The sequence below is a fragment of the Lutra lutra genome, chromosome 5 (genome assembly GCF_902655055.1).
Source record: "Lutra lutra chromosome 5, mLutLut1.2, whole genome shotgun sequence".
NCBI classification, from domain to species: Eukaryota; Metazoa; Chordata; class Mammalia; order Carnivora; family Mustelidae; genus Lutra; species Lutra lutra.
This window is the reverse complement of record NC_062282.1, coordinates 158,229,234-158,301,322: the sequence shown is the minus strand read 5'-3', so window position 1 is coordinate 158,301,322 and position 72,089 is coordinate 158,229,234. Positions and strand designations below refer to the sequence as shown.

The 72,089-nt window shown below is 37.7% G+C and overlaps 2 protein-coding genes across 2 annotated transcripts; both read left to right on the top strand.

Moving 5' to 3' along the window:
• Window positions 1–21,931: 21,931 nt before the first annotated feature.
• On the top strand, window positions 21,932–22,870 carry LOC125101270 (olfactory receptor 2M5-like). The gene has a single exon (XM_047731844.1). It carries the CDS (start codon window positions 21,932–21,934, stop codon window positions 22,868–22,870), a length of 939 nt encoding a protein of 312 aa, XP_047587800.1.
• A 25,803-nt stretch (window positions 22,871–48,673) lies between these two features.
• LOC125101269 (olfactory receptor 2L2-like) lies at window positions 48,674–52,847 on the top strand. Its single transcript, XM_047731841.1, has 2 exons — window positions 48,674–48,690; window positions 51,887–52,847. Exons 1-2 carry the CDS (start codon window positions 48,674–48,676, stop codon window positions 52,845–52,847), a joined length of 978 nt encoding a protein of 325 aa, XP_047587797.1.
• The last annotated feature ends 19,242 nt before the right edge of the window (window positions 52,848–72,089 follow it).

The following is a 72,089-nucleotide window of genomic DNA, read 5'->3' as shown; positions in this document are numbered from 1 at the left end:
TATACACCTTACTGTTTTTTAAAGCTTTATTTATTTATTTTACACGGATCACAAGATTGCAGAGAGGCAGGCAGAGAGAGAGGAGGAAGTAGGATCCCTGCTGAGCAGAAAACCTGATGTGTGGCTTGATCCCAGGACCCTGGGATCATGACCTGAGCTGAAGGCAGAGGCTTTAACACACTGAACCACTCAGGTGCCCTATAATCTTACTGTTGGGCTCTTTTTGGCTATTTTGTTTTTTTTGTTTTTTTTGTTTTTTTTCTTTTCTCCCCCTCTTTTCTCTCTCTCTCTCTTTTTTTTTGTTTTTGTTTTTGTTTTTGTTTTGTTTTGGGCTTCCGATTGCTCTGAAACTTACCAGGGAGCACCTTGACTCTATCATGCTTGATATGTGCAGATAAACTTCCCCTCAACCACCTCTCATCAAAATGACTTTTAGAAAGAACACCCAATGAGGAAAAAATTCAAAGACTGTGCCCTCTTTCACATAACTACTAGACATGGACATAATCAGTATGCCAGAGAGGGAATTCAGGGTAACAAATATCCTGGCAATGGAGAAAACCATTAGTGACGGGGTGCCTGGGTGGCTCAGTGGGTTAAAGCCTCTGCCTTTGGCTCAGGTCATGATCCCAGGGTCCTGGGATTGAGCCCCACATCTGGTTCTCTGCTCAGCAGGGAACCTGCTTCCTTCTCTCTCTGCCTGCCACTCTGCCTACTTGTCATCTTTGTCTGTCAAAAAATAAATAAAATCTTAAAAAAAAAAAAAACATTAGTGACAACATAGAATCTTGAAAGGCAAAAGTGACAGCCAATCTGTCAGATGCTAAAAAATGCTATCGAAGGGAGGAGTCAAGATGGAGGAGAAGTAGCAGGCTGAGACTACTTCAGGTAGCAGGAGATCAGCTAGATAGGTTATCTAAAGATTGCAAACACCTACAAATCCAACGGGAGATTCAAGAGAAGAAGAACAGCAACTCTAGAAACAGAAAATCAACCACTTTCTGAAAGGTAGGACTGGTGGAGAAGTGAATCCAAAGAGACAGGAAGATAGACCGTGGGGGGAGGGGACAGCTCCTGGCAAGCGGTGGGCAACGGAGCACAAAATCGAGACTTTAAAAAGTCTGTTCTGCCAAGGGACATCGCTCCAGAAGCTTAACCGGGGTGAAGCCCATGCAGGGTCAGCGTGGCCTCAGGTCCCACAGGGTCACAGAAGGATCGGGGGTGTCTGAGTGTCTCAGAGCTTACAGGTATTAGAAAAGAGAAGCCGGCTACAGAGACAGAGCCAAGGAGTGAGCTCTAAGCTCGGGGTTACCTTGAACTGGTCACAGGCTCGGTCAGCTATGAGCGCGGACGGAGGCCAGGGTGACGGGAGTAATTGGGCGCTGTTCTCTGAGGGCGCACTGAGGAGTGGGGCCCCGCGCTCTCCGCTCCTCTGGACAGGAGACCGGGAGGCTGCCATCTTCATTCCCGCCCTCGCGAACTCTACAGAAACCGCTGAGGGAAAAAACCTACTGAAAGCAAACCCGATCGGATTACTCAGACCAGCCCCTGGTAAGGGGGGTGCAACTCCGCCTGGGGCAAAAACGCTTGAGAATCACTACAACAGGCCCCCCCCCAGAAGATCAACAAGAAACCCAGCAAGGACCAAGTTCACCTACCAAGGAGTGCAGTTTCAATACCAAGGAGAGCATCGGAATTCCAGAGGAGGAGAAAGCAAAGCATGGAACTCATGGCTTTCTCCCCATGATTCTTTAGCCTTGCAGTTAATTTAATTTTTTTTTCTTTTTCAAATTTTTTTCTTCTTCTGCTAAATTCTTTTAACTTTACCCTTTTCTTAACTTTTTTTAACTAGTTTATCTAATTATATATATATATATATTTTTCCTTTTTATATTTTTTCTTTTTAATTGTTTCTTTTCTTTTTCTTCTGAAACTCTTTTTATCCCCTTTCTCCCCCCTCATGATTTGGGATCTCTTCTGATTTGGCTAAAGCATATTTTCCTGGGGTTGTTGCCACCCTTTTAGTATTTTACATGCTCCTTCATATACTCTTATCTGGACAAAATGACAAGGCAGAAAATTTTACCACAAAAAAAAAAAAAAGAACAAGAGGAAGTACCAAAGGCTAGGGACATAATTAATACAGACATTGGTAATATGTCAGATCTAGAGTTCAGAATGACGATTCTCAAGGTTCTAGCCGGGCTCGAAAAAGGCATGGAAGATATTAGAGAAAACTTCTCGGGAGATATAAAAGCCCTTTCTGGAGAAATAAAAGAACAAAAATCTAACCAAATTGAAATCAAAAAGCTATTAATGAGGTTCAATAAAAAATGGAGGCTCTCACTGCTAGGATAAATGAGGCAGAAGAAAGAATTAGCGATATAGAAGACCAAATGACAGAGAATAAAGAGGCTGAGCAAAAGAGGGACAAACAGTTACTGGACCACGAGGGGAGAATTCGAGAGATAAGTGACACCATAAGACGAAACAACATTAGAATAATTGGGATTCCAGAAGAAGAGGAAACAGAGAGGGGAGCAGAAGGTATCTTGGAGGAATTATTGGAGAGAATTTCCCCAATACGGCAAAGGGAACAAGCATCAAAATCCAGGAGGTTCAGAGAACCCCCCTCAAGATCAATAAGAATAGGTCCACACCCCATCACCTAATAGTAAGATTGACAAGTCTTAGTGACAAAGAGGAAATCCTGAAAGCAGCTTGGGAAAAGAAGTCTGTAAAATACAATGGTAAAAATATTAGATGGGCAGCAGACTTATCCACAGAGACCTGGCAGGCCAGAAAGAGCTGGCATGATATATTCAGAGTACTAAACGAGAAAAACATGCAGCCACAATACTATATCCAGCTAAGCTATCATTGAAAATAGAAGGAGAGATTAAAAGCTTCCAGGACAAACAAAAACTGAAAGAATTTTCAAATACCAAACCAGCTCTACAGGAAATATTGAAAGGGTTCTCTAAAAGTAGTAGATCAGAAAGAAACAGAGATAATATACAATAATGGTCACCTTACAGGCAGTACAATGACACTAAATTCATATCTCTCAATAGTTACCCTGAATGTTAATGGGCTAAATGCCCCAATCAAAAGACACAGGGTATCAGAAGTGATAAAAAAAAAAAAATCTATGTGTTACCTACAAGAAACTCATTTTAAACCCGAAGACACGTCCAGATTTAAAGTGAGGGGGTGGGAAAGAATTTACCATGCTAATGGACATCAGAAGAAAGCAGGAGTGGCAATCCTTATATCAGATCAATTAGATTTTAAGCCAAAGACTATGATAAGAGATGAGGAAGGACACTATAACATACTCAAAGGAACTGTCGAACAAGAAGATCTAACAATTTTAAATATCTGTGCCCCTAACGTGGGAGCAGCCAACTATATAAACCAATTAATAACAAAATCAAAGAAACACATCGACAATTATACAATAATACTAGGGGATTTTAACACTCCCCTCACTGAAATGGACAGATCATCCAAGCAAAAGATCAACAAGGAAATCAAGACCTTAAATGACACACAGGACCACATGGACATCACAGATATATTCAGAACATTTCATCCAAAAGCAACAGAATACACATTCTTCTCTAGTGCACATGGAACATTCTCCAGAATAGATCACATCCTTGGTCATAAATCAGGTCTCAACCGGTATCAAAGGATTGGGATCATTCCCTGCATAGTTTCAGACCACAATGCTCTGAAGCTAGAACTCAATCACAAGAGGAAATTTGGAAAAAACCCAAATTCATGGAGACTAAACAGCATCCTTCTAAAGAATGAATGGGTCAACCAGGAAATTAAAGATGAATTGAAAAAATTCATGGAAATAAATGATAATGAAAACACAACAGCTCAAACACTGTGGGACACAACGAAGGCAGTCCTGAGAGGGAAACATATAGTGGTACAAGCCTTCTCAAGAAACAAGAAAGGTCTCAGGTACCAACCTAACCCTATAACTAAAGGAGCTGGAGAAAGAACAAGAAAGAAACCCTAAACCCGGCAGGAGAAGAGAAATCATAAGACCAGAGCAGAAATCAATGGAATAGAAACCAAAAAAAAAAAAAAAAAAAAAAAAACAATAGAACAAATCAATGAAACTAGGAGCTGGTTCTTTGAAAGAATTAATAAGATTGATAAATTCCTGGCCAGGCTTATCAAAAAGAAAAGAGAAAGGACCCAAATAAATAAAATCATGAATGAAAGAGGAGAGATCAAAACGAACACCAAAGAAATACAGACAATTATAAGAACATACTATGAGCAACTCTACGCCAACAAATTTGACAATCTGGAAGAAATGGATGCATTCCTAGAGACATATAAACTACCATAACTGAACCAGGAAGAAATAGAAAGCCTGAACAGACCCATAACCAGTAAGGAGATTGAAACAGTCATCAAAAATCTCCAAACAAACAAAAGCCCAGGGCCAGACGGCTTCCGGGGGAATTCTACCAAACATTTAAAGAACTAATTCCTATTCTCCTGAAACTGTTCCAAAAAATCGAAATAGAAGGAAAACTTCCAAACTCATTTTATGAGGCCAGCATCACCTTGATCCCAAAACCAGACAAGGATCCCTTCAAAAAAGAGAACTACAGACCAATATCCATGATGAACACAGATGCAAAAATTCTCGCCAAAATACTAGCCAATAGGATTCAACAGTACATTAAAAGGATTATTCACCACGACCAAGTGGGATTTATTCCAGGGGTGTAAGGTTGGTTCAACATCTGCAAATCAATGTGATACAACACATTAATAAAAGAAAGAACAAGAACCATATGATACTCTCCATAGATGCTGAAAAAGCATTTGACAAAGTACAGCATCCCTTCCTGATCAAACTATTCGAAGTGTAGGGATAGGGCACATACCTCAATATTATCAAAGCCATCTATGAAAAACCCACCGCAAATATCATTCTCAATGGAGAAAAACTGAAAGCTTTCCGCTAAGGTCAGGAACACAGCAGGGATGTCCTTTATCACCACTGCTATTCAACATAGTACTAGAAGTCCTAGCCTCAGCAATCAGACAACAAAAAGAAATTAAAGACATCCATGTCGGCAAAGAAGAAGTCAAACTATCACTCTTTGCAGATGATATGATAGGATATGTGGAAAACCCAAAAGACTCCACTCCAAAACTGCTAGAACTTGTACAGAAATTCAGTAAGTGTCAGGATATAAAATCAATGCACAGAAATCAGTTGCATTTCTCTACACCAACAACAAGACAGCAGAAATAGAAATTAAGGAGTCAATCCCATTTACAATTGCACCCAAACCATAAGATACCTAGGAATAAACCTAACCAAAGAGACTAAGAATCTATACTCAGAAAACTATAAAGTACTCATGAAAGAAATTGAGGAAGACACAAAGAAATGGAAAAAAATGTTCCATGCTCTTGGATTGGAAGAATAAATATAGTGGAAATGTCTATGCTACCTAAAGCAATCTACACATTTAATACAATTCCTATCAAAGTACCATCCAATTTTTTTTTTCAACGAAATGGAACAAATAATCCTAAAATTTATGTGGAACCAGAAAAGACCTCGAATATCCAAAGGAATATTGTAAAAGACAGCCAAAGTTGGTGGCATCACAATTCCGGACTTCAAGCTCTATTACAAAGCTGTCATCATCAAGACAGCATGGTACTGGCACAAAAACAGACACATAGCTCAATGGAACAGAATAAAGAGCCCAGAAATAGACCCTCAACTCTATGGTCAACTCATCTTCGACAAAGCAGGAAAGAATGTCCAATGGAAAAAAGACAGCTTCTTCAATAAATGGTGTTGGGAAAATTGGACGGCCACATGCAGAAAAATGAAATTGGATCATTTCCTTACACCACACATGAAAATAGACTCAAAGTGGATGAAGGACCTCAATGTGAGAAAGGAATCCATCAAAATCCTTGAGGAGAATACAGGCAGCAACCTCTTCGACCTCAGCTGCTGCAACATCTTCCTAGGAACATCGCCAAAGGCAAGGGAAGCAAGGGCAAAAATGAACTATTGGGATTTCATCAAGATCAAAAGCTTTTGCACAGCAAAGGAAAGAGTGAACAAAACCAAAAGACAACTGACAGAATGGGAGAAGATATTTGCAAACGACATATCAGATAGAGGACTAGTGTCCAAATCTATAAAGAACTTAGCAAACTCAACACCCAAAGAACAAATAATCCTATCAAGAAATGGGCAGAGGACATGAACAGACATTTCTGCAAAGAAGACATCCAGATGGCCAACAGACACATGAAAAAGTGCTCCATATCACTCGGCATCAGGGAAATACAAATCAAAACCACCATGAGATATCACCTCACACCAGTCAGAATGGCTAAAATTAACAAGTCAGGAAATGACAGAGGCTGGTGAGGATGCGGAGAAAGGGGAACCCTCCTACACTGTTGGTGGGAATGCAAGCTGGTGCAACCACTCTGGAAAACAGCATGGAGGTTCCTCAAAATGTTGAAAATAGAACTACCCTATGACCCAGCAATTGCACTGCTGGGTATTTACCCTAAAGATACAAACGTAGTGATCCGAAGGGGCACGTGCACCGGAATGTTTATAGCAGCAATGTCTACAATAGCCAAAGTATGGAAAGAACCTAGATGTCCATCAACAGATGAATGGATAAAGAAGATGTGGTATATATACACAATGGAATCCTATGCAGCCATCAAAAGAAATGAAATCTTGCCATTTGCAATGATGTGGACGGAACTAGAGGGTATCATGCTTAGCGAAGTAAGTCAATTGGAGAAAGACAACTATCATATGATCTCCCTGATATGAGGGATAGGAGATGCAACACGGGGGGTTAAGGGGTAGGAGAAGAGTAAATGAAACAAGATGGGATTGGGAGGGAGACAAACCATAAGTGACTCTTAATTTCACAAAACAAACTGAGGGTTGAGGGGGGAGAGGGTTGGGAGAGGGCGGTGGTGTTATGGACATTGGGGAGGGTATGTGCTATGGTGAGTGCTGTGAAATGTTTAAACCTGGCGATTCACAGACCTGTTCCCCTGGGGATAAAAATATATAATGTTTAAAAAAAATAAATAAATAAAATTTAAATTTAAAATTGAACTTTTGGGCTTTTATCAAGATCAAATGCTTTTGCACAGAAAAGGAAACAGTTAAGAAAACCAAAAGACATCTGACTGAATGAGAGATAATATTTGCAAATGACCTATCAGATAAAGTGCTAGTCCCAAAATCTATAAAGAACTTAGCAAACTCAACACCCAAAGAACAAATAATCCAATCAAGAAATGGGCAGAGGACATGAACAGCATTTCTGCAAAGAAGACATCCAGATGGCCAACAGACACATGAAAAAGTGCTCCATATCACTCGGCATCAGGGAAATACAAATCAAAACCACCATGAGATATCACCTCACACCAGTCAGAATTGCTAAAATGAACAAGTCAGGAAATGACAGAGGCTGGTGAGGATGAGGAGAAAGGGGAACCCTCCTACACTGTTGGTGGGAATGCAAGCTGGTGCAACCACTCTGGAAAACAGCATGGAGGTTCCTCAAAATGTTGAAAATAGAACTACCCTATGACCCAGCAATTGCACTGCTGGGTATTTACCCTAAAGATACAAACGTAGTGATCCGAAGGGGCACGTGCACCCGAATGTTTATAGCAGCAATGGCTACAATAGCCAAAGTATGGAAAGAACCTAGATGTCCATCAACAGATGATTGGATAAAGAAGATGTGGTATATATACACAATGGAATACTATGCAGCCATCAAAAAATGAAATCTTGCCATTTGCGACGACGTGGATGGAACTAAAGGGTATCATGCTTAGCGAAATAAGTCAATCAGAGAAAAACAACTATCATATGATCTCCCTGATATGAGGGAGAACAGATGCATCATGGGGGGTTAAGGTGGTAGGAGAAGAGTAAATGAAACAAGATGGGATTGGGAGGGAGACAAACCATAAGTGACTCTTTATCTCACAAAACAAACTGAGGGTTGATGGGGGGAGGGGGGTTGGGGGGGATTATGGACATTGGGGAGGGTATGTGCTATAGTGAGTGCTGTGAAGTGTGTAAACCTGGCGATTCACACACCTGTACCCCTGAATTAAAATTTATTATATGTTTATAAACAATAAAATTAATAAAAAAAAGAATATTAAAAAAATGCTATCAATGAAATCCAATCTAAAATAATTACTCTAACAGCTAGGGTACTAAAGGGCAGAAGATATAATTAGTGATCTCGGGGACAAAATGATAGAAGAAAAGGATCAGGAGGAGACATGGAACAACAATTTAGAAGCCATGAAAGGAGAATTAGGAAATAATGTTGCCATGAAACATTCCAGTGTCAAAATTATTGGGATCCCTGAGGGTTGGAGAAATAAGAAGACTGGAAGATACTAGTTGAACAAATACGGATGGAAATTTCCCCAGTATGGAGAATGGAACAAGTATTCATGCATTATAGGGCACTCCCGCCCCCCCCACCCAGGTCAAGGAGTCTATAAAGACATCCAGAGACTAGATTGTGAAATTCACTAATCATAATTTCTGACAATAGGTCTTAAGGGCAGCCAAGGGGACGATATTCCTTACCTACAGAGGAAGGACCATCAGAATAACATCAGATTCTGTGCACAGAAATCTGGTAAGCCAGAAAGGGCTGGCAAGACATATTCAGGGCACTAAAAGAGAAGAACATGCAGCCAAGAATGCTTTATCCAGCAAGGCTGACATTCAAAATGGATTGAGAGTTAAGAGCTAATAAGACCAGTAAGGTTTAAAAGAGTATGTGACCTCCAAGCTGGCACTACAAGAAATATTAGGGGGGATTATATAAAGAAGAACCCAAGAGTGACATAGAACAGAAATTTATAGAGACAATCTGTAGAAACATGGACTTCACAGGCAACATGATATCAATAAAACTTCTCTTTCAATAATGACTCTCAATACGAATGGCCCTAAATATTCCATAATATGGTACAGGGTTGCAGACTGGATAAAATGACAGTACCCATTCCAATGCTGTCCACAAGAGATGCTTTTGGAACCTAAAGATATATCCAGATGAAAGTTAAGAGATGGAGAAGCATCTTCCACACCAATGGCCCTCAAAAGAAGGCTGAGGTGGTGATTACTCATATCAGATAAATTAGATTTTAAGCTAAAGGCTGAGATCAGAGACACAGAAGAACACTGCTTCATTCTAAGGGTCTATCCACCAAAAAGGTCTAACAATTATAAATATTTATGTCTCCGATATGGAAGCAGCCATATACATAAGCCAACTGTAAATCAAAATAAAGTCATATCAATATGAATACATTGAGAGTAGGGGATCATAACATGACACTCTCAACAATAGAGAGATCATCCAAACAGAAAATCAACAAAGAAACAAGAGCTTTGAATGAAAAACTGGACCCAATAGACCTCACAGACAACATTCTACCCTAACACAACAGAATACTCAGTCTTCTTGCTCAAGAAGCATGGAACTTTCTTCCAGAATAGACCACACTAGTATGTCAAAAATCAGGGCTCAACTGATACCAATAGATTGAGATTATTTCCTGCATATTATCAGACCACAATACTTTAAAATTGAAACTCAGTCACAACAAAATAATATTTAGATAAACCAGGAAATCCAAGAAAAAATAATTCATGGAGACCAAAGATAATGAAGACACATCAGTCCAAAACCTATAGGATATGGCAAAAGGCAGTCCTAAGGGGGATATACATAGCCATCCAGACCTCACTCAAAAAATTTTAAAATATCCCAAATACACTGCTTCTCTAAATACCTTAAAGAATTGGAAAATCAACAACAAAGTAAGCCAACCCCATGCACTAGAAGGGAAAGAATTAAGATTAGAGCTGAGATCAAGGAGTTAGAAACTAAAGATACAGTAGAGTACATCAACAAAACTAGCAGCCGTTTCCTTGAGAGACTTAATAAGATCAATAAACCACTGGCCAAACTAATCCAAAAGAAAAGGGAGAGGTCCCAAAATAAAAAAAAAAAAATCATGAATGAAAGGGGAGAGATCATGACTAACACCAAAGAAATAGAAAGAATTATCTGAAATTATTGTCAACAGTTATATGCTAATAAATTAAGCAACCTAAAAGAAATAGATGCACTGCGGGAAACCTAGAAACTTCCAAGACTGAAACAGGAAGAAATTGACAATCTGAATAGACCATTGTCTAGTAACAAGACTGAAGAAGTGATCAAAAACCTCCCAAAAAAACAAGAAGCCCAGGACCTGACAGATTTCCTGCGGGAATTCTACCAAATATTCAAAGAATGAAATATCACCTTATTCTCCTGAAGCTGTTTCAAAAAATAGAAACAGAGAGAAAACTTCCGGGACACTTTCTATGAAGCCAGCATTACCTTGATCTCCAAACCGGCAAAGACTCCCACCAGAAAGGAAAATTTCAGACCAATATCCCTGATGAGTATAGATGCCAAGATTCTCAACAAGATCCTAGATAATAGGATCCAATAGCACATTAAAAGATTATCCACCATGACCAGGTGGGATTTATCCCTGGGATGGGATTGTTCAACATTTGGAAATCAATCAATATGATAGAACAAATCAATAAGAGAAGAGAGAAGAACCACATGATCCTCTCAGTTGATGAAGAAAAATCTTTGGACAAAATACAGCATACGTTCCTGCTTAAAACTCTTCAAAGTATAGGAATAAAGGGGACACTTCCTCAATTTAATAAAATCCATCTATGAAAAACCCAAAGTGAATATCATCCTCAGTGGGGAAAAGCTCACAGCCTTCCCTTTGAGATCAAGATCACAAGGATGCCCATTTTTGTCACTGTTGTTCAGCATAGTACTAGAAGTCCTAGCAACAGCAATCAGACGAACAAAGAGAAATAAAAGGTATTGAAATTGGCAAAGAAGAAGTCAAAGTCTCTCTATATGCTGATGACATGATATTTTATGTTGAAAACATAAAGGTTCCACCCCAAACTGACTAGAACTCATACAGCAATTCAGTAATATGGCATGATTCAAAATCAATGCACAGAAATCAGTTGCATTCTTGTACAGTAACAATGAAATTACGACAATTCCATTTACTATAGCAAGAAGGAACCATAAGATACCTTTGAATAAACCTAACCAAAGAGGCAAAGGATCTGTACTCAAGGATCTACAGAAGCGCTCATGAAAAAATTTGAAAAAAAAAAATCACAAAAAGATGGAAGACCATTCCATGCTCATGGATAGGAAGAATAAACATTGTTAAAATGTCTATACTAGCCCAGAGAAATCTATACTTTGAATGCCATTCCAATACAAATTCCACTGGCATTTTTCAAAGAGCTGGAACAACAATCCTAAAATTTGTATGTAATTAGAAGAGATCCCTGAATTGCTAAGGAAATGTTGAAAAAGAAGAAAGCAAAACTGGAGTGTCACCTTATCTGATTTCAAGCTTTACTACAAGGCTGTGATCACCAAGACTGCATGGTACTGTCACAAAAACAGTCAATAGACCAGTGGGAACTGAGTAGAGAGCCCAGATATGGACCCTCAACTCTATGGTCAAATAATTTTTGACAAAGCAGGAAAAAATATACAGTGGAAAAAAAGTCTCTTCTATAAATGGTTCTGGGAAAACTGGACAGCTATGTATAGAAGAATGAAACTCGACCATTCTCTTACACAATATACAAAGATAAACTCAAAATTGATAAAAGACCAAAACATAAGGCAGGAAGCCATCAGAATCCTAGAGGAGAACATAGGCAGTAACTTCTTTGACATCAGTCCACAGCAACTTCTTTGAAGACATGTCTCCAAAGGCAAAGGAAACAAAAGCAAAAATGATCTTTTGGGACTTCATCAAGATCAAAAGCTTCTGCACAGCAAAGGAAACAGTCAACAAAACAAAGAGGTAATCCAAGGAATGGGAGAAAAGTATTCACAAATGACAATACAGAGAAAGGTATGATGTCCAAGATCTATAAAGAACTCCTTAAATGCAACACACACACAAAAACAAATAATCACATCAAAAAATGGGCAGAAGACATGAACAGACACTTCTCCAAAGGAGACATACAACTGGCTAACAGACACATGAAAAAATGTTCATCATCATTTGCCATCAGGGAGATTAAATCAAAACCACATTAAGATACCACCTTACACCAGTTAGAATGGCCAAAATTAATAAGACAGGAAATAACATGTGTTGGAGAGGATGTGGAGAACGGGGAACCGTCTTAGACTGTTGGTGGGAATGCAAGTTGGTGCAGCCACTTTGGAGAACAGTGTGGAGATTGCTCAAGAAATTAAAAATAGAGCTTCCCTATGACCCTGCAATTGCATTACTGGGTATTTACCCCAAAGATACAGTTGTAGTGAAAGGAAGGGACATCTTTACCCCAATGATCATAGCAGCAATGGCCACAGTCACCAAACTGTGGAAAGAGCGAAGATTGCCTTCAATGGATGAATGGATAAAGACAATTGGTCCATATATTCTATGGAGTATTTTGCCCCCATCAGAAAGGATGAATACTCAACTTTTATATCAACCGGGGGGGGGGACTGGAAGAGATTATGCTAAATGAAATAAGTCAAGCAGAAAGAGTCAATTATCATATGTTTTTGCTTAGTTTTGGAGTGTGAGGAATAACACAGGAGACCTTAGGAGAAGGAGAGGAGAAGTGAGTTGGGAGAAATAAGAGGGTCAGACAAACCATGAAATACTGTGGATTCTGAGAAACAAACAGGGTTTTGGAGTGGAGGTGGTGGGAGGTTGGGTGAGCTTGGTGGTGGGTATTATGGAGGGCATGTATTGCATGGAGCACTAGCTGTGGTGCATAAACAATAAATTCTGGAACACTGAAAAGAAGAAAAAGAGATGGAACTTAAAAAAAATCAAATATAAAATACATAGAAATAAATGTAACCAAGAAGATGAAAGGCTTATGCACTGAAAACTATACATCAATGATAGAATTTAGAAGAAGAAACAAATAAATGAGAAATTGTTCATGTTTATGAATTTGAAGAAAGATATTATATTAATGTCCATATTACCCAAAGCAATTCATATAGTGAATGTAATTTCTCTCAGAATCTTAATGAATTATTTTTTGCAAAAGTAGAAAAAAATGCTAAAATTTGTATGGAGTCACAAAAGACACTGAATAAACAAAGCAATCTTAAGAAGAAGAATAAAACTAAACAAATTTTCTGCTTTTGCAATATATTACAAAACTAGAGTAAATTAAAATTACAGTATGGTGCTGGCAAAAAAAGTAAATAAAACAACCCAAACTGAATAAACAATCAAGAAAAAAAACAGACATATAGATCAATGAAACAGAATAGAGCTCTTAAATATACACAAACACACACAGTCATCTGATCTTTGACTAGAATGCCTAGAGTACAAAATGTAGAAATAAAGTATTTTCAATAAATGATATTGAAAAACCAGAAAAGAGTGAAATTAGATCCTTATCTCATATCATCCACAAAACCCAACTCTAAATGTATTAAAATTTTTATTTTATGACCCAAATTTATGAAATCCCTAGAAGAAAACATAAGGAAAATCTTCATAACACTTTTCTTGGATATTATGTCTCATGTATGACTAAAGCAAAATACATAAATAGATACACAAATCAATATGTAAATAAATACATAAATAATTACATAAATAATAATAGACAAGTAAGATCACTTCAAGTAACAGCTTCTGCACCAAAAAGAAAAAAAAAAAAATCAACAGAGTAAAGGGCAAGCTACAGACTGGGAGAAAATATGTTCAAATGATATATCTGATGAGACATTAGTATCCAAATATATAAAACACTCTTACATTCCACATAAAATCCCCCACAAATAACCCAATTAAAAATAGCCATGGGATGGGGGCGCCTGGGTGGCTCAGTGGTTAAAGCCTCTGCCTTTGGCTCAGGTCATGATCTCAGAGTCCTGGGATTGAGTCCCGCATCCGGCTCTGCTCAGTGGGGAGCCTGCCTCCTCCTCCTGTCTCTCTCTGCCTGCTTCTCTGCCTACTTCTGATCTGTCTGTCAAAAAAATTTTTTTTAAAAGATTTTATTTATTTATTTGAGAGAGAGACAGTGAGAGAGAGCATGAGAGAGGAGAAGGTCAGAGGGAGAAGCAGACTCCCCATGGATCTGGGAGCCCGATGTGGGACTCGATCCCCGGACCCCGGGATCATGACCTGAGCCGAAGGCAGTCCTCCAACCAACTGAGCCACCCAGGCGTCCCCCCCCAAAAAAAAAAAAATCTTAAAAAAAAAAAAGCCATGGGATGAAACAAACATTTCTCCAAGAAGACATAGTAGCAATTATATAAAGAGATGCTCAACATCCCTAATCACCAGGGAAATGCAAATCAAACCCACAAGATATGACCTCATCCCCATTAAGGTGGCCAGTATCCAAAATAGCAACAGAAAATAATATCTTGGTGACGAATTGAATAAGTTGAAACCCTTGTACACTGTTAGGTTTAATGCAAAATGTTGTAGTTTTCACATAAAACATTACGGAAGTTCCTCAAAATAATTAAAAATAAAAGAACTCCCATATGATTACTCATCCCACTTCTGGGTACTTACCCAAAAAAACATGACATAGAGTCTTATAGAAAGATATGAACTCTCATAATCATGGGAAGTGGCATTATTCAAGGCAGCTAAGAAATGGAAAGATCCTAAATGTCCCTCAGCCAATGAATAGAAAAATAGAGTATGGCATATATATACGTGAGAATATTAATCAGTTTTAAATACTCGGGAAATTCTTTTGTTATGACAATGTGCATGAACCTGGAGAACACACACTATGTGAAATAAGCCACTAACAGAAGAACAAATACTTTTAAATTCCAATTATATTCAGTATCTAAAATTGTGAAATTCATGGAAACAAGTAGCAGAATTGTGGTTGTCAGCGACTGACAACTACAGGGAATACAGATGCTCTTCAATAGATATGAAGTTTCAGTTACACAAGATGAATTAGGTTATCTGTTATGCAAAAGTGTGTCTAAAGTTAACAATACTGTATTTTGCAGTTAGAAATTTATTGAGGGTTCCTGGGTGGCTCAGTGGGTTAAAGCCTCGGCCTTTGGCTTGGTTCATGATCTAAGGGTCCTGGGATCCAGCCAGCATCCGCCTCTCTGCTCAGCGGGGAGACTGCTTCCCTTCCTCTTTTTCTGCCTGCCTCTCTGCCTAGCTGTGATCTTTGGCAGATAAATAAATAAAATCTTATAAAAAGAAGAAATTTGTTGAGAGTGTAGATCTTATGTTATATATTCCTACTATAATAAAAGAGACCTTCTTGAGAGGGTGAAAAGACAGTTACAGACTGCTAGGCAATATGTCTAAACTACCTATCTGACCATGGACTATAGGAAAGCATATAATAGACATTTAATTCAAAAGTAATAGTGTAATTAGAAAATAAACAAAAAATGAGCAGGTATTTTAATGAAAAATAACCCATTGGATGGAGCCCTGGGTGTTATATGTAAATCATGAATCTTGGAGCACTCCATCAAAAACTAATGATGGACTGTATGGTGACTAACAGAACAACAACAACAACAACAAAAAGATACATATATGGCAAGCAAACACAGGAAAACATGTTTAACATCATTAGCCGTTACAGAAATGCAAATTAAAATCACAAGGTATCACTGTACACCTATCAGAAGGACTAATAGAAACAATAGTTACAACAAAAGCTGGAGAGCTTGCAGAGAATTCAGGTATTCACATACATTGGTTTAGGGAATGCAAGATGATAATAGTGATTCTGGAAATCTCACAATTTCACTATTCTGGATATATCATCTCATAATTGCACTCCTGAGCACATATCCTAGAGGGTAAGTACTTATGTACACACACACACACACACACACACACACACACACACACCAGAAAAAAACAATCAAAACCCAAAAAACAAAACCTATATATACTTACAGTGAATTTAGTCATAATGGCCAAAACTAGAGATAAACTAAATATCCTTCAACAGGTGAATAGTTAAAAAAAGTGTAATACAACCCCAGCATGAAATATTACTTAGCAATAAAAGTAAATGAGAGATATATTGCACAACTTGCATATATCTCATATATATTCAGAAATTATACTGAAAGAAGCAAGATAAATGTCAGAGGGTCAACATTATATATTAACCAAGGAATATAAGATTATCAAAATAACAAAACTACAGAAATGGAGAGCACATTTGTGGGTCGGGGGCTAAGGAAAGGTATAAGAAATGAGACCGTTGTTACTGTAAATAAATAGTACAAGGGATCACTGTGATGGAATCATTCTGCATCTTGCCAGTATTAGTGGTGACACGGAATCACACATGTGAGAAAATTGCATATTAAAAAATGGGTGAAATTTGAATAAGATCAGCAGTTCACACCAATTCCTGACTGTAATTGGGAGAAATTGTGTGAAGCATAGAAGGGATAATTCTATGCTATATTTCTCATAACTGCATGTAAATCTACCTGTTAAAACTTAAAGTTAAAAAAGTAGTTGAGAGCTACACATATTACTTGTGGTGTTTTCAGGAGAGGGAGAGTCAAAATTTGATTGATTTTTTTTTAAATTGGCTGATATTGACATAAATTAGTGAAAATGTAAGAAGGAAAGAAGAAAAACAAAAAGCGAGGAAAGGGAGAGAGCGAGGGAGGGGAAAAAACAGAACCAAAACAAAATTCCTAATTAGGATAATTCCAAATAATTTATGTAGATACTCCACGCCTCAAGACGGTTAAGATTAACCTTCCTCCTACCTTGAGCGAAGCTGCACTCATTGTCTTGCTTCCAAAAAAGCAGGGCATATAAAAAAGGGAGGGGGGTTAACTTTACCCTAGAGAAATCCGGCAAACAGTACCTCAGCCAAGTGGTCAGGATTAACATCATCAGAGATAAGTCATGTAGTTTATTATGTACCCCTACAAGACTTGATAATAAGGGCACTTTATCTCTGCAATCTTCTTCCCCCAAAACTATAACCTTAGTCTAATGAGGAGAAAAAAACTCAGACAAAATCAGTTTGGGGGATATTCTACATATACCTATTAGTGCTCCTCAAAATTGTCAAGGTCATTGAAAACAAAGCCAGAATGTCTTTCACATCCCAGAGGGGTCTAAGGAGATGTACTGGTCAATGTGATCTTTCAAAAAGCAATCTGAAAGAAGAGAAGGACATTAGGCAAAATGAGTGAAATATGAATAAAATATAGAATACATTTAATGTACAGATATTGGTTTCTTAGTTTTATGAAAGAACCAATGTTCATTCCATAATAATGTATGATGTTAGCAATAGAGAAAACTGAATGAAGGATTTATGGAAACTTTGTATATTTGTCAACTGCTCCATAAATCTGGAACTGTTCAAAAACTACATTTATTTTAAAATATTACTAACATTTAAAAAAAATATCAAGTCTGATGAAACAGTTTGATATTCTTTTGAATTAGGGATAAACTTAATAAAGGGGAAAACTTAATAAAATGGATTCTTATAGGATCTGATCACCAAAAGTACATGATTGGAGCTCAAATGTGGCCATTATTAGCAACAGCAAAAGAGACTGTAGAGTGAAGAAAGAGAGAATGATGGTGTGGAAAAGAAATAAATTATCTCCAAATGCAAAATATCTTCACTTTTCTTTTAATTCTTCAAGGCCCTTGCTGAGTCTGGCTTCAATAATGTGGCCAGTTAAACACGTTTCTCATTCTAATACCAGTAGTTTGTTTCACACTGTCTGTGTTAATTTCAGCAGCCTCTTCCTCAGCCTGTCCAGTTGTGAGCAGGGCTGAGATCTGCTCAGCCCTGGGAGTGCAGTGGTTTACTGGCTATGTCATATTCCCTGCCCCTATACTTCTTGTACATCTTGACATTCCTCTATGTTCCAACAGCATTCCTCATCCAGAAGCTTCTGTATCCAGAAGAAATATGGATGACTATTTTCCCCATAAAAGCCATGTCAGTCCATTTGCCTTGATGTTATATACAGCTATTTATGCTACAATTTCCATCATTCCTTATTTTTATTTATTCCTACTCGTCTTTTAAGACCCAACTCAGATGTTACTAGTCCCATGATATCATTTGGCCTCTCACCAATCTTTCATCTAGAAAAAAGAATCCCTTTGTCTGTTGGTTGCTGTAGTGATATCTACCTACTTTTATTACAGTACCTATCTTCCATACCATAATATCTTTCTTCATAAATCAGTTCCCTCACTTTAAAAAGCTTTAGTGAATTTATTTTTTTTTCCATTTTGAATTCCCAGGATATAATATAGTGTTTGTTGGTTTTAGTGAAATTTAATTTAATTTAATTGGTAGTGTTAAGTCAGTGACTATGAAGAATAAGTTAATCTACCAGCAATAAGAAACAAAAGGAACACTATGGAAAAACCCCAGGATTTTCATAGCTTAACATCTTCTTTTTGGCTGTTAGAAAGTGTGAAAAATCAGTAACAGGACAATGTAGATAATAAGCCAAAAGAGATATGTCAAAATTACCTAGGAAAAATATGTTGATATACACTGTAGACATAAAAGAGTATTCTATTGATGAGGTTAAACTTACATCTATCCTTGAAGAAAAGGGAAAATTTAGCTAAAAAGATAAAGTAAAGGGGATAATTGTGGACATGGGATATTGGCATAGAGCGTGAATTCTGGGAATACAAAGGATGGGCAAATAGAGATCTTAGAATAACTTGCTTAGTGGTTGAATGAGATTAATGACTAAAAGGCAAAGAAAATTCTAAATTGGACCTCTGGGAAAATGATGGTGCTGACAAAAAAAAATCAGAGCATGCACTAGTAGGTAGTTTTGAAAAACCCTGATTATATTTGATGGGCCTCCAATGAAGTTGCAATCTGGTCTGACCAGGCATTCCATACTAAACCCCATGACATTGGGGAATTAGGAAGATCTCAGCCCTGCTCACAACTGGACAGACTGAGGAAAAACAGCCTATCAAGACCTACTCAGTCACCTGTTTTGTTTTTTTCTTACTGAAATTGTTTATGTTTTCATAACAGTATATTCAGCACTATTTGGCAGCAGGAATTTTGAGTATTTTATACTTTCTAAGAGATTTCATTGACAGAAAAGAAATTACAAGGTAAGCATCTTGATAAAGGAAGAAACCAAGTTATCCCAGATTGTGAAATTCTGTTTATGCTAACTATATATTTATTTGTCAATAGTACTTGTAAGGTTCAATCTTGTAATATATAATTTACCCAGGAGTAGGACAGTGTTATTTGACTGTGACCTAGTTCTTCCTGTATATCATTTATCAAGTAGACATAATTAACACTCTTCTCTTTATTCCAACAACATAAAATGCTGGGAATTCTTTGAAGCCCATAAGTGATCATAAGTCAAAATAAACTAATACCTTTTGGTAGAAAAATGATTGTTAAAAGAATCTAATCTGGTCCAGACACAAAATCCAGTGTTCAAAGGCTGGATTCTAGCCCTAAGCTGATAATGCATTTTACTCATATTTTCACTGAAAGCAACATGATAGATTTTTTTTTTAATTGCAAAAAATATATTTCGGAAGAACTCACTACATACGGTGACAGCATTCCAAAATCAAATTTCATGAAACTGTACACCACCATTTCTTTGTACAATAAGTGAGAAAAATCTGCAATATAGAAGAATAGAGGAAAAGAAATATGAAGGACCATGGAGAAAAGGTGGGGGGGGGGGTCAACAACATTTGTAAGAGAAAACCCGGAAGTCAAGCAGATGCTAGATCTAAAGAGAAAATGTAGAGCTTAGCAAAGACACTCCCTTCCATCATAAATCTTATGGTTTAAGGAGCAAGACATATATGAAAACATATAGTCACACAAATGATGAAATCTAGGTTTCAATCTGGGCTGTGATGAATAGAATTTGGAAGAAAAGTTTATAATAGAACCTATCCAAGCCTAGGTATATCCCAAAGCCTCAGAAAACAGTACTTGATCTGGAAACCGGACATTATGTAACATAGAACTTAAATAACAGGACCCTGCTTTGCTTTTATGGAAAGTTAGAAAATTTTCAAGGATCTGGACATTCTGAAAACTGTTTCTCACCTTCTGATGACTCTACTTCAGACATACACAACCCACTGACTACACCAAAACTCACATTAAGACAGGAGAGAGTAAGATACAATCTGGCTAATTTTGCCATTCTCCTCCTCCTCCTCCTCCTCCTTCTTTTTCTTCTTCTTTTTCTTCTTCTTCTTCTTCTTCTTCTTCTTCTTCTTCTTCTTCTTCTTCTTCTTCTTCTTCTTCTTCTTTCTTCTTCTTCTTCTTCTTCTTCTTCTCCTTCTCCTTCTCCTCCTCCTCCTCCTCCTCCTCCTCCTCCTCCTCCTCCTCCTTCTTCTTCTTCCTCCTCTCCTCCTCCTCCTCCTTCTTCTTCTTACTATTATTATTATTGTTATATCTTAAACTACCTCCACATCTAAAAGCAGCCTAACTCATCAAGTCAATTAGACACCCAATGACAGGAGGCCCTTTACTCAAGCCTTTTGTCTCTGGACATACTAGTATGTGATCGCATTAGTATGTGATTTCTTGGTTTGAAGATGATCAACATAAAATGCTATAATAAAGTATGGATATGTAATGATAGATGGCTATCTAGCTTTCTAAGCATTTCTAAGCATTTTATAACTATCAGAGAAGAAGATTAAATATAAATAGGATAGTCTAAAAAGGAAAAAATATATAGTAAATTTGAGGGAAAGGAACCCTAAGGACTTTCCCTGTATCCATCAATGGCATAATAGCTGTAGCTAATAGTTAAGAATAGTAAGAACTCTAACAGCAAGAACCTTACAAGATCACATAGAAAGGAAACTCATTCCTTCATTGATAATCTGAATTTACTATAGAACATGTAGATACAGTAAATGTTTTCCCTGGATAGAAAACAAGGTTAATTAGGTTAAAAGCTGAATGTGTATAACAACAAAGTACAGCCATAATAGTCAATTTTCCCCTTAAATTATAATGTTCAGAGCCAAAAGAATTAAGTAGAGTGGAAATTATAAAAATAAATTTCTATAAATTAAATTAACATTTTTTTTCATAGCCAAATAAAGTCTCTAATATCTGACTTGGAAATAAGTGTAAGTTTTTCTTCAAAAATATAACTAACAAAATCACTAAAAGGATGAGAATGGAATAACATGATTTTCCAAAATAGTGAAAAAATTGGATAATGTGCAATTTGAAATTGTGACTTACCAACTCTGTCATATTTTAAAATTGTAAAAGGCAACAAAAACTACAACTGTCCAGTTTATTTTAACATATGGAAATACCTCTAGTACATAAAACTAATGGAATTCATTTTAATATGTATACTCTCGGGGCACCTGGGTGGCTCAATGGGTTAAGCCTCTGCCTTCAGCTCAGGGTCCTGGGATCGAGCCCCGCATAGGGCTCTCTCCTCAGTAGGGAGCCTGCTTCCCCCTCTCTCTCTCTGCCTGTCTCTCTGCCTACTTGTGATCTCTCTGTCAAATAAATAAATAAAATCTTAAAATACACACACACACACACGTTTCTAAAAGTACATTAAATCATGGATAAAGAATATAGAAAAAATAGTAAAAACTGATTCAAGTGATCATGGATGAGTATTATTATATTTGCCATTGTTCTTAAACTTTAATAATAAACTGTTTCAATTTCTATGATATTTTTAATAAATCTCTTATCTGTCTGTTATCATTATAGAGAGTCATGAAGAGTTGGAATGAGACAGAAACCACAGATTTCATTCTCTTGGGTTTCTTCCCTGAATTTAAACACATCACAGCCATGGTCTCCATCATTCTCCTGATATACATGGCTGCCTTCACTGGCAACAGTCTTTTGATCATCCTCATTTGGCTGTATTCCCATCTCCACACCCCCATGTACTTCCTTCTCAGTCAGCTCTCCTTAATGGATTTGACTTTGACCTCCAGCATTGTCCCCAAAATGGCATCCAACTTCTTCTCTGGATGGTGGAGCATATCATTCCTGGCTTGTGGGACTCAAATATTCTTCTCCCTGATGGTGGCCATTGCAGAATGCATCCTTATAACTCTCATGTGCTTTGATCGTTATGTGGCTATATGCGATCCTCTTCGATACCCAGTCATCATCAACCCTAAGGTTTGCTTACATATGATTGCCATGTCTTGGGCTGGAGGGGCACTTACTTCACTGGGCCACACTGCTTTTACCTTGCATTTTAACATCTGCAGCCCCCGAGAGATTCCCCACTTCTTCTGTGAAGTCATGGCGGTGCTTAGGATCGTCTGTGAGGATATCTCAGCCTATGAGAAGGCAGTGGTGATAACAAGCATCCTTGTTCTTCTGCTGCCATTGTCTCTCATCTTGTCTTCCTATGTTCTCATTTTCATTGCAGTACTCCGAATGAACTCCCCAGAAGGCAGGAACAAAGCTCTGGCCACCTGCTCCTCTCATCTCTGTGTTGTGGGTCTCTATTTTGGTCCAGGCATGTGCATCTACATGAGACCCGGTTCTGCCAAGACTCCAAGGTTGAATCAGGGTCTCTTTCTGTTTGGAACCGTCCTCACTCCACTCCTAAACCCGCTTGCCTACAGTCTTAGGAACAAGGAAGTTCTAAGTGCACTGAAAAAGTTAATAGGGAGATGTCAGTCCTTCAGGTAAATCGCAGAAATTTCACTGTCACCCATAGGCAAAATAGAGATACACCAGCAAAGGAACATTTTGTCAGTTGAATAATAATAATAATAATCATCATCATCATCCCTTCAAGATCCTGAAAAAGTCAACTCACTTTACTGAGTTTATCTGCAGGGAAAAAATATGTTTATCCTTTCCTTTCTCCATCTTAAAATTTCTTTCTGATTGTCCTACATGATGTGTTGATGAAGGACAAGGAACTGTGTACATCAATTCTCTTTATGATTCATGCTTGATGGTAATGTGCACTTTAGTATTTCCAAGTTTCATGTTGATACCATGAAAAAAGATCAGTGTCTGTATCCTTAAAATGAAAAAATAAAAAAATTGACAAGATTCCTCAGGATAAGTCCCTGATAAAATTAATTAATGGGCATGATGATAAATCATCAGGGATCAGATAAATGTACAGTGTTGCTTTGCTCCATATATCTAACAGGACTATTAATTCCTCTTACTCTTGTAAAAAAATAGTTTTCAATCTATATCAGTGCTTCCAAAGAGTGGATTTCTGATGACTGCTGTTAAAATAATTGGCTGACTTCACAAAATATAGCACTTTTGTTCTCATCTTAGATTAGCAGAATTAGAATCTGTTAAATTGGGCTCAAGGATCTGACCAGGAGACTGATTAGTGATTGTCATATTTACAAGGATTGAAAGCCACTGATGTAATTACTGACCTAATTTTATAGACCTGCTTGCAAGATAATATCCCAGTCTTAAAGTTTCCTGATCTCTTTATACTGTATATAATATAATGGGTTAAAGTGGCTAGCAAAAACCAATGTTATTTTTAAGATAGTAAAAAAAATAAACTTTATGTTTTGAATAATTCATAACTTAAAAATTTTGAAGACACAGAGTAAAGAGAAAAAAATAAAAAAGACTCAGATTTGTGATATAAAACAATGAATAATTGAAAATATTTATAACTTAATAAAATTTAAAGCAGGAGGCATTATAGATGTTTCCAAAATGTTGATATTCTTCAAAAAATTGAAAATACACTATATAATAGAGAGATTGTGGATTCTGAGAAACAAACTGAGAGTTTGGAAGGGAGGAGGGTGGGAGGTTGGGTGAGCCCAATGGTGTGTATTTAGGAGGGCATGTTTGCATGGAGCACTGGTTATGGTGCATAAACAATGAATCTTGGAAAACTGAAAAGATAAATGAAAAAAATGAACATTAGGAACTTATTACACATGTTTCTTTTTTCTAAAAATGACTGAAATAGGGGTGGCTGGGTGGCTCATGTGTATAAGTGTCTACAATTGGGTCAGGGCATGATTCCAGTGTCCCAGGAGCCTGCTGATCCTGCTGCTTGCTCTCTCTCTCTCTCTGTTAAATAAATAAATAAAATCATTTAAAATGACTGAAATAACATAAAACCAGTTTTCTAGTGAATAGAAACATTCAGAAGGAGCACTAGCAATCTAACAACTTCTCCTTTAAATATCTCAGAAGTCATTAATTGACAGTGTATTACAGAGATACAAAGCTGAGTTCTGGAAAACTTAAAATATTTATGTCAAATTTCAACTGTTTCAATAATATTAAACATGGCCCCTTCAGAATTCCTAGAGGAATGGCTGAGGGAATCCTTGAAACTGAGTCAAAATGTCACTTCAGTGAAGAATAAAAATTATCTCTAAGCTATCTCAAATAAGAGCAGTGTGTCATTTAATGCATACTATCATGAGATGTTACCACTCAGTTGGTGGTGTCATAACACTCTGGTACTCCAAAAGGAATCCACAGATAAGATTGTGTTTAGATGACACTAGGAAAGAAAGGAGAAATACTCAGTGAGGGAAGATAGTCCTACTAGAAGTTTCTGTTGAATAATATGTGTTCATAAAGCATGTTATTTATGTTTGACTGTTTTAACTCCATATGTATGTGTTAAGTGTATGTTATGTATGTTACATATGTGTTTTACCTTCATATGTATTAACTTCATATGTTTTAACTTCATATGTAACTCATGGAAGTGAACATTTTAACCCTGTGAAATTCACGGCAAATAGATTTCCAGATGGATTGGCACTCACCAAGGCACTCACCTTGGACTTTACACTATGTGTTTGTGACCCACTATTATTAGAAGGGCATGATTACATACTATGACTTAATCTTTTTTTTAAAGATTTTATTTACTTATTTGACAGAGAGAGAGATCACAAGCAGGCAGGGAGGCAGGCAGAGAGAGGAGGAAGCAGGCTCTCCGCAGAGCAGAGAGCCCGATGCGGGGCTCAATCCCTGGATGCTGGGATCATGACCTGAGCTGAAGGCAGAGGCTTTAACCCACTGAGCCACCCAGGCACCCCCTATGACTTAATCATTTAAGAGAAATAATTAAGTACATGATCATTCAGAAGAACTATGATCAATCCTAATTAAATCATGTTTCCTTCATTTATTTCCATTCCCATAGTCATGATTTTAAATTGCCTTCTTCTACTTTAACAGCTCTCTGACATGCATATATTTTGTTGTAGAATAACCAAAAATGTCTTCTATATATAAATAAAATATGTATTTATTTATTTAAATTCAATTAGCTAAGTAATAGTAGATACATCATTAGATTTTCTTATTTTTATTTATTTTTAAATTTCTTTTTAGTATTCCAGAATGTATTGTTTATGTACCACACCCAGTGCTCCATGCAATACATGCCCTCCATAATACCCACAACCAGGCTCACCCAACCTCGAAACCCTCCAACCCTCCAAAACCCTCAGATTGTTTTTCAGAGTCCACAATCTCTCATGCTTTGCCTCCCCCTCCAATCTCCCTCAACTCCCTTCTCTCCATCTCCCCATGTCCTCTGTGTTATTTCTTATGCTCCCCAAATAAGTGAAACCCTATGATAATTCACTCCCTCTGCTTGACTTATTTCACTCAGCATAATCTCTTCCAGTCCCATCCATGCTGATACAAAAGCTGGCTATTCATCCTTTTCTGATGGAGGCATAATACTCCATAGTATATATCAACCAAATATTCCTTATCCATTCATCCACTGAAGGGCATCTTCGCTCTTTCCACAGTTTGGCGACTGTGGCCATTGCTGCTATGAACATTGGGTTACATATGACCCTTCTTTTCATTACATCAGTATTGTTGGGGTAAAAACCCAGTGGTGCAATTGCAGGGTCATAGGGAAACTCTACTTTTAATTTCTTAAGGAATCTCCACACTGTGTTCCAAAGTGGCTGCACCAACTTGCATTCCCACCAACAGTGTAGGAGGGTTCCCCTTTCTACACATCTTCTCCAACACACATTGTTTCCTGTCTTATTAATTTTGGCCATCCTAACTGGTGTAAGGTGGTATCTCAATGTGGTTTTGATTTGAAACTCCCTGATGGCTAGTCATGAACATTTTTTCATGTATCTATTAGCCATTTGTATGTCTCTTTTGGAGAAGTGTCTGTTCATGTGTACTGTCCATTTATTGACATAATTATCTGGTTTGTTTGTGTTGAGTTTGAGAAGTTCTTTATAGATCCTGGATATCAGCCCTTTGTCTGTATTGTCAATTGTAAATATCTTCTCCCATTTTGTGAGTTAGGCAGCCTGTTTGTCTTGTTGACTGTTTACTTTGCTGTGCAGAAGTTTTGATCTTGATGAAGTAACAAAAATTCATTTTCACTTTTGTTTCCTTTGCCTTTGGAGACATATCTTGAAAGAAGTTGCTGTGGCCAATGTCAAATAGGTTAATGCCTATGTTCTCCTCTAGGATTCTGATGGATTCCTGCCTCACGTTGAGGCCTTTTATCCATTTCGAGATTATCTTTGTGTATGGTGTAAAGGAATGGTCGAATTTCACTCTTCTATACACAGCTGTCCAATTTTACCAGCATTATTTATTGAAGAGATTGTCTTTTTTCCACTGTATATTTTTTCCTGCTTTTTCGAAGATTATTTGACCACAGAGTTGCGGGTCCATATCTGGGCTTTCTACTCTGTTCCACTGGTCTATGTGTCTGTTTTTATGGCCAGTACTATGCTGTCTTGGTGATCACAGCTTTGTAGTAAAGCTTGAAATCAGGCAACATGATGCTCCCAATTTTGTTTTTCTTTTTCAACATTTCCTTAACAATTCGGGGTCTCTTCTGATTCCATATAATTTTTTGGATTATTTGCTCCAGCTCTTTGAAAAATACCAGTGGAATTTTGATCAGAATGGCATTGAAAGTATAAATTTCCCTAGGAAGTATAGACATTTTTAACAATGTTTATTCTTTCAATCAATGAGCATGGAATGGTCTTCGATCTTTTTGTGTCTTCTTCAATTTCTTTCATGAGTGTTCTGTAGTTACTCGAGTGCAGATCCTTTACCTCTTTGGTTAGTTTTATTCAAAGGTATCTTATGGTTCTTGGTGCTATAGTAAATGGAATCAATTCTCGAATTTCTTTTTCTGTATTTTCATTGTTAGTGTATAATAAAGCAACTGATTTCTGTGCATTGACTTTGTATCCTGCCACATTTCTGAATTACTGAATGAGTTCTAGTAGTTTGGGGGTGGAGTCTTTTTGGTTTTCCATATAAATGATCATGTCATCTGTGAAGAGAGAGAGTTTGACTTCTTCATTGCCAATCTGAATACATTTTATATCTCTTTGTTATCTGATTACTGTTGCTAGGACTTCTAATACTATGTTGAACAACAGTGGCGAGGGTGGACATCCTTATCGTGTTTCTGATTTCAAAAGGAAGGATGTCAGTTTTTTCTCATTGAGGATTTTATTTGTTGTGGGTTTTTCATAGATAGATTTTATGAAGTTGATGAATGTTCCCTCTATCCCTATACTTTGAAGAGTTTTAATCAGGAATGGATACTGGATTTTGTCAAATGCTTTTTCTGCATCAATTGAGAGGACCATGTGGTTCTTCTCTCTTCTCTTATTGATTTGTTCTATCACATCGATTGATTTGCAAATGTTGAACCATCCTTGTAACCCAGGGATGAATCCCACCTGGTCATGGTGGGTAATCTTTTTAATGTGCTGTTGGATCCTATTTGCTAGGATCTTGTTGAGAATCTTAGCATCCATATTCATCAGTGATATTGGTCTGAAATTCTCCTTTTTGGTAGGGTCTTTGCTTGGTTTGGGGATCAGGGTAATGCTGGCTTCATAAAAAGAGTATGGAAGTTTTCCTTCTGCTTCAATTTTTTTAAACAGCTTTAGGAGAATAGATATTATTCCTTCTTTGATAATTTGTTAGAATTCCCCAGGGAACTCATCATTTCCTGGGGTCTAGTTTTTGGGAGGTTTTTGATGACTGCTTTAATCTTCTTACTAGATATTGGACTATTCAAGTTGTCAAATTCTCACTGAATCAGTTTTGGAAGATTTTAGTTTTCCTGGAATGCATCCATTTCATCTATGTTGCTTAATTTATTGACATAACTGCTGATAATAATTTCTGATGAGTTTTTCTATTTCCTTCGTGTTAGTTGTGATCTCTCCCTTTTCATTCATAATTTTATTAATTTGGGCCTTCTCTTCTTTCTTTTGGATTAGTTTGGCCAATGGTTTATCGATCTTATTGATACTTTCAAAAAAGCAGCTTCTAGTTTCATTGAAGTTTTCTACTATATCTCTAGTTTCTATCTCATTGATCTCTGCTCTAATCTTGATTATTTCCCTTTTTTGTGTGTAGTTGGCTTAATTTGTTGTTGATTCTCCAGTTCTTTAAGACTTAAAGAGAGCTGGTGTATTCTGGAGTTTTCAATATTTTTGAGGGAGGTTTGGATGGGTATGTATTTCCCCCTTAGGACCAACTCTGTTGTATCCCATTGGTTCTGGACCGAAGCCTCCTCATTCTCATTGGTTTCCATGAATTGTGTAAGTTATTCTTTGATCGATCCAAGCATTCTTAAGCAAGGTGGTTTTTAGCTTCAGGTGTTTGAATTCCTTCTGAACTTTTCCTTGTGGTTGAGCTCCTGTTTCAAAGCCTTGTGATCTGAAAATATGCAGGGAATAATTTTAATCTTTTGGTATCTGTTGAGCCCTTATTTGTGACCCGGTATGTGGTCTATTCTGGAGAAGGTTCCATGTGCATTCGGGAAGAATGAGTATTCTGTTGTTTTAGGGTGGAATGTTCTGTATATGTCTATGAGGTCCATCTGGTCCAATGTGTCATTCAATGCTCTTGTTTCTTTATTGATTTTCTGCTTGGATGATCTGTCTATTACTGAGAGTGGTGTGTTAAGATCCCCTACTATTAATGTATTCATATCAATATGACTTTTTATCTTGATTAAGAGTTGTCTTATGTAGCTGGCTGCTCCCATATTGGGGGCATAAATATTTACAACTGTTAGATATTGTTGGTGGATAAACTCTTTAAGAATGATGTAGTGTCCTTCTGTACCTCTGACTATGGTCTTTAGTTCAAAGACTAATTTATCTGATATTAGAATTGCTACCTGTCTGTTGAGTCCCAATGCCATGAAAGATGCTTCTCCATCCCTTCACTTTCAATCTGGATGTATCCTTAGGTTGAAAATGGGTCTCTTGTAGACAACATATGAATGGGTCCTGTCATTTTATCCAATCTGCAATCCTGTTTCATTTTATGGGTGCATTTAGGCCATTTATATTGAGAATGATTATTGAGAGATACATTTTTATTGACATTGTGTTACCTTTGAAGTCTTTTTTTCTATAGATTGTCTCCATATATTTCTGTTCAGTGATATTCTTGTGTTTTTTCCTCTTTTATAGAACCCACATTAATATTTCCTGCAGTGTTGGCTTGGTGGTCACATACTCTTTTAAACCTTGCTGGTCTTGGAGGCTCTTTTTTGAATGTCATCTTGCTGGATAAGGTATTCTTGGCTGCATTTTCTTCTCAGTTAGTGCCTTGAATATATCTTGCTAGCCCTTTCTGGTTTGCCAGGTTTCTGTGGACAGGTCTGATTTTATTTATGGGCCTTTCTCTGTATGTAAGGAATCTCTTCTTCCTAGTCGCTTTCAAGAGCTCCTCTCTAAATTTATGATTCATCATTTTCACAATCAGTTGTCTCAAGGTCTTTCTAGATTCTATGATCTCAGGGGTAGACCTTTCTGTCTCTAGGACATGAACGCTGGTTCCATTCTCCAGATTGTGAAATTTTCATGGAGAATTTTTTCAACTATATCCTGTAGTTTCCTTTTTTTCTCCTCCCCCTCAGGGATTCCAATAACTAGAACATTTCATGACCTCATTTCTTTCCCTAATTCTGTTTTTATGGCTTCTAAGCTGTTTGTTTCAGGCCTCCTCCTGATCCTTTTTCCTTATCAGTTTGTCCTCTAGATCACTAATTCTATATTCTGCCTCTGATATCCTAGGTTTTAGAGAATTTAGATGAGATTGGAACTCACTGAGAACATTGTTAACATCTTCCTTGGTGGCTTTCACTTCTGCCCTAATCAATTCCATTTTTGTCATTAAAGGCTCTCTCCAACCTAGCCATTGCCTGGATAATTGTTAGCCTGAATTCCCTTTCCAACATACTGTTTATGTCCATATACAATAGCTCTGATGGAGAGGGCACAGTCTCTGAATTTTTCCTCTGTTTGGCATTCCTCCTCCTATTCATTTTGGTGAGAGATGGCTGAATGGATGTGTAGCTGAATGTATTAACCATGATGCAGGCAAGGTGCACCCTGGAATTCTTCTGAGCAATTGGGAGTCCCAACCAAAGGGAAATAAAAAAGGGGATAAAAAAGAGAAAGAGAGAGAGAGAGACAGGAAAGAAAAGGAAATTAAAAAAAAAGAAAGTAAAAAGAAAGGAGAAGACCCCATTGTAATGGGCCCCAAAGTTAATATTTATAAAGTATACAAACAAAAACAGATAAACAAAAAGATTGACAAAATAAATGACAAGGAAATAAAATAACCCAGCCAACATGAACCCAAGTATAAGATTCATATACTACCAGAACAAAAACAAATACACAAAAACACTGACAGAAGAAAAAAGATGGGAGGGTGGTTATAATTCTCAGTGTGGGTGAGGTAAGATATTTTGATTCTTCATGGGCGTATCCTGATATCATTGTTAAAGGACTCAAGTTTCCCTAGATTAAGGGGGATTACAACTGTATTATATATAGGGGTAGTATTGACTGGGGAAAAAGGATAATCTTGAAGCTAATCTCTATATGAATATTAAAAAATAGAAAAGCAAAAGTGAAACACAGGTATATGTATCAAAATGTTCAAGTTAAAAGGTTATTATGGTATTTGTTGTACTGAACATCTTATAGTGATGGTAAATAGGTTAAATTATAAAAAAAAAAGAATGAGAACAGTGGAACGAATTAAAAATAAAAGTTGTATCTATGAAGTAGTGGTGTTTTTACTCTTGTCTTTTGTTTTTTTTTGTTTTTTTGTTTGTTTCTTTTGTGGGGTTTTTTGGGCCGGCTTTCTGGGGGAAGGGCCTGCCACAGGGTTTTTCATGCAGTCTTGCTAGTGTCAACTCCTCCTGCCCCCCATCAAGGTGCGGGGTTCTGAGGAAACCGGTTTTTCAGGCTTTTGTTCTCTGGGGTTTTTGTTTGTTTGTTTGTTTGTTTGTTTTTTCCTCCCCTTGGTGGCTTTTGGAGGTTCTTTGGAGGTTTAGAGGAAAGCAAACTTCACCTAGACCTCTGTCTCAGAGAGAAGCCTCAGTTTGATCCTCTCTGGGTGCTCCAGAGCACATAAACTCCTACTCTGCTGCCAGCAGAGCATGTCTCCAGTCACAGTCTCCTGGGTAGCAGGAGCTCTGGCTTGTGCCCAGGTGTTAGCAAAAATCACAAGATGTAATAGTCCAGAAAGCTGGCTTCCAGAGGCTGCCTCTACCATGGCTGTCTGGGCAGATCCAGATAGCCAGAGAGGTCCCAACCAGAGACAGCCAGCTGAGATTTTCCTGTTGGCAGGTGCTGGGAGTGTCCAGACTCTTGGCAGGTCCTAGAGAGTGCCAGCTAGCGCCTGCAAGGACCTCTCTCAGGGGAGGATGTGGAGCATGACTCAGACCCTAGTAACACAGTCTGCATGCAGAGTGCAAAAGGCTGTGGTTCCAGAAAGCACTAGCTATCATCCACAGCAGACTGTCTCATATACACTGCCACCCAGATGCTCTCAGCCATGCCAGCAGCTCAGGGACCAAGGCCTGGAGGCTCCACCACATTCTGTCTGGCTCTGCATCCAGCAGTGCCCATCCTGGGGCATTGGGCTTAAGCCTGTGTCCCTAACCGCTGAATGACACCAATTTCCCCTTAAGATCTTTTGCTCTTTTTGAGTGCTTTCAACCAGACTCCAAGTTAATTTTGGTTTCCAATCACAGGTCACTCTCATTTTGGGGTATTACTTTCTTTTTTTTTTAAAGATTTTATTTATTTATTTGTCAGAGAGAGAGAGGGAGAGAGAGCGAGCACAGGCAGACAGAGTGGCAGGCAGAGGCAGAGGGAGAAGCAGGCTCCCTGCTGAGCAAGGAGCCCGATGTGGGACTCGATCCCAGGACGCTGGGATCATGACCTGAGCCGAAGGCAGCTGCTTAACCAACTGAGCCACCCAGGCGTCCCTGGGGTATTACTTTCTAATGGGCCACTTCTGGTGGCTCCCTCCCCCTTTTGTTTATCTTCCAATATCACTCCAATGCTCCTACTCTGCTTTACCTGTCCGCTGGCCTCTTCTGCCCTTGTAGAGATCCATAAGTGTATAATTCTAATCTCAGGCTGATTTCATGGGTGATCAGAGTTCTTTGGTAGATAATCAGCTCACTTTAGGGCATCAGTTGAAACAGCACCTCCTACTTCTCTGCCATCTTGTCTCCCTCCACATTAGTTTCTCATATAATGTTCAATGATTCATCAGTTGAGTACAACACCGTGTGTGTGTGTGTGTGTGTGTGTGTGTGTGTGTGCATGTGTGTGTGTGTGTGTGTGTGTGTGTGTGTGTGTGTGTGTGTAATCAAACAGATTGGGGCTTCTGAATGTCTCAGGTGGGTAAGCAGCTGCCTTCAGATCAGGTCATGACCTGAGGGTCCTGGGATCAAGCTCTGTGTCTGGCTCCCTGCTGAGCATGAAATCTGCTTCTCCCTCTCCCTCTGCCCATTCCCCACTCATGTTGTGTTCATGCTCTCACTCTCTTTCTCTCAAGTAAGTAAATAAAAAAATAAATAAAATATTTTTAAACAGTCAACCACAGGGTCACCTGGGTAGCTCAGAGGGTTAAGCCTCTGCCTTCGACTCAGGTCATGATCTCAGTGTCCTGGGTTCAAGCACTGTGTTGGGTTCCGTGCTCAACAGGGAGCCTGCTTTTCCCTCTCTCTCTCTCTGCCTGCCTCTCTGCCTACGTGTGATCTCTGTCTGTCAAATAAATAAATAAATAAAATCTTTTTTAAAAAGTCAACCACATTAGTATATCCATGATGAAAATAAAATTTTGCATCTGATTACATTATTTTAAGGTGAAAATTCAAACTCTATGGTGAAGATGTAGGGAAATGAACCTTTTACAAAAGAGACAAGATAACTACCATTTCAGATACCCAGAGACTTGGAGATGCTACAAATGGGAATGGACATAAAAATGGAGCAGACAGGAGATAATAGGTATTTGAGGAAAAACACTTTCAGATGGTATATGACTTGAGAAAACAGTATATAAAAATAACTACAATAAATTAAAAAGAAGGTTGTATGTACCCTAATGTTTATAGCAGCAGTGTCCAAAATAACCAAAAACTGTGGAAAGAACCAAGATGCCCTTCAAGAGATGAATAGATAAAGAAGATACAGTCCATATATACAATGGAGTATGATGTCTCTATCTGAAAGGATGAATGCCCAACTTTTGTATCAACATGAATGGGACTGGAGAAGTTTATGCTGAGTGAAAGAAGACAAGCAGAGAAAGTGAATAATCATATGTTTTCCCTTACTTGTGGAGCATAAAGGATAGCATGGATGACATTAGGAGAAGGAAAGGGAAATTGAAGGGGTGAAAATTGGAGGGGAAGATGGACCATGAGAAATGTGAATTCCAAGAAACAAACTGAGGGTTTTGGAGGGGACACAGTGGGGGAATGGGTTGGCCCCAGGGATGGGTATTAAGGAGGGCATGTATTGCATGGAGGATTGTGTATTATATGTAAACAATGATTCTTGGAACACTACTTCAAAAACAAAATGTACCATAAGGTGATTAACATAACATAATAAAAAAATAAGAAGAATAAGAGAGGAGAAGGGAGTTGGGGGAAATTGGAGGGGGGGACAAACCATGAGAGAATATGGACTCTGAAAAACAATCTGAAGGATTTGGAAGAGAAGGGGGTGGGAGGTTGGGTGAGCCTGGTTGTGGGTATTATGCAGGGCACAGATTGCATGGAGTACTGGGTGTGGTATATAAACAATGAATTCTGGGACACTGAAAAGAAATTTAAAAAACAAATAAAAATTAATAAAAATAATAAGAGGAAGAACAAATAAAGGCATGGGAAACAAAAAAAAACTTTTGGCATTTCATCAAGATAAAATCCTCTGCGCAGCAAAGGAAACAGTAAAAAAACAAAAAAAGGCAACCCACAGAATGGGAGAAGATATTTGCCAAAGACATTAAAAGGGCTGGTATCCAAGATCTATGAAGAAATTTGCAAATACAACATACAAAAAACAGATACTTCTCTCAAAAAATGTCTGAAGACATGAAAAGAAACTGCCCCAAAGGAGACATAAAAATGGCCTGCACAGCAAAGGAAACAGTCAAGAAAACAAAGAGACAACCCACGGAATGGGAGAAGATATTTGCAAATGACAGTACAGACAAAAGATTGATATCCAGGATCTATAAAGAACTCCTCAAACTCAATACACACAAAACAGATAATCATATCAAAAAATGGGCAGATATACCTTCTGCTCCCCTCTCTGTTTCCTCTTCTTCTGGAATCCCAATTATTCTAATGTTGTTTCGTCTTATGGTGTCACTTATCTCTCGAATTCTCCCCTCGTGGTCCAGTAGCTGTTTGTCCCTCTTTTGCTCAGCTTCTTTATTCTCTGTCATTTGGTCTTCTATATCGCTAATTCTTTCTTCTGCCTCATTTATCCTAGCAGTGAGAGCCTCCATTTTTGATTGCACCTCATTAATAGCTTTTTTGATTTCAACTTGGTTAGATTTTAGTTCTTTTATTTCTCCAGAAAGGGCTTTTATATCTCCCGAGAGGGTTGCTTTAATATCTTCCATGCCTTTTTCAAGCCTGGCTAGAACCTTGAGAATCGTCATTCTGAACTCTATATCTGACATATTACCAATGTCTGTATTGATTAGGTCCCTAGCCTTTGGTACTGCCTCTTGTTCTTTTTTTTTGTTGTGAATTTTTCCGCCTTGTCATTTTGTCCAGATAAGAGTTTATGAAGGAGCAAGTAAAATACTAAAAGGGTGGCAACAACCCCAGGAAAATATGCTTTAGCCAAATCAGAAGAGATCCCAAATTGTGAGGGGGGAGAAAGGGGATAAAAAGGGGTTCAGAAACAAAGAAAGAAAAAAAAAGAAACTATTTAAAAAAAGAAAGCCGATAAAGAAAAAATATAAAAAGAGGAAAAAAAAATATATATATATATATTAGATAAACTATTTAAAAAACGTTAAAAAAGAAAACGGTAAAAGTTAAAAAAAATTAGCAGAAGAAGAGAAAAAGAAAAAAAATTGAAAAAGAAAAAAAATTAAATTAACTGCAAGGCTTAAAAATCATGGGGAGATAGCCATGAGTTCCGTGCTTTGCTTTCTTCTCCTCTGGAATTCCGCCGCTCTCCTTGGTATTGAAATTGCACTCCTTGGTAGGTGAATTTGGTCCTGGCTGGGTTTCCCGTTGATCTTCTGGGGGAGGGGCCTGTTGTTGTCCATCTACAGACGAATGGATAAAGAAGATGTGGTATATATACACAATGGAATACTATGCAGCCATCAAAAGAAATGAAATCTTGCCATTTGCGACGACGTGGATGGAACTAGAGGGTATCATGCTTAGTGAAATAAGTCAATCGGAGAAAGACAACTATCATATGATCTCCCTGATATGAGGGAGAGGAGATGCAACATGGGGGGTTGAGGGGGTAGGAGAAGAGTAAATGAAACAAGATGGGATTGGGAGGGAGACAAACCATAAGTGACTCTTAATCTCACAAAACAAACTGAGGGTTGATGGGGGGAGGGGGTTGGGAGAGGGGGGTGGGGTTATGGATATTGGGGAGGGTATGTGCTATGGTGAGTGCTGTGAAGTGTGTAAACCTGGCGATTCGCAGACCTGTACCCCTGGGGATAAAAATATATGTTTATAAAGCTGTAAAAAAAAAAAAAAAAGAATGATTGAGGCAATACACAGAAAAGAAACCTTAAAAAAAAAATGGGCAGAATATATGAACAGACACTGCTCCAATGAAGACATACAAATGGGGGCGCCTGGGTGGCTCAGTGGTTAAAGCCTCTGCCTTCGGCTCAGGTCATGGTCCCAGGGTCCTGGGATCAAGCCTCACGTCAGGCTCTCTGCTCAGCAGGGAGCCTGCCTCCTCCTCTCTCTCTCTCTGCCTGCCTCTCTGCCTGCTTGTGATCTGTCAAATAAATAAAAATCTTAAAAAAAAAAAGACATACAAATGGCTATCAGACACATGAAAAAATGTTCATCATCACTAGCCATCAGGGAGATTCAAATCAAAACCACATTGAGATACCACCTTACACCTTAGACCTTACACCACTTAGAATGGCCAAAATTAGCAAGACAGGAAACAACATGTGTTGGAGGGGATGTGGAGAAAGGGGAACCCTCTGACACTGTTGGTGGGAATGCAAGTTGGTGCAACCACTTTGGAGAACAGTGTGGAGATTCCTTAAGAAATTAAAAATAGAGCTTCCCTATGACCCTGCCATTGCACTACTGGGTATTTACCACAAAGATACAGATGTAGTGAAAAGAAGGGCCATCTGTACCCCAATGTTTATAGCAGCAATGGCCATGGTCGCCAAACTGTGGAAAGAACCAAGATGCCTTTCAACGGATGAATGGATAAGGAAGATGTGGTCCCTATACACTATGGAGTATTATGCCTCCATCAGAAAGGATGAATACCCAACTTTTGTAGCAACATGGATGGGACTGGAAGAGCTTATGCTGAGTGAAATAAGTCAAGCAGAGAGAGTCAATTATCATATGGTTTCACTGATTTGTGGAGCATTACAAATAGCATGGAGGACAAGGGGAGTTAGGAGAAGGGAGTTGAGGGAAATTGGAAGGGGAGGTGAACCATGAGAGACTATGGACTCTGAAAAACAATCTGAGGGTTTTGAAGGGGCGTGGGGTGGGAGGTTGGGGGAACCAGGTGGTGGGTATTGGAGAGGGCACGGATTGCATGGAGCACTGGGTGTGGTGCACGAACAATGAGTACTGTTCTTTTTTTTTTTTTTTCATAGTGAATGAGATTTATTTACTGAAGCACCTACCAATTCACATTAAGACCACATTCCTGTCTGAATCTCAACTTCTTTTTTTTAATTAATTTTTTATTTTTTCAGCATAACAGTATTCATTATTTTTGCACCACACCCAGTGCTCCATGCAATCCGTGCCCCCAACCTCCCACCCCCCACCCCTTCAAAATTCTCAGATCGTTTTTCAGAGTCCATAGTCTCTCATGGTTCACCTCCCCTTCCAATTTCCCTCAACTCCCTTCTCCTCTCCATCTCCCCTTGTCCTCCATGCTATTTGTTATGCTCCACAAATAAGTGAAACCATATGATAATTGACTCTCTCTGCTTGACTTATTTCACTCAGCATCATCTCTTCCAGTCCCGTCCATGTTGCTACAAAACTTGGGTATTCATCCTTTCTTTTTGAGTACTGTTACGCTGAAAATAAATTTAAAAAAAAAAAATTTTAAAATGTCCAACAGATACATGAAAAAAAATGCCTAATATCACTAGCCATCAGGGAGATGCAGATTAAAATCCACAATTAGATATCACCTTATACCAGTCAGAATGGTGCAAGGACAGGGAACACCAAATGCTTATGGGGATGTGATGAAAGGGAAACCCTTTTGTACTCTTGGTGGAAATGCAAGCTATACAGCCACTCTGGAAAACAGTGTGGAGGTTTCTAAAAAGTTAAAAATAGATATATCCCATGACACAGCAATTGCACTACTGAGTATTTACTCCAAAGATACAGATGTAGTGAAAAGAAGGAGTACATGCACCCCAATATTCATAGCAGCAATGTCTACAATAGTCAAACTGTGGAAGAAAATGAGGTGTCCTTCAACAGATGAATGGATAAAGAAAGAGTAGTACATATAAACCAATGTAATATTACTCAGCCACCAGAAAGGACAAGTACATACCATTTACACGGACATGGATGGAACTAGAGGGGATTATGCTAAGTGAAGTAAGTCAAGCAGAGAAAAATAATTTTCATATGTTTTCACTCATATGTGGAGCATAAAGAATAGTGGAGAGGAAAATAGGGATGGGGTAACTGAATAGTAAATCAGAGAGGAAGAAAAACCATATGAGACTTGACTCTGGGAAACAAACTGAGGTTTGCAGAAAGAAAGATGGGTGAGGGCATAGGGTAACTGAATGATGGACATTAAAGAGGGCAGTGGTGTGATGCGTACTGGGTGTTACATGCAACTGATGAATTCCTGAATATTTATGAAAAACCAGTGATGTACTTTACCTTGGTTAATAGAATCTAAATTAAAAAAATTTAAAAATATATAAAATATAAAAATAAATAAATAAATAATTTTTAAAAATTAAAAAAACTTTAAAAATAAAAAAAAATAAAAAAGAATTACTACATGATCAAACAATTCCACTAATGGGTATTGAAGCAAGGAAATGGATACAATCTAAGTGTTCTTCAGTAGATGAATGGATTAATATGTGGAGATTACATATATAAATATATAAATATATAAATATATAAATATATAAATATATATACACATCTCCATCCATCCAATAGTCCATATGTCTATGTATATATATATATATTTTTTTTTAAGACTTTATTTATTTGTTTGTCAGGGAGAGTGAGCACAGGCATACAGAGTGGCAGACAGAGGCAGAGGGAAAAGCAGCCTCCCCGCCAAGCAAAGAGCCTGATATGGGACTCGATCCCAGGACGCTGGATCATGACCTGAGCTGAAGGCAGCTACCTAACCAACTGAGCCACCCAGGCGTCCCGATGTACATATTCTCATACATAAAAATACTTATTTTTATAATCATAGGGGTTGATATTAAGTATATATTGATGAAAAAGGCAGAGAAACCTATGACTTTATAAGGAAAGATGGTGCATAGGCATTGAGTAAACATGTATTTATTTATATATAAATATAAATATTTATATATATATATGTATATATCTACTGGAATATTAGTCAGCCATAAAAAATTGAGAGCTTGCCATCTGCAACAATGTGGATGCCCCTGGAGACTATTACACTATGTGAAATAAGTTAAGGACAAATATCATATGATTTCACTTGTATGTGGAATCTAAAAACAAAACAATTGGGCAAAGAAACAAAAAAAAAAGCAGAAATAGACCCACAAATACAGAGAAAAAATGATGGTTGCCAAAGGGATGGGGGTAGAGGTACTGGCAAACATTTGTAGGTGTGTGGGAGGTATGTACTTCCAGTTATGGAACAAATAAGTCATTAATGCAAGGTATAGTTAGCTACATGTGATTAACATAGAATAACGTATAGAATTATTCACTCATTATGTTTTATACCTGAAGTGTATATGCAAAATGTATAATGCAACTTTGCATGTGAACTATACTTCAATTAATTTAATTAAAAATCAATGAAATCAATAAATCATTAACACATTTAATTATTAATTTATCTTATATACATTATACATTATATAAATATAAAAATATATCATAAAATATATTATATTTATAATTAAATTTATTATTAAAATAATAAATATTAGTAAATTAAATTAATTAAATTAAAATTTAATTTAAAAAGAAAGTGTAAATGCAATATTTTTAATCCATGAAAAAAAATCTTGCCCATTTCATATCACATAGATGAATCTTGAGGGAATTATATTACACAAAAGAAATCAGAGAAAGATAAATTCAGCATGATATTTCTTACATGTGAAATGAAAAGAAAAAAATCATGAGAAAGATCAGATTAGTTGTTGCCAGGGGTGTGCGTTCAGCAGTTGGGGGTTCAGTGTGTAGGTAGTCAGAGGGCAAATCTGTAACTATAAGTTGTAATGTACACCATGGTAACTATAGTCAATAATATTGTATTGTATATTTGGAAGGTACCAAGAAAGTAAATGTTAAGATTTTTCACCATAACAACAAAAAAGTATTTAATCATTGGATGTGTTAACTAAATTTATTGTGACAATCATTTCTACACACACACACACACACACACACCCATATATAATTATGTAGTAATCTTAAATTTATACAATGTTGTATATGTATATATCAATTGTACCTTAATAAAGCTAGAAATAAAAACATATAACAATGGAGAGTGGAATGGCAGTTACCACTAACTGTATGAGGTGATGTATTTGAATACAAGTCCATCTGCTCTATGTACAGCTAATCCAAGCACTGAAAACTAAGGTATACAGAAGGAAAATAGTTTATTCAAGAGGAAGTCAAACAGGAGGACAGGAGAGCAAACTCAAATCTGCCTCTCTGAAAGGGGAAAAATAAATATTTTTATAATCATAAGGGTTGAAATTATGTATTATTCATTAAAAGGGCAGAGACACTTATGACTATTTATGAGGAACAATCATGCATAAGCATTGAGTAAACATGTACTTAACATATATCCTCCATTCATTTTGGGTTGGTGACTTAGCACAAGAACAAGGCAAAATTCAGTCCCTGATTTCAGGAGGTTATTTTAAGTCAAGGAGAAGGGGATATGGGCTTGTTGTGCTGGTATAAACTGGATTGATTCTTAGGCTTGTTATTGCTAGGAGGAATGAAGGGCTTCCTTGTTCACAGGCTGAAACCATATGGGATGCCCTTCAATCCGGGCTTCTTCAAAGACAGCTAGTAAGTTTGTTAGTGGAGTCTGAAAAGACACAACAAATGATTAGGGGTAAACAGTTTCCTGAGAAATAAGCTTTAAACTTTCAGTTAGGTAACTTCATTAACCCTACAGGACATAGGTTCAATGATAGATATGTTAATTAGTTTGTTTTTGTTGTCATTCCACAATGACATGTGGAATGTTGACATTCCACAATATGTATATCAAAACACCACATTGCACAACCTAAATATTTATAACTTTTATTTATCAGTTAAACTTCAAAAAAGCTAAAAAAAAAAGTTACAGGCTTACAAAACATTTTCACATTAATTCTCATAGCAACTTACTAAAGGAGTCATTATTTCCCTAAAGGTATGGGGGAGGGGGAACAAAGCTAAGCTGAGGATCAGAGTGATTGTGATTTGTTAACTCATGAAATTTCCATCTTGAAATGAAACAACTTTTTCTTATTACAATGAGACAAATCTCCAATAAAATGATTTCCAGATGACATCATGCTATTGGCTTACTCCACCTAATATCTAATACACAAGCTGGAAAATCAAGAAGATTTCAAAAGACTGAGCCAGTGTCAGTGGGGTCTGAGACTGCTTCTGGGGTATCTGGCACTTGGAAGCTGTTGATCCAATCCCCAGAGGTGACTGAGACTACCCAGTAACCATATTGAAAGTAACCATATTGAAAACCATATTGAAAGTTCCTGCAAGCCCTTAACTAATGGGAATACCAAGTTAACAACCATTACTTAGCCCTCTACAGGTAAGACTGTGTATAAAGGTTCTGTCTATCCATATGTTCTTCACCATGATGGACATACATCTGGAGATCTGCCTGCTTATTTTTGCCCTGCCTGATTCCTGATAATTTATTTAATTATTTATCTGGGGAAAAGAGAAACCATGTTTCTCCACATCAACTACATATTAGAACCAGGGTGGAGAGAAAGCTTAAATTACTAATGGCAGCGTTACATCACCCTGATCTTGGATGAGGAAGATAATTTCCATGTGCATTATTAAGATCCACCACTAGGAACCCTATTATCAGCTGCCACTACTTGATGATCAATGAAATAATTCTTTATTCATTGTTTTCCACACTTGCCTGGTGGTAAGGATAAAAACCTGAGACCTTGATAAACACCCACTTTCCTCACCCATTCTGGAAATTTTATTTTTTTATTAAGTTTTTCATTTTAATTCCAGTATAGTTAGCATACAGTGTTATAATCGTTTCACGTGTACAATATAGTGATTCAACAATTCCATACCTCACCCAATGCTCATCATGACAAGTACACTCCTTAATCCCTATCAACTGCTTAACCCATCCTCCAACAAACATCCCCTCTGGTAAGCATCAGTTTGTTCTCTTTAGTTAAGTGTCTGCTTATTGGTTTCTCTCTCTCTTTCTCTTTCGTTATTCACTTGTTTTGATTCTTAAATTCTACATGTGAAGGAAATCACACAGTATTTGTTTTTCTCTGACTTATTTCACTTTGCTTTATACTATCTAGCTCCATTTATGTTGTCACAAATGGCAAGATCTTATTATTTTGTATGGCTGGATATTATTCCTGTGTGTGTGTGTACACCACATATTTATTCATTCATCAAACAATGGACACTTGGGCTGCTTCCATAATTTAGCTATTATAAATAATGCTGCTCCTATAATCCAGTAATTGCACTACTGGTTATTTACTCAGAAAATACAAAAACAGTAATTCAAAGGAAAACATATACCCATCCCTGGCATTTTATTTTATTTTATTTTATTTTTATTTTTTTAAAGATTTTATTTATTTATTTGACAGAGAGAAATCACAAGTAAGCAGAAGAGGCAGGCAGAGAGAGAGGAGGAAGCAGGCTCCCTGCTGAGCAGAAAGCCCAATGCGGGGCTCGAACCCAGGACCTGGGATCATGACCTGAGCCGAAGGCAGCGGCTTAACCCACTGAGCCACCCAGGCGCCCCTCCATCCTTGGCATTTTAGATTCAGTATTCCTGTAATCCCTGTGTCTTCATAATCCTCAGATAATTTCTACAATTTGAACAGGGAGACACTTGTCCAGAAAATAAGCCACAGGAGTAATTTGGACTATTTTTACCCAGTAACACTGTGGGAGGGACAGTGCAGCAACTCTCAGTTGTGACTTCAAAATAATTAAGGAACAAATTTGTTGTTTTTGAGATCTGTCCTCTGTTCTTTGTCAGTTTCTAACAAGGATTTGACAGTACAAATTCTCCGTTTAATCCAGCATCTCATTATTTAATCTTGATGGGTAACAATGCAAAGATTAGCCTCAATGAGAAGTCAAATATGTGAACTTCACAAAGGCCAAGCCAGGCATCCAAATGCCACCAAGGTTAGAGCTGCAATGAACACCACAAAAGAACCTAAGGATTTCAGGCAAGACTGAGCACGAATGACAGTGTTGGTAGGGATACTCATTGAAAATTCATACTAATGTGAGAACTTTTTGATTTTCTATTTTTATCTCATTGAGTCTGATACTACATTTATAACCCATGGAGAACAGAAATAGTCTTCCCCTATACTTTTTCCATGTATATATTTTCCATAAAGAATTTTTACTTTCTGATATAATTCTCAGCTGCCTTTACAACAGTTATTCCTTTGATCTGCCTTTCATAGAATTAGAATGCTCCCATTTCTTTGCAGAGAGTAAAAATTCCTGAAATGCAAGGAAATAGAAAACTCTATGTCTAGGTGGAATCAAATCTGCTTCCCCAGGTTTAAAAACATTTAAAGGAATCAGTATACTTTTGTAATTAAAGACAGAACCCCATACATATAAATGTTATGCACAAAAGTGTTTTTATTTTGTATTTATTTTTAACATCTTAATTTAATTTTATTTTTTCAGTGTTCCAAGATTCATTGTTTGTGCACCACAGCCAGTGCTCCATGCAATAAATGCCTTCCTTAATACCCACGACAATGTTAACACATCCCCACACCCCTCTCCCCTCCAAAACCCTCAGTTTGTTTCTCAGAGTCCAAAGTCTTATTTAAAAAAAAAAAACTGTTTATGATTTTACAATGATAAATGAGAACTTTAAACTTCTCCAGTAAACACATTTTTTCTTCTTTTTTTTGTTAGACAGTGAGTGAAAAACAACATACTGGGATATAAAGTCTTGGAAGACCATCTAAATTATGTACAAGTAAATGAATCATCTCACATGTAAGTATCTCTTTACACACACACACACACACACACACACACACACACACACACACACAGTTCCATACACGGATTCCAAATAATTTAAATTAAAAAAGACAATGCCTTAAACACATTTATACATACCTTTCTTTCCTCTAAAGAAAATAATCCATGGGCACCTGGGTGGCTCAGTGGTTAAGCCTCTGCCTTCAGCTCAGGTCATGATCTCAGGGTCCTGGGATCGAGTCCCACATCGGGCTCTCTGCTCTGCAGGAAGCCTGCTTCCTCCTCTCTCTCTCTCTGCTTGCCTCTCTACCCACTTGTGATCTCTCTCTGTCAAATAAATAAAATCTTAAAAAAAAAAAGAAAGAAAATAACCCATGCACTTATGTGAAACATTCCCACAAACCAAACACATTCCAAGAGATTGATCCTGATTCCTTCTCATTTCCATCTTTCTATCCCATATCCTGCTTTGGTCTCCTTAGTAACTTCTTTCCAGCATATCTTCTGCATTTCCTTCATCAACATTTCCATTGCCCTGGAAGAGTTTTTGTTCTTATTTTTTTTTTAATGTGAATATGATCTATAGTTACTGTCTTTGTGAGATGAAGGATGACCATACCTTCTGTTCTCTAGATTTAGTTAATTACTCACAGATATATTCTTCTGTGATACCTTTGGACAAGAGCCATCCTTGCCTCCTTTTCACACAGTACCCTTGCCCTGGAATTTCACTTACATTCACCAACATTCTACTACAAATGATTATTTAATGCCAAACCCATGTTTAGAAATTTTATTCCCAATTCTCAATAAGTTTTTCTTCTTGGTATTCTCTTTATCTGTCTAAATAAGCAAAGATCTTTAATCTCTTCTTGTGGATTGGAAGGTATTTTTTGGTATTAATTATAGAGGTATTTAATTTCAGTAAAAGGTAAAAATAACTTTAGTTATGTCTCTTGCCTGCACAGGTGACTGTAGTTTGAGAGTAAGATACACTTGACCAATATTCAATTAGGTTCCAACTATCTGGTTTTTGACCCTAAGCTCACTTAATTTCTTGAATGTACACGTCTGCATCTATAGTGTAAAGCAAAAGCTATCTGTTACTTCTATTTTAGGAATTGTCATTGATGCTCTAACTAGATAATGTTTGTAAACTGTCAGGTTATATATACGTTCAAATATATATATATATATATATATATATATATATATATATATATATATATATATATATGTTATTATATATATTATATAAATACTATACATAGAGAGATATATATCTATCATCTATCTATCTATATTTATATCGACTAAGCCTCATTGGATAATTGCTTTTTTCTCCCAAGTACATCTCTATCAATCACTCCTTGAACTAAGCATGTCCTTCTTGTCATGCCAACTATACTGTACAATTAAAATGAGTATTTACACTATCACCCAGTGAGTGAGTTTGACTATACTTTAATAGACCAACAAAATAAATTACAAACAAAAAACTTCACCTGGGCAGATATCTGAATCCCTACTAATTTACTGACTCTTGGAGAAGAGTCATCATGCAATATGTCTTTGCTTGTTCCTGGAAGTATTATACCTGATCGATCCATCTGGAATTCCAATGATATTCATGTCCCATCCATGTGGCTCACTGAGCAATAACATTGGAATTTTTGTTCTTCATCTGGTCACTCCATCCAGTTTGGAATCTAAAAAAGAAGAGAGAGATTCTGCTGAAAAATCTGCACTTCAAGGATCAGAATTAAGGTACAACAGGTTAGATTTCATTTACAACATCAACCAACTCATATGACAGTTAAAAAACACAGCATTGACATGTGATGTCAGACTGGTGTAAGGTGGTATCTCATACACCTGTCTGACATCACATTTCAATTATTATTATTATTATTATTATTATTATATGGTTTCATATGTGGAATATAAAATAACACTGGATAGGATCATAGGGTAAGGGAGAGAAAACTAAATAAGAAGTCATTGGAGAGACCCTTAACTATAGTCAACAAACTGAGGGTTGCTAGAGGGGATGATGGTGGGGAATGGACATTAAGGAGGGTGCATGATGTGATCAGCACTAGGTGTTATATACAACCACTAAATTACTGAACACTACATCTGAAACTATGGATGTACTATATGTTGGCTATTTGAATTTAAGTTAAAATATTCTTTAAAAAGAAATGTGGTATCAGAATACCAAAATAGTGGTAAACAGAACAAAAATGAAAAAAAAAAAAACAAGGTTACCAGCTGAAATGTGAAAGTATTTAATTAATTAGGTTTGGCACTGAATTATCTTAAGATTGTAGACTATTTCATAAGAGGAGATCTTAAGTTCTAAACCAGTCATTCTTAAGTGTTTTGGTTAAGGAACAATGGATAGTCACTATTTAAAGAATGACAAAATAACAAAATCAGATTTGATTTTATTGGTGAAAATGATGTCTTGTCATTTAATATGGTGAATAGTAGACATTGAATCCTACAAGTGTATTTAAGTATGATCAAAATATGTGGATTAGCTTAAAAAATATTTTGAAGTTTGCATTCTCTACTCAGTCAGGAGGCAGGATGGTATACATCCTTTGCCTTTAGATATGAAAGTCTAAACAAAACTGCCCAGCCAGGCCATATACAGCCTTAAGCTTTGGATTCTGTTTGCCCAATGCTGGCTTTCTGGATGACAGAGCCTGCCTCTCATGTCTGAATTTTTTTCCCTAAAGTAAGTCTCTTGTGTAAGATGTAGAGAGAGCTTCTAGGAGGACAATGACTTCATTGAGCTCAAGATCAGGTCCCATAAAATTTTTTGTGAGCCTGCTTGTTCATACATATTTGGTTAATGAATGTTGATATGATTGGCAGACTTATTCCTAAACTTGCTAACTTGCTTTCTTTTGTTTTCCATTGGTATGGGGGAAAAGGGTTAACAATCTCTCCTCAATACATCATTGGCTACTTCTGTGGTCTTCAAGTCACACACACATGCACACACATTGTGGTAGATTTATAAGAAGGAGTAGTAAAATTCATAGCATGTGACAGTGTTGCTACTGATTGGAAAGTTTGCAATTGTGAAATAAAAACTAATGGATTACATAAAGTAACTGGTATAACTTAGTTTATTAAGGTGGCTCCCTGAAGAAATAAACTGTATTGGAGTTGATCATTTCTTAAGTTTTCATGCAAAGGAATCAAGCTGGTATTCATTTTGATGGCTAAATTTAACTCTGAGAATCAAACATTATTAAAAATAATAAATGTTTAATTTTAAAAATAAAATGCAGAGCATTTTAATCACCTGACATCTATTAAAGTGTCTACATCAGGATGTATAAGGTATTTTATCAGATTTATAGACTCAATCAATTTGACATGACACAAAATGATGGCAATCATTCCACTACTGTCTGGGGTCACACTTTGAAAGTTCTATGGTTATCCAAAGTTATCCAAAGGTGTCAGCCAGTTTGGTTAGTTATGACTAAGACAGGTATGGAAGATAATTAATGCATGTCTCTGTGTTGCTAAGAAAAGAATGTAACATAGTGTCCAGATGTTATTCCTGACTAAGCGCCCCATAACTTGGCCAGGACTAGCCTTCTCATAGTGTGGTCCATTTCACCAACATCAGAATAATTTGTGCTCTTCTTGGAAATGCAGATTTCAGTAACTCATCCTAAGCCTAAGCATTGAATTTTCTGGGAATAGGGCCTGGAATCTGTATTTTAGCAAGCAATCCAAGTGGTTCTACTGAACAGTAATAACTGAAAGTCATGAATTAAAGCTTAAGGTGGTTCAAAGATCCAAGTACAAAGAGTAGAGAAAGGAAGTAGAAAGAACCCTGCTGGCTGAGGGACTCTTCCAACTACAGGACAGAAGTTACTGATTTTCACCAAAGCTTGCTGAAAATTTTGTCTGCATAAAATACTCCAAAAACTGATGGAAGATACTTCTTTAAGATGCCCATATCCCTTTTTCTGGAGGATCAAGCTGGCATAGATACAAAGGTTAATTGGGTAGAAGCCATAAAATCCTTGAGGCAATTTCTTTATATTTCTCTCTATGTAAGTGAAATAAAATTTAATGTAAGCTGACTTTAAAATACAGTAAGGATGTAAATCACATTTTCAAGGTGTTCTTTTGATGGCCGAGTAACCAAATCTTAGATTGCTTCCATATCCTGGTTATTTTAAGTAAATACACTGCAATAAAAATAAGGGTGCACATATATTTTCAATTTAGTGTTTTCATTTTCTGGTAATGTTCCATAGTGAGACTAGTGGGTTGTATGGTATTTCTAATTTCACTTTTTGAGGTACCTTTATATTGTTTTCCACGGTGGGTATACCAACATGTTACATGCTTGTCAATACTGTGTGAGGATTCCTTTTCCTTCACAACCTTGCCTACACTTGTTATTGCTTGACATTTTTATGCTAGACATTCTGAAGTTGTAAGGTGATAAGTCCCTTTGGTTTTGATTTACCTTTCCCTGATGATAAGGGATGATAAGCATTTTTTCATATATCTGTTGGCCATATGTACATTTTCTTTGGAAAATATCTATTCAAGTTTTCTACCCAGGCAAATTCTACCAAACATTATTTTTTTTTGTTTTTATTTAAATTCAACTAATTGACATAAAATGTGTTATTAGTTTCTGAGGTAGATTCAGTGATTCATTAGTCTTATATAATGCCCAATGCTCACTACATCTCATGCCCTCCTTAATGTCCATCATCCAGTTACCCCACCCCTCAACTGTTCCCCTCCATCAACCCTCAATTTGTTTCCTATGATTAGGAGTCTCTTATGGTTTATCTCCCTCTCTGATTTCATCTTGTTTTATTTTTCCCTCCCTTCCCATATGATCCTCCATTTTGTTTCTTAAATTCCACATATGAGTGAGATCATATAATGATTAATTTTCTCTGATTGGCTTATTTAGCTTAGAATAATATCCTCTAATTTCATCCATGTTGTTCCAAATGGCAAGATTTCATTTTTGATGGCTGAGTAGTATTCCATTATATATATCCCATTCCAGCATATATACGCCACATCTTCTATATCCATTCATCTGTTGATGGACATCTGGTCTCTTTCCATAGTTGGCTATTGTATACATTGTCAGTATAAACATTGGGGTGCAGGTGCCCCTTCAGTTCACTACATTTGTATCTTTGGGGTAAATAGTAGTGAAATTGCTAGGTCATAGTGTAGTTCTATTTTCAACTTTTTGAGGGACTTCCATATTATTTTCCAGAGTGGTCGAACCAATTTGAATTCACACCAGCAGTATAAGAGGATTCCCCCTTCTCCACATACTCTCCAATATCTGTTGTTTCCTGAACTAGTTATTTTTTCCCCATTATGACCAGTGTGAGGTGGTATCTCATTGTGGTTTTGATTTATAGTTGTCCGATGCACAGTGGTGTTGAGCATTTTTTCATGTGTCTGTTTGTCATTTCTATGTGTTATTTGTAGAAATGTCTGTTTATGTTTTCTGCCCATTTCTTAATTGGATTATTTGTTCTTTGAGTGTGGAGTTTGATAAGGCCCCTGTAGATTTTGGATCCTAGCCTTTTATCTGATGAGATATTTGCATATATCTTCAGTCATTCCTTTAGTTGTCTTTGGTTTTATTGACTGTTTCTTTTGCTATGCAAAAGCTTTTCATCTTGATGAAGTCCCAATAGTTCATTTTTTCTTTGTTTCCCTTGCCTTTAGATATGTGTTTAGCAAGAAATTACACAGCCGAGGTCACAGAGTTTGTTGCCTGTGTTCTCCTTTAGGATTTTGATGGATTCCTGTCTCACATTGAGGTCTTTCCTACATTTTGAGTTTATTTTTGTGTGTGGTGTAAGAAAATTTCCCAGTTTCATTTTTCTGCATGTGGCTGTTCAATTTTTCCAACAACATTTGTTGAAGATATTTTCTTTTTTTCCATTGGATATTCCTTCCTGCTTTCTCAAACATTAGTTGGCCATAGAGTTGAGGGTCCATTTCTGGGGTCTCTATTCTGTTCCACAGATCTATATGTCTGTTTTGGTGCCAGTACCATGCTGTCTTGATGATCACAGCTTTGTAGTACAATTTGAAGTCAGACATTGTGATGCCCCCAGGTTTGGTTTTCTTTTTCACCATTTCTCTGGAGATTCAGGGTCTTTTCTCGTTCCACAGAAATTTTAGATTATTTATTTCAGCTCTGTGAAAAGAGTTGATGATATTTTGATAGGGATTCCATTGAATATATCGATTGCTATAGGTAGCAGAGACATTTCAACAATGTTTGTTGTTATAATCCATGAATGAGGAACTCCCCTCCTCATTTCTTTGTGTCTTCCTCAGTTTACTTCATGAGTGTTCTATAGTTTTCTGAGTACAGATCCTTTACCTCTTTGGTTAGGTGTATTCCTAGGTATCTTATGGATTTTGGAGCAATTGTAAATGGGATCAATTCTGAATTTCTTGTCTGTCTCATTCTTAGTGTATAGAAATGCAACTGATTTCTGCACATTGATTTTATATCCCATCATGTTGCTGAATTCCGGTAGCATTCTAGCAGTATTAGGGTGAAGTCTTTGGGGTTTTCCACAAAAAGTATCATGTCTTCTGCAAAGAGTGAGAGTTTAACTTTTATTTATTTATTTATTTATTTATTTATTTATTTATTTATATTCAGATATATTTTATTCCTTTTTGTTGTGGATCCATAATGGATCCATAAATATGTAAAACAAACTGTCATGCCTGGAACTGGGAAAGGTTGGCAGAGATGGGCAAATATGGGTGAAGGGGAATGGGAGGTACAGCCTTCCAGGTACAGAATAGGGGATATAGTCAATGGTATTGAAATAGATTCATATGATGACAGATAATAGCTACACTTGTGGTGAGATTAGCATAACCTATCAAGTTTTCCAATAAGTATGTTGCACCTCTTAAGCTAATATAACATCACCTACCAAATATAATTCATTTGAAGAGGGAAAAAATGTGTCCTTTCTACCCCTTCTTAAAGGCATTGAATTTAAGCTTGCTGCTCGTCAATTCTCTGAATACAGACAACAAAGGGAGACTAACAAAACCCATTCTACTGAACAGATAAACGTTATTGAGGCTTGAGTGTGTATTGGAACACTCAATAGTCCACGTTCTGATGGAACTTCAACAAGTTAAATACATAATATTGGGGTTTCCAAAATATAGTTTAGTTCATGTGACATATTTAGTATATATTACACCTGAATCACAAAAAAAAATTTATTAGAGCATTCTTACGCTATGCCAAAATCATTTTGACTACAACCATTATTATGATAAAACAAAAACAAAAACAGAAACAGCTGTATGAATTTAAGAATTATTTAGCTTATTGAAAGAGGAGAATTAAATTTGATGTAGAACAAGTAAATATAGAATATGTTGGAGCATTGATGGAAAAAAACATGTGCTATTTCATATTCTGGTTAATTACTGTCCTGCGACTTAAACATCTTTATGAAGTAAGAAAATTCTGTTTCCAGCTCCCCTGAGAAACAGTTCGTATTATGCAGTCAATTGCTGTATTGTATGGACCTGCTTTATATGCATGTATTATGAAAGCATCCACTGTCTTTCGGATGAAGTTGCTAAGGAGAAAGCATGGAGACAGGAAATGAGACATTGAGCATAGACTTCATTCTCTTGGGCCTTTTTCCTGGGATGAGACATCCAGGACTCCTTGTCTCTCTTGTCTTCCTCATCTATACCATGGCTATCACAGGAAACATCACTTTGATCCTCCTCATCTGGGCAGATCCCCACCTCCACACCTCCATGTATTTCCTGCTTAGCCAGCTCTCTCTCATTGACCTGGCTTTCATCTCTAGCATAGTGCCAAAAATGCTGGTTAACTTTTTCTCAGGAAAAAGGAAGATTTCCCTGATTGGCTGTGGAACCCAGATCTTCCTCAGTTTGACTCTGGGGATTGCTGAGTGTCTACTCTTGACCCTCATGTCTTATGACCGCTATGTGGCTATCTGCAATCCTCTTAAGTACCCAATTATTATTAGCCACCAGGTGTCCCAGAAAATGGCCATTGGATCCTGGGTGGGAGGGACTCTGGCATCTTTGGCCCACACAGCCTATGCCATGCACTTTCCCCTCTGTGGTACCCGGGAACTCCACCACTTTTTCTGTGAGGTCAAGGCCATCTTGAAGCCATCTTGTGAGGACATATCAGCCTATAAGAAAGGAGTACTAGTGACCAGCATTGTTGTGGTTCTTCTCCCCGTAAGTTTCATCCTGACTTCCTACACCCTAATCTTCCTACAGGTCCTGCAAATAAACTCCCGTGAGGGAAAGAGTAAGGCCCTGGCTACCTGTTCCTACCATCTGACTGTGGTCATCTTTTACTATGGCCCAGCCATGCTGATATACATGAGGCCTGGATCTTCCCACACCCCCATCCTGAACCAGGGTCTCTTTATGTTTGACACCATCCTCACTCCCATGCTGAACCCTCTTATCTACAGTCTAAGGAACAGGGAGGTTGTGGGTTCAATGAAGAAGGTACTGAGGAGATGTCCTATTCAGAATAGGCGTCCATGTTTCAGTTACTAGACACAAAACTTCCAAGTTCAAATATCCCTGGGAGGCAGCAAGGTCTGAGGAAACAATGGGACTCCCTGTGTCCCCATTTCCTCTCCTCTTCTGATAATATCAGTTTCACATAACAAAACCAATGAATTCTCAGAAAGGAGAGGAAAAAACAACTCTACCATTTTTAAGAGGTCTAAATCACAACCAATTCCCTATGTGAAAATGAGCTTTCACCTAATCCCCTCATCTTGCTTCATTTCTTATCAATTGGAATGGAAAAACCCTCTTCTTTCTTTTAGATGTAGAAAAAGGTATAAGACAAGTATAATGTTCTTGGGAAGAAAATACAGAATTTTTTCTAAGATCACAACTCTTTTTAGATTTCATCAGTGACAAACTTCCAAATATCCATTAGTTCCAGGTTTTTGGGCCAGTGAATAAAGCAAAAGTAAGTACTTCCTAACAGTCCTCACTTTTACCCATCTGGTAACAATAAACCATGTCCTTTAACCTCCTAAATATCATGGTTGTTTTTATCCACTTCACGTTTCTTTCCATAATCTCTATCAATAATTGCATACAAATGTTCCAGCTCTGACCCTTTCCTTCGTTATGATTTATGCACAATCCTACCAGTGTGATTTGTCTGTGTGCAGAAACCCATCCTCCTGGTCAGGGGTTCATCCTTTATCAGTGGCTTCCCAAAATCTATGGGGTAAATTACAGATTCTCCTATTTGACAGAAAGGCATTGTATGACATGTTTTAGTGAGTCTACCCACAAATTCCACCCTCTGCTTAAGGTCCACCAGTGCCAGGAAGCTTGCAGAATCTCCAGGTGTCATGTTCTCTCCAAACTATGCAGATTTACACAGGCTTTTACTTCTGCATAAAAAGTCATGTGCCTCTCTGCTTTTTGCCTGAACTTCCTTCACAGATCTTAATTCAATACCTATCACCCTGTGCAACCTCCCCAGTTCCCTACCAGGATGACTGGGTAATAATTATCTCTCTCCAGCACTAATGCCTCCCTCTGTATGTCCTAAACCTTGCAAATTGTTTGCAATGTGAATTTGATTAGTGAATTCAGTACTGAACTTGATTGGCAAAGCCAGTCTATGTCTTTTTCTATATTTCCTTCTTACCTTTTTTAATGCTACTTTCTCTTCTCCCTTATATATTTCTACATAAATTAGAAGCTATAGGAGTCTAAATTATTTATTTTTACTCATTGAGTAATTGTTGTGCTTCTTATAATTTTTTCTTAAAAACAAGATGTCAATATATTATACTTATATTTCAAGGCAAAATTGATTAAAATGTTTTCATATTAACAAAAATAATTACAATAGCTATATGCTAATCTGTTTATTTATTTCTAATCGCTTTCACAGAAAGTGGATTTTTCCTCTCAAAGGTAAAATGATTCTGTGTCAGTTAGCAAGAATATTAAAAGCATTATGCCAAAATAAAAATATTATTTATTTAGAATTTCTAGGAAAAAAATAACATCTTGTTAATTGCTAATGTTTTTAAGACCAGCTCAACATTTCTAAATTTCAGTTCCACTATACCAAAGAATATTGAAAATATTAGTAGGAATGGGACACTTGGATGGCTCAGTGGATTAAGACTCTGCCTCCAGCCCAGGTCATGATCCCAGGATCCTGGGATTGAACCCTACATCAGGTGCTCTGCTCAGCAGGGAACCTGCTTCCTCCTCTCTCTCTACCTGCCTCTCCACATACTTGTGATCTCTGTCAAATAAGTAAATAAAATCATAAAATCCTTAAAAAATATATTAATAGGGATAATTGGTAGGTAAAACAAGTTCAGTGTCAAAGTACAGAAGATTTGGTTTAAAAAAAAGGCTTAAGAGATTAATTTTTTAGTGTAACATTTTCTGGGTCTTAAAATGTTAATAAGAACTTCCTAGGGTAAGACAAAGTAAACAATGTTTCACCAAACATTTTGCAAAATGTCTTGCAGAATGCTTTCTGGAATATTTGCATCTAACTCCTACAGTTATGCTCTTTCAGTGTGATCATAGAAAAAGCTGATAATTGAAGAAGTAACACATGGGACAGCTAAAGATTGGATGAACGTAGTATTATATCCATTTGGTAACATGTTAATAAAATATCAAAATTTTGAATGAATAATTTTGTTTTCATGATTATTTTCTGGTACCAGGAGTACAAATGTGTTCCCAAATATTCTATTGAATCATATTTTTAAAAGACACACTATGGCTCTATCAAAGCAAAATGGTTGAGTAGTGGCAGAATGAAATGACATCGGTTTCTGGGAGTTCAGCTAAATAGTTATCAAAGAATTCCAAACACCTACAAACTCAACAGGAGATAGAAGAGAAGAGCAGCAATTCTAGGAACAGAAAATTGACCACTTTCCGGAAGGTAGGATGTGTGGAGAAATGAATCTGAAATTATGGGAAGATAGACTGTAGGGGGAGGCCCAGCTTCTGGCAAGGAACAGAGCAACAGAGCACAAAAATCAGAACTTTTAGAAGTCTGCTTCACTGAGGCATATCACTCCAGAGGCTAAGCGGGGGTGGAGCCCTCAAGGGGACAGTGTGGTCTCAGGTCTGTCAGGGTCACAGAAGGATAGGGGGTGTCTGAGTGTTGCAGAGCTGCCACGTAGTGGAGCAGGGAAGCCAACTACAGAGATGGAGCTGAGAAGTGAGCTCTCAGATTGGGGTTACCTTAAACTGTGATCCAAGGCTCAGTTGTTCCACTGCTTTTCAAGCAGGAACCCCACAAGTGGCAGATCCAGATCCTCTGGGAGGAGCAGCAAAAGTGCACGTGCCAGGAATCTGCTTGGTGTGGATCCTCCAAACAAGGCTGTGGGCCAGGGATAAAAAAGCTCGGTCATAGGCCGTGTGAGTACAAAGTATGGTTAGAGACCAGGGAGACTGTTTGACTGTTTTTCTCTGAGGGCTCAGTGATGACTAGGGCCCCAAGCTCTTGGCTCCTCCAGCCAGAGATTGGGAGGCAGCTGTTTTCATTCCAGTCCTCCAAAGCTGTACAGAAAGAATTAAGGGAACAAAAAACTAACAAGAATGAACCCAAGCAGATTACTTAGCCTGACCCCTGGAAAGGGCAGTACAATTCTGCCTTGGGCAAAGGCATTTGAGAATCACTGCCAGACGCCCCCTTCCCCAGAAGATCAGCAAAAACATCCAGCCAAGACCAAGCTCACTGATAAAGAGAAGAGCAGAACTCCAGAGCTAGGGGAAAGCAACACGTCGAATTCATAGATTTTCCCCCATGATCCTTTAGTCTTGAAAAGTTATTTTTTTTTAGTTTTTTTTTCTTCTTCTATTTTTTTAAAGATTTTATTTGTTTATTTGACAGAGAGAGATCACAAGCAGGCAGAAAGGCAGGCAGAGAGAGGGAGAGAGGGAAGCAGGCTCCCCAATGAGCAGAGACCGATGCGGGACTTGATCTCAGGACCCTGAGATCATGACCTGAGCTGAAGGCAGAGGCTTAAACCACTGAGCCACCCAGGCGCCCTCTTACTCTATATATTTATAAAGATTTTATTTATTTATTTATTTGTTTATTTATTTATTTGTCAGAGAGAGAGAGAGAGAATAAATATGCATATAAGCAGGTAGAGTGGCAGGCAGAGGCTGGAGGGAGAAGCAGGCTCCCTCCAGAGGAAGGAGTCCAATTCCTCTGGGGAGGACTTGATCCCAGGACCCTGAGATCATTACCTGAGCCAAAGGCAGCGGCTTAACCGACTGAGCCACCCAGGTGTCCCTCTTATTCTATTTTTTTTTTTACTTTTTCTCTTTCCTCTTTTAATGTTTTTAGCTCGTTTATCTTAGCAATAACTTTGTTAAAAAACTTTTTAATAAATCTTCATTGTTATAATAATATTTTATTCCTTCATTATAATTAACCTAATTTTGTGTACACATATAGGTTTTTTTCTGTAAAATTTTGAGACACAATTTATTCTAATAGATCAAAATATACCCTAAATCTAGCACATGGCTTTGTTCTAGTCTCCAGCCTGATCACATTCTCTCTTCTTCTTCTTTTTTAATCTTTTATTTTTCCAACCAATTTATTTTAATAATTCATTTTTAGATTTTTTAAAAATTGTCATCTTTACATTCATATTCCTTCCCTTCATCATGTTTACCCTTATTTTTGTATATATATAAGTATTTCTTTCTTTAAATTTTTGGGAGGTAGTTTCTTCTAAGAGACCAGCATATACTCAAAATCAAGTGGGTGTCTCAGTTCTACATATATATATGATTTTTTAAATTTTTAAAATTTTTATTTATTTCTTTTCTCTTTCTTCTCCTCCTGGTTTTGGATCTCTTCTGATTTAGTTAGCATACGTTTTTCTTGGTTCGTTGCCACCATCTTAGTATTTTATTCTCTTGTTCATATATTCTTGTCTGGATAAAATGACAAGGTGGAAAAACTCACAACAAACAAACAAACAAACAAACAAACAAAAAACACGAATTACCGACTGCTAGGGACCTAATCAATATGGACATTGGTAATATGTCAGAACTAGAGTTCAGAATGACGATTATACAGGTGCTAGCTGGGCTCAAAAAAAGCATGGAAGATATTAGAGAGACCATTTCCAGAGAAATAAAATCCCTTTCTCTTGAAATAAAAGCTAAAATCCCACCAAGTTAAAATTAAAAATAAAAGATATTAATGAGGTGCAATAAAAAAGGAGAATCTTACTGCTAGGATAAATTAGGCAGAAGAGAGAATTAGTGATATAGAAGAACAAATGATGAAGAATAAAGAAGCTGAGCAAAAGTGAGACAACTACTGGACCATGAAGGGAGAATTTGAGAAGTAAGTGATGCCATGATATGAAACAATATTCGAGTAAGTGGGATCCCAGAAGAAGAAGAGAGGGGAAGAAGATATATTGGAGCAAATTATAGTGGAGAATTTCCCTAATATGGCAAATGGAAGAAGCATCAAAATCAAGGAGGTACAGAGAATCTCCCTCAAAATCAATAAAAATAGGTCCACACCCCATTAACTAATAGTAAAACATAGAAGTCTTAATGACAAAGAGAAAATCCTGAAAACAGTTTGGGACAAGAAGTCTGTAATATACAAGGGTAGAAATATTAGATTGGCAGCAGACTTATACACAGAGACTTGGCACCCCAGAAAGGACTGGCATGATATATTCAGAGCACGAAATGAGAAAAATATGCAGCCAAGAATACTATATCCAGTGAGGTTATCATTGAAAATAGAAGGAGATATAAAAAGCATCCAGGACAAACAAAAACTGAAAGAATTTGTAAACACCAAATCAGCCCTAGAGGAAATATCGAAAGGGTCCCTCTAAACAAAGAGAGAGCCTAGAAATAGTAGACCAGAAAAGAACAGAGACAATATACAATAACAGTTACCTTACAGGTAATACAGTGATGCTAAATTCATATCTTTCAATAGTTACCCTGAATGTAAATGGGCTAAATGCCCCAATCAAAAAACACAGGGTATCAGAATGACAACAAACAAACAAACAAACCATTGATATGCTGCCTACAAGAAATTCATTTTATTTTATTTTATTTTATTTTTAAGATTTTGTTTATTTGACAGACAGAGAACACAAGTAGGCAGAGACGCAGACAGAGAGGAAGGGAAGCAGGCTCCCTGCTGAGCAGAGAGCCCGATATGGGGCTCGATCCCAGGACCCTGGAATCATGACCTGAGCCGAAGGCAGAGGCTTTTACCCACTGAGCCACCCAGGCGCCCCCAAGAAACTCATTTTAAACCCAAAGACACCTCCATATTTAAAGTGAGGGGGTGGAAAATAATTTATCATGCTAATGGACATCAAAAGAAAGCCAGGGTAACAATCCTTATATCAGATAAATTAGATTTTAAGCCAAAGACTATAATAAGAGATGAGGACACTATATCATACTTAAAGCGTCCGTCCTACCGGAAGATCTGACAATTTAAATATCTATGCCTCTAACAGAAGAGCAGCCAATTATATAAACCAATTCATAACAAAATCAAAGAAACATATTGGCAATAATACAATAATAGTAGGGGACATTAACACCCCTTCACTGAAATGGACAGATCATATAAGCAAAATATCAACAAGGGAATAAAGGCTTTAAATGACACACTGGGCCAAATCGACATCACAGATATATTCAGAACATTCCATCCCAAAGCAACAGTATACACATTCTTCTCTAGTGCACATGGAACATTCTTCAGAACAGATCACATCCTGGTCACAAATCAGGTCTCAGCTGGTATCAAAAGATTGGGATCATTCCCTGCATATTTTCAGACCACAATGCTCTGAAGCCTGAACTCAGTCACAAAAGGAAAGTTGGAAAGAACTCAAATACATGGAGGCTAAAGAGCATCCTACTAAAGAATGAATGGATCAGGGCATTTGGGTGGCTCAGTGGGTTAAAGTCTCTGCCTTTGTTTCAGGTCATGATCTCAGGGTCCTGGGATCACCCCTGCATTGGGCTCTCTTCTCAGCAGTGAGCCTACTTTCCCCTCTCTCTTTGCCGGCCTCTCTTCCTACTTGTAATCTCTGTCTGTCAAGTAACTAAATAAAATATTTTTAAAAAAGAATGAATGGGTCAACCAGGAAATTAAAGGAGAATTTTAAGAAAATTCATGGAAACAAATGAAAATGAAAACATAACTGTTTGAAATCTTTGTGACACAGCAAAAGCAGACCTGAAAGGAAATTATATAGCTATACAAACTTTTCAAGAAACACTAAAGGTCTCAGGTACACAACCTAACCCTACACCTAAAGGAGCTGGAGAAAGAACTGCAAAGAAAGCCTAAACCCAGCAGAAGAGAAATAATAAAGACAAGAGCAGAAATCAATGAAATAGAAACCAAAAGAAGAATAGAACAAATCAATGAAACTTGGAGCTGGTTCTTTGAAAGAAATAATGAGATTGGTAAACCCCTAGCCCGACTTATCAAAAAGAAAAGAGAAAGGACCCAAATAAATAAAAGCATAAATGAAAGAGGAGAGATCACAAACAACACCAAAGAAATACAATTAGAAGAACATATCATGAGCAGCTATATGCCAGCAATTTTGACAATCTGGAAGAAATGGATCTATTCCTAGTGACATGTCAACTAACAAAACTGAACCAGGAAGAACTAGAAAACCTGAACAGACCCATAACCAGTAAGGATATTTAAGCAGTCATCAAAAATCTTCCAACAAACAAGAGCCCAGGGCCAGATGGCTTCGTAGGGGAATTCTACCAAACATTTAAAGAAGAATTAAGTCTTATTTTCCTGAAACTGTTCCAAAAAATAGAAATGGAAGAAAAACATCCAAACTCATTTTATGAGGCCAACATTACCTTGATCCCCAAACCAGACAAAGACCCCATCAAAAAGAATTGCAGACCAATATCCTTGATAAACACAAATGCAAAAATTCTCACCCAAATACCAACCAATAGGATCCAACAGTCCACTAAAGAATTATTCACCACGACCAAGTTGGATTTATCCCAGGATTGCAAGATTGTTTCAACATCCGCAAATCAATCAATGTGATACAAAACATTAATAAAAGAAAGAACAAGAACCCTATGATACTCTCTATAGATGCTGAATGAGCACTTGACAAAATATAGCATCCTTTCTTGATCAAAACACTTCAAAGTGTAGGAATAGAGTGTACATATGTCAATATCATCAAAGCCATCTATGAAAAACCCACAGCAAATATCTTACTCAATGGGGAAATACTGAGAACTGTTCTCCCAAGGCCAGGAACACAGCAGTGATGTCCACTATCACCACTGCTATTCAATATAGTACTAGAAATCCTAGGCTCAGCAATCAGACCACAAAAAGAAATTAAGGGCATCGAATTGGCAAAGATGTCAAACTCTCACTCTTTGCAGATGATATGATACTTTATGCATAAAACCTAAAAAGCTTCACTCCAGAACTGCTAGAACTCATACAGGAATTCAGTAAAGTTCCAGGATATGAAATCAATGCACAGAAATCAGTTGCATTTCTATCTACCAACAACAAGACAGAAGAAAGATAAATTAAGGAGTCAATCCCATTTACAACTGCACCAAAAATCATAAGATACCTAGGAATAAACCTAACCAAAGAAGAAAAGAATCTATACTCAGAAAACTGTAAAGTACACATGAAAGAAATTGAGGAACACAAAGAAATGGAAAAACGTTTCTCGCTCATGAATTGGAAGAACAAATATTGAGAAAATGTCTATGATGTGGGGGACAAGATGGTGGGGAAGTAGGAGGTGGCGCCTTTTCAACCTGTACCCTAAAGTGAGCTGATTACCTACCAGAGAACTCCGATCATCCATGAAATCAGCCTGAGATCAGAATTACACACATCTGGATCTCTACAGGGGCAGAAGATGCCAGTGGGCAGGTAAAGCAGAGTGGGAAAGGCGGAATGATATCTGAAGATAAACAAAAGGGGGAGGGAGCCACCAGAGGTGACCGGTTGGAAAGTAACACCCCTAAGACTAGCAAGAGTGCCCTGCGTCTGGGGACCAGCATTAACTTGGAGACTGGTTGAAAGCACTCCAAAAGAGCAAAAGATCACAGGGGGGAAATTGTGGGAATCAGGGCAGCTAGGGACAGGGGCTTAAGTCCCCGATCCCAGGACAGCCTCCCCTGGCCCTGAGCCAGAGAGAGTGTGGTGGAGAAACCAGATCTTGGTCCCTGAGCTGCCAGCGCACCCGAGATTGCGTGGGTTCTGGCCCCTGTGAGGGGATGGGAGCCACGCTGGATGGCAGAATGCACGAGACCTGCTACAGAGCCTGAGATGCGCCCACCCTTCATCCTCCCCTGAGAGAGGTAAAAAGGCCCAGCCGGCGCTCTTTGACATGCGCCATTGTTTCAGAGCCTAAGACGCGCACCCCAAACTCTCCCCTGAGAGAGGTGCATGAATGCCCAGCCTGGTGCTTTCAGACGTGTGCCCCATTCTCAGAGCCTGAGATGCCCTTGCGACCCACAGCATCCCCTGAAAGAGGTGAGCACAAGCCGGGCGCTCTTAGACCCAGAAAGACCAGGCATTCCCAGCCTGGGACAGCGTGAAAATCTCAGTGTGTGATCACTGCTTGGAACCTCCCTGGTGGTCTGGAGCTGCCCAAACAGCTGCCACTGCTTTGATTTTGGGTACAAGCAGAAAATCCTGCGTGACCCAGGGACCATGACTGGGAACCTGCTCTGCCAGCGGCCAAGGGGGGATTTATATGGTCTCTGCAACACCCAAAGAAGAACAGACTGAGGCTTCTCTCTGAGAGGGAGTTCAGGGTCCAGTTTGCTCTCCTCAAAACCTACAAAAATCATCAAAAGCAGTCAAGGCGAGAGGAAGAAAAAAAAAAGGTGAACAAACATAAAAACCTCCAGAGATCAAAAGCCTGAAAAAACCGGTTTCCTCAGAGCCCACCCCCTTGAGGGGGACTGGAGGACTTAACTCAGGGAACATCATTGAAAACCTACGTGGCAGGTCCCTCCCCCAGAAAACCAACCAGGAAAGAGAAAAAAGAAAAAAAAAAAAAGACTACAAGAGAACCACCACCACTACTTCATAGGACAACTTTTATTTTTAATTTGTTCCCACTATTCTGGCTCATTTTTTTTATATAGATAATTTTTTAACCTATTTACCATCACAGCGAGCTGTCCAGTACATCAAATTCCATAATAACCTTCTAACCTGAACTTTTTGATACATACACCTGTGTTTCTCTTTTGCATTTCTATTTTTTTAATTTTAGTTTAGTTTAGTCTAGTTTATTCCTTTTTTATTTTTATTTTCTAATATTCATATAGAGTTAGACTTCAAAGTAATCCCCTTAGCCCAATGAATACTACCACTATAGGTAAACCAATTTTTAATCCCCCTTTAGCCTAGGAAAGTTGAGTCCTTTAATAAAGATATCAAGATACATCCAGGAAGAATCAAAACAACCTTCCTCACCCACACTGAGAATTTATAAGCACTCTCCCATCTTTTTCTTCCACCAGTGTTTCTGTGTCGTTGTGTTTGTCCTGATAGTATATAAATCTTACACTTGGGGTTCTTTTCGACAAGGTTCTTCCTTTATTTGCATATATATATATTTTTTTTTTCTCTTGTTATATACTTTTATCAGTCTTTTTGTTTGTCTGTTTTTGTTTGTATACCTCATAAATCTTACCTTGGGGCCGATTTGGGCTGAATCTTCTCTTTCATCTTCCCTTTCTTTCCTGTCTCTCTCTCTCTTTCTCTTTTTTCTTTTTCCTTTCTTTTTTCTCTCATTTTGGTGGGGAATCCTGATTGCTCAGAAGTGTTCCAGGGTGCACCCAGACTGCACCACGGTCGATACAACCAGTTACATCTGTTCAGTCATCTCTCACCAAAATGACTAGGAGGAGGAATGCCCAACAGAAGAAAAATACAGAGGATGGACCTTCTGCAACAGAGCTAATGGCTATCAACATAGACAATATGTCGGAAGGAGAATACAGGCTAACAATTATCCAGGCAATAGCTAGGTTGGAAAAAGCCATGGATGACCAAATGGAATTGATTATGGCCGAGCTGAAAGCGACCAGACAGGATGTTCACAATGTTAGGGCAGAGCTAAAAGCTACCAGGGCTGAGGTTCACAATGCTCTCAATGAGTTCCAATCTAATCTAAATTCTCTCAAAGCTAGGGTAACTGAGACAGAAGATAGAATTAGTGGTCTGGAGGACAAACAGATACAGAGAAAGGATCAAGAGGAAACCTGGAACAAACAGCTTAGAAACCATGAAAACAGAATCAGGGAAATAAATGACGCCATGAAACGTTCCAACGTCAGAATCATTGGAATCCCTGAAGGGAAGGAGAAAGAAACAAGTCTAGAACATACAGTGGAACAAGTTCTTCATGAAAATTTTCCCAATCTGGCGAATGGAACCAGCGTTCATGTACTAGAGGCCGAATGGTCTCCACCCAAGATTATAGATTCCAGAAAAAATCAAGGCACCTGATAGTCAAAATGAGGAATCATAATTGTAGGTATAATCTCTTGAAAGCCGCTAGGACAAAGAGGCTCCTTACTTACATAGGAAAGCCCATCAGAATAACATCAGACCTGTCCACAGAGACCTGGCAAGCCAGAAAGGGCTGGCAAGATATATTCAGGGCACTAAATGAGAAGAACATGCAGCCAAGAATACTTTATCCAGCAAGACTGACATTCAAAATGGATGGAGAGATAAAGAGTTTCCAAGACTGGCAAGGCTTAAAAGATGATGCAACCACCAAGCCAACACTGCAGAAAATATTAATGGGGGTTCTATAAAAGAGGAAAACTCCTAAGAAAAGCATTGAACAGAAATATAGGGACAATCTACAGAAAGAAAGACTTCAAAGTTAACACGATGTCAATATAAACGTATCTATCAATAATCACTCCCAATGTGAATAGCCTAAATGCGCCCATAAAATGGCACAGGGCTGCAGATTGGATAAAACGACAGCACCCATCCATATGTTGTCTACAAGAGACCCATTTTGAACCTAAAGATACATCCAGACTGAAAGTGAAGGCAAGGAGAAGAATCTTTCATGCCAATGGACCTCAAAAGAAGGCCGAGGTAGCAATTCTCATATCAGACAAATTAGATTTTAAACTAAAGACTGTAGTCAGAGATAGAGAAGGACACTACATCATTATTAAAGGGACTATCCACCAAGATGATCTAACAATTGTAAATATCTATGCCCCCAATATGGGAGCAGCCAATTACATAAGAAAATTGTTAAAATCAAGATAAAGAGTCATACTGATAGGAGATCTTAACATGCCTCTCTCAGAAATAGACAGATCATAGAAGCAGAAAATCAATAAAGAAACAAGAGCATTGAATGACACGTTGGACCAACTGGACCTCATATATATATACAGAACATTCCACCCTAAAACAAGAGAATACTCATTCTTCTCAAGTGCACATGGAAGCTTCTCCAGAATAGACCACATACTGGGTCACAAATCAGGACTCAACCAATACCAAAAGAATGAGATTACTCCCTGCATATTCTCAGATCACAATGCTTTGAAAATGGAGCTCAATCACAAGGAAAATTCAGAAGGAACTCAAACACCTGGAAGCTAAAGACCACCTTGCTTAAGAATGCTTGGATCAACCCAGAGATCAAAGAGGAACTGAAACAATTCATGGAAACCAATGAGAATGAAGACACTTCGGTCCAAAACCTATGGGATACAGCAAAGTGGTCCAAGCTTCCATCAAAAAATAGCCATCCAAGCTTCCATCAAAAAAATTGAAAAATCCAGAACACAGCAGCTGTCTCTGCACCTTAAAGAACTGGAGAATCAACAACAAATCAAACCAACTCCACACATAAGAAGGGAAATAATAAAGATTAGAGCTGAGATCAATGAGGTAGAAACCAGTGATACAGTAGAACATATCAATGAAACTAGAAGCTGTTTCTGAAAGAATCAATAAGATCGATAAACCATTGGCCACACTAATCCAAAAGAGAAGAGAGAAAGCCCAAATTCATAAAATTATGAATGAAAAGGGAGAGATCACAACTAAAACCAAGGAAGTAGAAACAATCATCAGAAGGTATTATCAACATTATATGCCAATAAGCTAAGCAACCTAGATGAAATGGATGCATTCCTGGAAAACTATAAACTCCCCAAATTGTACCAGGAAGAAATCAACAACCTAAATAGACTGATATCTAGTAACGAGATTGAAGCAGTGATCAAATACCTCCCAAAAAACAAGAGCCCAGGACCTGACGGATTCGCTGGGGAATTCTACAATACTTTCAAAAAAGAAATAACACCTATTCTCCTGAAGCTGTTTCAAAAAACTGAAGCAGAAGGAAAACTTCCAGACTCTTTCTATGAAGCCAGCATTACCCTGATCCCCAAACCAAGCAAAGACCCTACCAAAAAGGAGAATTTCAGACCAATATCACTGATGAATATGGATCCTCAGATTCCCAACAAGATCCTAGCAGACAGGATCCAACAGCACGTTAAAAAGATTATCCACCATGACCAGGTGGGATTCATTCCTGGGCTACAAGGATGGTTCAACATTCACAAATCAATCAATGTGATAGAACAAATCAATAAGAGAAGAGAGAAGAACCACATGGTCCTCTCAATTGATGCAGAAAAAGCATTTGACAAAATCCACCATCTATTCCTGATTAAAATGCTTCAAAGTATAGGGATAGAGGGAACCTTCCTGAACTTCATAAAATCTATCTAATAAGACCCACAGCAAATATCATCCTCAATGGGAAAAAGCTGCAGCCTTCTCTTTGATATCAGGAAAACGACAAGGATGCCCACTCTCACCACTCTTGTTCAACATAGTGTTAGATGTCCTAGCAACAACAATCAGACAACAAAGAGAAATAAAAGGTATCCAAATTAGCAATGAAGAAGTCAAACTCTCTCTCTTCACAGATGACATGATTCTTTATATGGAAAACCCAAAAGACTCCACCCCCAAACTACTAGAACTCATACAGCAATTCAATAACGTGGCAGGATACAAAGTCAATGTACAGAAATCGGTGGCTTTCTTATACACTAACAATGAAATACAGAAAGGGAAATTAGAGGATCAATTCCATTTACTATAGCACCAAGAAACATAAGATACCTGGGAATCAACCTAACCAAAGTGGTAAAGGATCTGTACTCGAGGAACTACAGAACACTCATGAAAGAAATTGAAGAAGACACAAAAAGATGGAAGACCATTCCATGCTCTTGGATTGGAAGAATAAATATTGTTAAAATGTCCATACTGCCTAGAGCAATCTATACTTTTAATGCCATTCCGATCAAAATTCCCAGTATTCTTCAAAGAGCTGGAGCAAATAATTCAGAAATTTGTTTGGAATCAGAAGAGACCCCGAATCTCTAAGGAAATGTTGAAAAACAAAAATGAAACTGGGGGCATCAGGTTACCTGATTTCAAGCTTTACTACAAAGCTGTGATCACCAAGACAGCATGCTACTGGCATAAAAACAGAAACATAGACCAGTGGAACAGAATAGAGAACCCAGATATGGACCCTCAAGTCAATGGTCAGTTAATCTTCAACAAAACAGGAAAAAATATGCAGTGGAAAAAGTCTCTTCAATAAATGGTGCTGGGAAAACAGGGCAGGTATGTTGAAGAATGAAACTCGACCATTGTCTTACACCGTACACAAAGATAAACTCAAAATGGATAAAAGACCACAACGTGAGACAGGAATCCATCAGAATCCTAGAGGAGAACATAGGCAGTAATCTCTTCGATATCAGCCACAGCAACTTCTTTCAAGATATGTTTCCAAAGGCAAAGGAAACAAAAGCCAAAATAAACTTTTGAGACTTCATCAAAATCAAAAGCTTCTGCACAGCAAAGGAAACAGTCAACAAGACAAAGAGGCAACCCACGGAATGGGAGAAGATTTTTGCAAATGACAGTACAGACAAAAGATTGGTATCCAGGATCTATAAAGAACTCCTCAAACTCAACACACACAAAACAGATAATCATATCAAAAAATGGGCAGAAGTTATGAACAGAAACTTTTCCCATGAAGACATACAAATGGCTATCAGACACATGAAAAACTGTTCATCATCACTAGCCATCAGGGAGATTCAAATTAAAATCACATTGAGATATCACTGTACACCACTTAGAATGGCCAAAATTAGCAAGACAGGAAACAACATGTGTTGGAGGGGACGTGGAGAAAGGGGAACCCTGTTCCACTGTTGGTGGGAATGCAAGTTGGTTCAGCCACTTTGGAGAACACTGTGGAGATTCCTCAAGAAATTAAAAATAGAACTTCCCTATGACCCTGCCATTGAACTACTGGGTATTTACCCCAAAGATACAGATGTAGTGAAAAGAAGTGCCATCTGTATCCCAATGTGTATAGCAGCAATGGCCACAGTTGCCAAGCTGTGGAAAGAACCAAGATGCCCTTCAATGGACGAATGGATAAGGAAGATGTGGTCCATATACACTATGGAGTATTATGCCTCCATCAGAAAGGATGAATACTCAACTTTATATCAACATGGGGGGGTACTGGAAGAGCTTATGCTGAGTGAAATAAGACAAGCAGAGAGAGTCAATTATTATATGGTTTCACTTATTTGTGGAGCATAACAAATAGCATGGGGGACTGGGGAGTTAGGAGAAGGGAGCTGGGGAAATTGGAAGGGGAGTTGAACAATGAGAGACTATGGACTCTGAAAGACAATCTGAAGGATTTGAAGAGGTGGGGGGTGGGAGGTTGGGGGAACTAGGTTGTGGGTATTAGAGAGGGAATGGATTGCATGGAGCACTGGGTGTGGTACAAAAACAATGAATACTGTTATGCTGAAAATAAATTTAAAAAATGATTTTAAAAAATCCAAAAAAAGAGAAATCACTATATATAAGAAATTATTGTAATTATTTTGAATACTCCTGTCTTTTAACTTTTATACTAGAGACAAAAGTGATTTACACAGCCACATCACATGATTAAAGTATTCTAAATTTGAAAAAAAAAATGTCTATGATACCTAAAGCCTTCTACATGTTTAATGCAATCCCTATCAAAATACCATCCATTTTTTTCAAAGAAATGAAAAAAAAATGCTAAAATTTATATGGAACAAGAAAAGACCTTGAAGAGCAAGAGGAATGTTGAAAAAGAAATTCAAAGTTTGTGGCATCACAATTCCAGACTTCAAGATCTATTACAAGGCTCTAATCATCAAGATAGTATGGTACTGTACCCAAAACAGACCCAAAGATCAATGGAACAGAATAGAGAGCCCAGAATTAGACCCTCAACTTTATGGTCAACTAATCTTCAACAAAGCAGGAAAAAGTGTCGAATGGAAAAGAGACTGTCTCTTCAACAAATGGTGTTGGGAAAATTGGGCAGCTATGTACTGATGAATTAAACTGGACAATTACCTTATTCCACACAAAAAGACAAACTCAAAATGGATGAGAGACCTCCTTGTGAGACAGGAATCCATCAAAATCCTTGAGGATAACACAGGCAGTAACCTCTTCTACATCAGCTGCAGCAAATTCTTCCTAGACACATTGCCAAAGGCAAGGGAAGCAAAGGCAAAAATGAACTATTGGGACTTCATCAAGATCAAACATTTTTGTCACAGTAAAGGAAACAGTCAACAAAACCAAAAGACAACTGACAGAATGGGATAAGATATTCACAAATGACATATCAGATAAAGGTTTATATCCAAAATCTATAAATAACTTATCAAACTCAATACCCAAAGAACAAATTATCCAATCAAGAAATGGGCAGAGGACATGAACAGACATTTCTGCAAAGAATGCATCCAGGTGGCCAACAGATACATGAAGAAGTACTGAACATCATTCGGCATCAGAGAAATACAAATCAAAACAACAATGAGATAACACTTCACACCAGTCAGAATGGCTAAAATTAACCAGTCAGAAAATGACAGATGTTGGAGAGGTTGTGGAGTAAGGGGAACCCTCCTATGCTGTTCGTGGGAATACAAGCTGATGCAACCACTCTGGAAAACAGTATGGAGGTTCCTCAAAAAGTTGAAAATAGAGCTACCCTACAACCCAGCAATCACGCAACTGGGTATTTACCCTAAAGTACAAATGTAGTGATCCAAAAGGGCATGAGCACATGAATGTTTATTGCAGCAATGTCCACAATAGCCAAATTATGGAAGGAACCTAGGTGTCCATCAACAGATGAATGGATAAAGAAGTGGTATATATACACAATGGAATACTATGCAGCCATCAAAAGAAATGAAATCTTACCATTTACAATGGCTTGGATGGAATTAGAAGGTATCAGGTTGAACACAATAAGTCAATCAGAGAAAAACAATGATCATATGATCTCTCTGATTGGAGGAGTTTGAGAGACAGGGCGGGGGGTTGTGGGTGGTAGGGAAGGAACAAATGAAACAAAATGGGATTGGGAGAGAGAGAAACCATAAAAGACTCTTAACCTCACCAACCAACTGAGGGTTGCTGGGGGAGTCGGGAGAGGGTGGTTGGGGAGAGTATGTGATATGGTGAGTGCTGTGAAATGTTTAAGTGAAATGTTTAAGCCTGACAATTCACAGACCTGTACCCCTGGGACAAATAATACATTATATGTTAATAAAAATAATTAAGGGGAAGAGTTGGAGGCTTAAGCAGCTGAGCCACACAGATGCCCTCAATAATGACTTTTATCACAACTGCAAAATACCCCCACAACAACACCTATATTAATGTTTGTAAGTAATTGGGGAATATAGTTCAACCCAGTCAAATTTGTACATCAAAAACCATCACACAACAGCAGCCAATACAAAACATGTATCCTTTTCCTTTTCCTTCTTCCCTGTGCGAATACACCAGGGGAGCTGGAGCTCAGAATAGTGAGATGGAGGAGGTGTCCTAAAGGCAGACTACAATGCCCTCCTGAAGAAAATGAGAGAATGAGTAAAATGACAGACCACATCCTCTCCCCATTCATGTCCCTGGAGCTACAAATCTAGCCTGCAGTGGGAATGGGAAAGCTTTGAATGGTTATAAGACAAAATTTTAACACTGGACTGCACATAAGAAGTTACAGGTTCTAACAGAGATGTCAGCAAGACGCTGATAAACAAAGAAAGGAGATTTAACATAGTACATGTTACATGTACAATGACTACAGATGAAACTCCACTGAGCTGAGACAACTAAATAATAAAATGACTAGGGGTGCCTGGGTAGCTGAGTCAGTTAAGTGTCTCCCTTTGGCTCAGGTCCTGATCCCAGGGTCCTCGGATTAAACCTCACATTGGGCTCTCTGCTCAGCAGGGAGCCTGATACTCCCTCTCCCTCCCACTCTGCCTGTTTGTGCTCTCTTTCTCTCCCTCTGCAAAATGGATTTAAAAAATCTTCAAAAATTAAAAAAAAAAAACACAAGAACAAAACAATGAGAAAATGCTTTTAAGTTTCTGTGAATCCATCCCTTCCCAATTCCATGTCAAGAGAGTGTTTGGCTATATTTTTTATTTTATTTTTTAGGTTCTAGCCACCTCACCCTATAATGGGAGATGTCACAAAATGTCAATAACAGAAGGACAAAGCCAAGATTTTAGACAAGAGACACTAAATTTTATGGAAGGATTTGCACAAATGGATATGTTTGTCACATGGGGAAAAGTAATATAATAGATAAAGTGTACAAAACAATTATAATTTTCTTATAATCAGTCTATATTGACTTATAAATCACAAGGGCCAGAAGAACCCGTCCAAGTCACTTTCAAGGCATTCTAGTCTAGTCCCAATGATTAGAGCCATAAGATGCCTGACCCATTACTGACCAAACTACCTGCTTAGTGATCTGTAAGTACCCCAAGGATGAATTTAAATATAGATGGTTAATCTAAAAGCAATAGTTATGCAGAGATTCCAGTGGTTGTAGAACAGAAACCATGTTTACTTTAGAAAGAGTGTATATCACATTACAAGAACATAGGGAGATTTTCATAGGAACTAAAAATTAAACTTGTAATCCTCAAGACATGATAGCAACACTGTGTTAAGCAATGTAATATAATATGATCAAAATCAGTATTCTCCATTAGGTTTGCTGATCCTGCCAGATACATTGCTAAATACTATATTTAAATAACAATGGATACCAAACCATTACTCTTTCCTACATTCAAACATATTGCAATATATATGCAACTTTCATAAGTATATGTGAAACAGTGGTGCATTTATATGAGAACAGCAGTAACACTCTTGTATTTTCTCCCATAACCTTTCAGATCAGCCAGTAGACTAAGACCTGGAGTGGGGAAATAGATTCTCAACCACATATTTCATTTTTCTGGGCTTTTCCTCTTACTTTCAGCATGCTGGCCTCCCCATCTCCATTATATTTGTGATTCTTTGGGTGGCCAGGATGACCATCCTAGCCCTGCTGATCTGGGTGATGTTTACCTCCACAACCTCATGTACTTCCTGCTCAGACATCTCTCTTTCATGGACCTAATGCTGATCTTTACCACTCTTCTCAAGATGGCCACCAACTTCCCTGGACATAGATACATCTCTTGCATTGGCTGTAGAGTACAAATCTTTCTTTACTTGAAGCTAGGAGTGGCTTAGTGTGTTGT

What these genes read in the sequence shown, in the direction of transcription:
- LOC125101270 (XM_047731844.1), top strand. Translation starts at nt 21,932, where the DNA reads ATGAAGAGTTGGAATGAGACAGAAACCACAGATTTCATTCTCTTGGGT.